Below are 71,422 nucleotides of genomic sequence, written 5' to 3'. Positions count from 1 at the left end.
GCACCCCCTCCTATCACATGCCAGCCTCTGAACTCTGGCAGCACTGCCTGCTGAGGAGCCACCATCCAGGACAGTGGCTGGGGACGTGCCAGAGCATGCAACTTGTTATGCACAAAGGAACTACACCAAAACATAAAGGAACAAGAGATTAAAGGGGAACAGATGTTGGCTGATCTTGTCCACCCTGCTCCTGGGAGGCAGCCCAGTGCAGCTGCCGGCTGCCCCAGGCTCTGCTACATCAGGGTAGCAGGGCTGGGACCCTTGCAGCCTCGCACAGCTCCCTGAATGACAGTACTGAGTGTAGCCCTGCTGGTACCCTTTTCTGGTGTGGCAGCTTGTTTCATATCCTTTTTGTGAAAATTCATTTAAATATTCCCCCACCATCACTGTGGGATGCTGTGCCCCACGGAGGGTAAATGTCAAATCCATAATGGCAAAGGAAATCTGAGCCTCTGGGTCACTAATCCCACACCACGTTAAACCAGGCATGATGCAAAGCGTGGCGTTAGAAAAGCCAGAACATGCTACTGACACTGCTTGGCTGTACACACAGCTCTGCTGCCAAAACTGCTATTTCTCACTTAATGCATGAACTATTAATCCTCATTTTTGTATTATTTTCTCCTGTCTTCCTTTCATTGTTCATAGCTTTTCTCTCGATACTTGATCTATCGCTGCCTCCCTTATTCTACACTCTGCTGTTTCCATTCAGTGGTGAACTTGGCAGTGCTGGGTTAACAGCTGGCCTCAGTGATCTTGGAGGTCTTTTCCATCATAAATGATTCTATGATTCTATATAATGTCTTGATTGCCTGTCCTCATATCCTCCTTGCTGACCCTCACATTTCCTAAATCCTCAGGGAAATGCTGCCACCAACACTGACATCTCTGAGGGATTTTTGAAGGTGTCTCAGCCAAATCTGGAGAACCTACTGTGCCATCCTGTCACTTAAACTGTACAGAAAGGCCCAGTTTTTAGTAATTTAAATTTATTTCCCTGTGGTCCTAATGGAGAAGGATGAAAAAAAAGCCTAACCTAGAAGAACCCCAAACTGAACAGTTTATCCTTTCCAGTGTGTCTAAGCCTTTTCTACTGTTTACTAATCCCTCCCTTCTGCCAGTCCCCACCACTGGGAGCTATTGTCCACCTAATGCAGAGCAGACCATGCCAGTAAGCTCCAGCCAAATTCAAAAATTCATTAGTTATAATGTGTCTAACACTAAATATCTGCAAATAGCTGCGAAATCCCAGAGAATTAAGCTTGAACACTAAATATCAGAAACTGGCCTCTTGATTTTTATTTGCATATAATGGCTCACTCAAACACATCTGATAACTGAGGAACTGCAGCTGTGACTGTGCAGCTGCACTCAGCACTTTCCAGCCCCTGACAGCATCTTCCCCACAAGTGTGTCCTGCCTTCCCTGTTCTCATCAGAAACAGGAGAGGGGGCCAACCTTGCTGTGCACCTCTTGGACTGTCATTTTCCCCCCAGTATTGCACTCAGAGGACTCTGCTGAAAGCCCAGTGACACAGCTACAGCTCTGAGGTGGCACTGTGCCTTCCTCATGAGGGCACCTCAACAGCTCACTGTGCACCCCTGCTCACAGCTGGGCCTTCCCCAGCACCTCCAACAGCACCTTTCCTGTGTCTCTCCTGATACAGCAACAGAAGCTACCTGATCCTTGACAAAAAGAACATCTTTCTCAGCAGGTGTCCTGAGCCCCCCAGGAAGTGTTTGCTGTTCTCTGTTTGCAGATCTCTTCCCATTTATCAGGCCAGCCTGGTCACTCATCACCTCTTGATGTTAATGCTGGAAGATAGGGCCACTGAGTGCAAGAGTGGCAAAGCTGTCATGCTCCAGCTGGGCAAAAGTGGAGCCTCACTCAGTAAATATTGACATGTCTGCAAGCAAACAGAAAGCAGCTTTCAGCAAGCAGCTCTCAGGCTCCCTGAGCTGATGCTGGAGCAGAGACGCCTGATGCTTTGTGGTTATGAGCTGCTGTTTACAAAGGGCAGGATACAGGAATGGATCTCCAGCAGCTGTGATGACAGTGGCAAATTGATGGACTCACAGGAGCCACCAGCTGCATGCCCACTGCCCACCTGCAACACAACAAGTGTCTGCAACCACTTCAGCTTCTGGAAAAACAAGCTGTCTTTTCCATCCCTCAGCAACTTCCAGACAGGCTTTCTTCACGAGGATAATCAAGACAGGCTTCATTAAAAAACAGGTAGCTCAAAACAGATTTTTGTTTCAAGTCTTTAGTTCCCCCGCTTTTCTGTCCTAAAACACTGCTGTTGGTATTTAGTTGATTGCACATTCTGTAAGCTGTCAGATTTAGGCAAGTCACAGGTGCAAGTGAGTATAATGTGAATCCTTCCATGGACCTATGGAATTGAGTAGCCAGCCATTAGCAGCATTAGTTCTTACCCCTTACAAAAACTACATTTAACCTACATCCTAAACCAGGAGTTTTATGCTCCCACTCAGACTATTGCCTGGTGGTTATATGACCACATTCCCTGCACAGGTGGAGCAGAGCCCTTATTTAAAGAAGAGATGGGATTGCAAGCAAAGGCTAGTGATGGATTGGGTTCATTTCCTGACCCACCCTCTCTATGACTGGGCAAGTTATTTGATCTCTTAATGCTCTAGTTCCCAAACATGAAAAGGAAGTGATAATGCTTTCTTCTCTCCAGGTCTTTTTTTTTAAATCTTCTTACACTGAAAGAAATTTTGCCTTTTTTTTTTTCTGTGCTTCTGTGTTTTCTGTTTGTTTGTATTCCTAGAACAATTACATTCTGACACACAGCACAAGTTCCTTAGTATGGCAGTAAATAATTGTCTGTTCTCATTTGGAGTCTGTGGGCACCATGAGCAGCCAATAAACAAATGGATGATGCAGATCCTTAAATGAGGCTCTATGGATCTTAGATAGAGCACTAAGGAGTGGAACAGTAAGTGCACAAGTGAATTTCAGGAGTCCCCATGCGTTTAATTCCTTTCAGCTTTTGTGAATGTGCAAGTTAATTCTTTACACTACTTTTCCACTCCCTGGTGTGTTCCTACTACCTGCTGCTTGCCTGCAGAGTAAAGACCACAGCTAATCCCCAGCTCCTTTCTGCATGAAATAAAACGCTCCAGGTAGTGCTCTAGGGAGAGGGCAGATCTCTGCCATGGAGTACATCTTTTCTCTTCTTCCTCCCATTTTTCACTTCTAAATCAAGCTGACAGTTTCTTAGAGGAGGAATGTTTTCTGTTTGAGGCATCAAGCACAGTGTATCTATAGCACTGCCATATGCTTCATTGGTGTGGCAGAGTTTCTCATTTATTATTTACCTAGAATAAGTCAGTCAGTCACAGAAAGTTTTCTGCCAGATAGCTCCTTTGCTGAACCAGGTGTTGGGTGACAGCAAGTACCAAAAGCATGGAAGTGGTGGGTGGAAACACAGCCTGGGGACAGTGGAAGGGAGACCAAGGGTTTGGATGGCGCAGGACTGAATGTCTCACTGCTACAACAGCTGCAGCCCCAAGCAGGGCCAGAGGGCACCTAAGTGCTGCTTCACCAGCACTGCTCTTCTGCTCCAAGCTTCAGCTTAGACAAAGAAACTGTTTGACAGCAAATCATTTCAGCTGTTCCTCTCCTTTGGTCACCCCTGCTCTGTGGGGCCTTTGCAGAGCCCTATAAGGAAACCCACAGCTCCAGGCTGGGGTCAGTTCTTTCGTCAAGATCACTGAAGTTCGCATCAAATCCAGGGCCAAAACTTCTGTGTGCCTCCAGGCCTGGCAAGCCCACCAGTACAAATGAATTGCAGGGAACAAACATTACAAAGCACATTTCTGGAGAACCATGGGAAGGACAGAGGAGAAGAGAGAAACACAGCAAAGGATGAACAGAAAAATAAAGGGACATAGCAGACACAAAATGGACCTATGGGTTAATAGAAGCACAAAGTGGTGACACCTTCTGTCAAATATTCATTGAAGGATGGTTTGCACAATTACAGCCAGAGGCAACACTAACAGCCCACTGAAACACTGCTGGCAAGCTGCATTCTTCTTCTAAAAGCCACCCATCCCTGCCACTGCCAAAGTATCAGTAGAGCCGTCAATTTATACAATGCAGAAAATTATCCCAGGCAAGTTTTCCCTACAAACTGCTTCCATTATACACAGGTAGAGAAAGTACACTGTATGCCACCTGTGCATTGAAAAAAAAACGCACAATCCTGTTATTTGGTCGCTGGCCTCTCCCCTCAACACTGTAAAAAGTGGGCCTGCACCTTTGCCTTCAGAAGAAGATGAGCAGTAAATAATTTATCTGGAGGCTTCTTCTAGCACAGACAGATGTGTACAGACAGAGAAAGGAAACTGCTTGTTGAAAGGTCAGCAGATACTGATTATGAGCAGGGGAATGTTCCCACAGGAAACACTGAAGACTGTGCAGAAGTAAACATACCTCCAGTGTGGAGTGGTGTGGTGTGGTGATCCAGCTGAGTCCCCCTCTGGGGACCAGCTTCCCAGGGATGATGCACAAGGCCCTTGGGGTATTTACACAGCCTGTTTTCTAAAGACCAGCTGCCACTCAGCACAGTTTATCTTCTTTTCCTGATTATTCAATCTGTGTTTTCTTTGCTCCTTCTGGCTGCCTCTTCCCCCAGTTCCTGGAACTGTGAGCAGCTGAGGCCTCAGCAGCACCTGTGAGCGCGCCAGGCACAGCAGCTGCCGCATCCACGGACGCCGAGGGCAGTCTGTCCACCACACACATTTCCACACCACTGGGCAACAGGCTCCTTTCATATTCTTCCATGCAGATTTGTTTCTAATTCAGAAACTTTGTGTTTTCCTAGAGTGTGAAAACTCTTAGCTTCTAGTATGTCTGCATTTGGTGTTTCTCTCAGTGAGAAGGGCTCTCTGAAAAGACCCATCCTCTTGTTGCTACCAAAATTAGGAGAGGAGAGGCTTTTCCAGCTTGTGACAAGCCTGGCTGAACTCTAGCAGAGGCAGAGAATATAACAAGTGAGGATCTCACTGGATCCTTGCATTTGGGTCCCTCAAATGCTCCAATCTCCAAGAGCCTTTCAACAGAAAGAGCATATGAAGCAAACACAGTTCTGGTGCTCCTACAGAGGGTCAAAGCTTCTCTTCTGCTGGCAAAGGCTTGTGTGTCCATGTCTGACAGATGTCCCTGCAGGGACACAGATGTCTAAGCTCAGATATTTGTTGCAGTCTCTGCTTTGGCCTAGAGGAGCCCTGACTTGCACAGCATTTCCAAACACACAAAGATTAAGGAGAAGGCCAAGCTGAACAGCTGGCATCCCTTCAACATAGTTCTTAGCTAGAATTTTGCTTATTTCTTGCAGCAAGGTCCAGAGTGATGCACTCTTCTCTGTGGAACAAAGAGGGCACTGTGTACCAAGGTTTTGCTGTACAAAATCAGTTCAGTGAAATTTCCATTCCCATTTGCCTGCTCCTAGGCTGCTCAAAAGGCCTGCTGTCTCCACTGCCTCCACTATTTTATGATCCAACAACTGTAACAATAAAAGACGTCAATGAGTTATCCATAGAACACAATTAACATCTGTTTCTGAACACAGTAAGTGTGAGAGAGATAATTTTGCATCCACTGCAGATCTTTTGCAGCCATAACCTTGCAAAAAAAAATCCTTATAAAATATGATTTTAAAAGGAACTTCAAAAAGCACTTACTAAACAAACAAACAAAAGCTTCCCTTGCTACCTTCAGATTGTATTAGCATTAAATTTTCTGCTTAAAAACAGTGGAGGGGAAGAGAAATAGTAATCTTACTTACTATTCATGATTGTTCAGAGTACCCAAGGAGGTGTTGTTTAAACTAAACAAAAAGAGATTTCTTTCATTCTGCCTTCTCCCAAACCACTTCCTATAGGGTAGGAATGACTGCTTGATGTTCCTACTACTGAGGGAGCAGGGGGCTGCTCTGCTGGGTGCAAAGCCTGTGAATATTTACCAGGTAGGATTTCTGCAACATACAAGGGAGCTCATCATCATCCAAGGTTACTTCTGGCTTAAGCAATCAGTTCAATGGACTTTAGTGTTGTTATACAATTGTAACTAGAAGTCCTCTGGGGGTTTGAACCATGCTGTTGTGCTCTCACAAGTAATTTGTGAGGAATCTCTCCCCTTAGGAGTCTGCTTTAGTCAGTAATGTGAGACAGCTGTGAGTTTTGTTTGGGAGAGAGGATCTCCCGGTGGCCAGAGCCCAGGCTGTGCTCTAATCATCTCTCATGATGTTATCTTCTTTAGCTTCTCTGCAGAACAAGTAGACACCTCAAAATCACTTTTAACTTTCTCATCAAGGTCATACTGTAGGTTTGTAATTTTGTTTCTCCATATGAAACATTAACCACAGCTGCTTTACTGCTCTTTCTGCAACTGCAGTTCCATTGACTCCGCATTTGCCTTCTCCAGATGAGATCCTGATCCAGCAAAATTAATGAAAGCTTTAATACTGACTTCTGCTGGACCTAGGCTTCAACCAATTGCCTCTGGCTGTTATTAAACCTGTATTGTAATCTATTCCTGATTTCAGGTTTTTTCACAGCACTATTCTTCCAACCACTCAGCAGTGCACACATCTAACAGCATACCTGAGATCCTGTTTCTCTTCACATCAAGTAGATGATGTTTAGAAAATGGCTGCAGCATTTGCTTTCCCTCAGCCAATTTCATACAGCTGCAACCCAGAATTTCTAAGACAAATGATCTCAAGCTGAAAGGATGTGACTCTGGGTTAACAGAGGCAAAAATAAAGCTGTGGTCAAATGAAAAGGAAACTTCAGGCGGTGTTGTATTTTAAAACTGATCAAGCATTTGCACACAGAGACCCACTGAAGTCCTAGAACTAGGCAGATTGGTCAGAATTGACCCCAACAGCCCTCTCCCGAAACTATTATACCTTAGCTCATCCCTGCTGGTAATGGTAGCTGTAAAACAAAGAATGCTTGAGGATCCCTCGTGCTCGTTGTCTGGGAAAGGAAATTTGGTTCAAAAACACTACCACAGTCCCAGTCTGCAGGTCTTAGGTGCTCAGAAGCTGGCAACAGCCCATCCCACAGCAATTCTACTGCACCAGGTCAAGCTCTGCAATGTGTTGTTATTACTGAGGTGAACTGTGTGAAATTCTGAGGCAGTGGAGTCCACCACACCACACACCCTCCTGCCCTCAATCTGTTTTCTTTCCAATGGAAAGCTGGAAGCAGGGTAGGGAGGAGAGGGAAGAGAGGGCAGACAATTACACACCCAGCCGCATCCTGACAAACAAGCAGCGTGTGACTGCAGTGCACATCTGGGCCTCCAGGCTGGAAAACAGCCCCAGGCCTCACACTTCAGATGCACCTCTATGCCTCACAAGCTGTTTTAAGCAGGAAATTGCCCTGTGGCTGGCTATGAAGCCCAAATGACTGGCTGTGAGAGACCCACACCATCTTTCATGGGCATGCTGCTGTGCTGCTGCATTGACAAACTCACAGGGGGACTTGGGCATGTGGTTTCTCTTATTGTCATAAGGAAACTTCCTTGGCTCAGATCTGCGGTGACCTCCAGACCTTGCTGGACAAGGTCACCCTGCTGCAGGAAATTCTGAGGTAGAGGCTGGTAGAAGCAAAGGCAAATGTAACAGTTACTGCAGGAAAGCAAGCTGGTACTTATTACTGTGGCACCACTTGTAATCCCAGATAGACTAAAGAACAGACTGGGGGGAGGATTCATTCTGCAAGGTGCCCAGCAAACCCAGAGTGACCTCCACCCTTGCAGTTATAAGCTGGTAAAGGTAAAGGAAAACCTCCAAAGCTGCAGCACTTACTTGTTCACTTTTTTGTTTTTACTCTGAATTGTTTAAAGATCAAAGAACTGGAAAATAGATGAAACCAAGAAAGGCAGGAGTCTGAAAAGAATGTGGCTCAGGCCTACAAATTCTGATTTTATAGAGTAGATCAGATTTTGGGAGTGATGCAGACAATGACAAACAACTCTAGACAAGAATGAGAGAGGTAGGAAATGAATTTTAGGGGATTAGGACTGGAGCAGGTTATTAAGAGGAGTCTTCAGGAATACGCACGACACCAAAGATTGCATTTTCCCTTTAGACCAAATAGAAGCCTCTATGCAGACAAGAAGGAAAAAGTACTCCTACCAGAGCTCTGTAAATAAAGAAATGTCAATAAAGGTTCAGTTGTTAAAACAATTTCCCAATGCAGAGGACAAAATACTTTTTAGAGGGTGGTCTATTACTTCTTTCAGTGACAACCATATTCTCTCAGTTACAAATTATTACTAAGCTTTTCAATAATAGCTATGTTGACAGCACATATCCATTTAACATTGGGAATTTTTCACGTATAATTCCCTTGTGAATGGGAAATGTATGTTTAAGATTACTAAATGAACAGAGACAAATTCTGCCCTTTGAAAATTTGATGTAAAGTATCTGCCCTAATATAGATTTACACTTGTAGTTAAATCAGAGTAAACGAGAACAAACTTCGGCCTCATGATATTCAGCACAGTGGTAGGAATGCAACACAAGAAAGGGTTACTTTCTAACTGCTTGCAGGATTTAAGGCAGATAAATAAATAATAATAAGCCTCTGTTTCTGAAAGGAGATATTGAGTCTACCCAAAGCACCATCCAAGTCATTAAAGGATTCCCAGGTGCCAGCATTTGGAAAGGGTATTATCTATTCAAACAGTTTAGGCAGAGGTCTCTGCTGCTCTCTCTCCTGGGTCATCTCAGATTTCCTCAATCTCTGCCCAGAGCTGAGGCAGAAAAGAAAAGCTGGAAATTTCAGAGGAGTAACATTTTCTCCTGAATTAGACAGAACATACTTTTCAGTCTTGCAGTAAAAATGAGGAAACCCCTCCTTTGTTAGTGCAGCTGCAAGGCTGCCTGGGTGAGGGCCACACACTGCATATGGAGGAACAGCCTCTGCAGCAGATGCTGGGCAAAGAACCCTCTTTTCCACCCCTTTTTTGATATAATTTACCTGGCTCATCTCTATTACTGGGAATAGAAACCACATATAAATGTCAGCACAATGCAGCTGGGTTTTTGAAACAAAGTAATTCAGCAGCAGGTGGAAGAGTGAATCCACACAAAGGCAAAAGGCTTGCTGAGGAGATGGCTGAGCTTTGCTGGCAAGAGTCAGTGCCCCAAAGATGGGGATGCAAACACCTCTCTGCGTGTTTGATGCTTGGAGGACACAGACAGTTATCTGAAGATGCACACCCCACCTGAGCTGGTCTCAGGCTCCTGTACATTTTTAAAGGCTAAAAGACATAAGCAGGTGCCTTAGACTGAGTAGAAATTTCATATTTGGAGGTATTTTCTCAGGGAAAAAAACCCTGTTGAAAACAACAATCGCTATAGAAAGTAACACTGAGAAAAGGCCAGTGGTCTCTGGCTATCTGGCAAAGAGAGACACGCAGATGTCTCCAACAGGAATAAGCTCTGCCTGGATAAAAACCAAGACTACTACAAGGAGAATATTTTCTGGAAACCGTATCTTTAATTAATGAGATCTGCCCCGTGATCATTCTGATCCCAGAGCTCCCCTGCATGCACGTCCTCACTTCTGCTCTGGGCTCTCAGGTGCTAGGCCAGAAACACCCATCCCATCATCAGCTTGCCACATGCATCAGACATCACCCCAGTCTTCGTTGCTTTTTTGCTTAAACACTTTAGAGAGATTTTGTCTGGAGATACCTGAAGGCTTTAGACTTGTTGAGCTCTCTTCCAAGGACAAGTTGATTAAACCTTGTTACACCAAGAGTGTGGTTACTGCTGGCTGCTGATTCATTCCACTCTGTGATATGCAGTCTTTCTTGGTCATGGCTCTGAAAAGCCAAAATCAGGCAGGTCCCTGAATTATAAGGCATGCTTTTCTACCATTTTGCTGTAGCAACTGCAGTTTGTAGAGTTGAGTGTCAGTCCTAAAAATTGAACTTATAAAGACCAGGAAATGTCATCAGCAGGTTGCTTCCAGGGAATTGCCAAAACAATTTAGCAATCTTCCATGCACTGCCCATCCTTGTAGGATGTCTGAAAAATCCTGTATTAGTTATTTGTAAATATATTAAATCCTAGTGCCAAGACACTAAAATGATGTGCTGGATAACACCCATACCAATGTGGATAACACCTATAGCAGTGGATTAAATCCTCCTGAAGCCTAACCACAGTCAGAACTACACTGACATAGCAATTTCTCCCTGTGCTGTTCTGTCTTTCCCAGGATTCCTCAACAGCACCTTCCTGCTCAGGCTGTCAGCAGTCCAACTGGCAGCATGATATGTGCAAAGTCACAGTGCTACATCTCACCCCCCTGGGCACCTGAAAAACAACCAAGACAGACATGTATGCTCAGCTGTCAGCTAGAAGTATCACAGCAACTCGAGTGATGCCCAGGCAGGATGATGTAATCAGCACATTGGTTTTTCTTACCCCAGTAAACTCTACCTGTCCCCTGTGCCAAGAGCAGTCAGTATGATAGATACTATTAGGGGAGTGATGAAAAGCATGAAACAAACCTTAAAGACATAGAAAATTTCATGTCACAAAATGACAAAGCTCTTTGGCTCTCGTGCTTCTCTTTTCCTGAGTAAGGCAGGATAACCACTTTTTTTGGGCACATTGCCTGCCCAGGATTATGCCAAAGAGAATCTCCAGGGAAGGCTTGTGACAGTCATCCTGCAGATTTTTCTCTATATCTCAGCACATCTGCTCCCATCCTGACCTACTAGCCAAATTTCTTGCTGAGTTGTTACTGAGAGTGATATTGCAGGCATTCCAGAAGTGGAGGAGTCCAGCTCACAGCACACAAAATGCATACTGCATTTTCACCCCCTCCTCTCTGGGTCTCCCCATGACCGCACGCAGCTAGCTCAGGACCCACTAATGGAGGAAATGGCATTGGTCCTGGACAAGCCAGAAGACCCACACTCTTCCTTTGAACAGTGTGCAGTCAAAGTATTTCCAGCATTTTTCCATGTTTAGTACAATCTCCAAGAGAGAGGAAAGTGTCTGCACTATATCAGATAGGAACACTCCTGATCCCTTCTGTTGCTGTTAAACAGTCACTTGGCTCTAGTTCCTTACTTTTTATGCTCAGCATAGCTCAAGGCTTCACTTTGCAGTTTTTGAAGTTTGTTCAGCTGTTTGTCATCCACCGTCTCGTCCCCTTCTGACAAGCAGCCATCTATCTTTCCTTCCTTACTGAGAAAAATCCCATACTTTCCTCTCTAGCTTACAATCTTTTACTATCCATAGCAGTAATGACTTACAAGCAGGAAAATTATTCAAAGCTGAAATGTTTATGAAGTCAGAGACACTCTGAAATTTTGGGATGATTTGAATGAAAATTCGATTTTATATTCAACACGCCTTGGAGGAATAATGCTTATCCATTTTTTGCGGCATCAGAACCAGCTGCAGATTTGTCCCCACCACACAAAAAAGCAGGTGATGTATGGCACTATACCTTATGATCAGTGTCAGCCCAATGCATGCCCAGGACAGTGCAATAATTGTTCTGCAAGGGGATTTTGAGGACAGCCTTATTAATCTGCACCAGCAGAAATGGAAGTGACATAGCTAATTTTCTTTCTTTGGAGATGAGGTATACTAAAGGACGTGTAGGAAGAAGAGTTCACACATCACTAAAAGTGTTTTCAAATGTTTTGTGAAAAGTGCAAGCATCCAGGAGCCACTGTGCACACAGCAGCAACTCACACATATTTCAAGATGCTCAGTTCTTTAAGCTTTGCTACCTTGCCTGGGATGAGTGGAATGGAGCCTGAGACTGTTTTCTCCCCCAAAAGGATGCTAGCTCTAAAAGGTGGAGCTGGGAGAAGCAGAAGCTGTTTGGCACACAGGTATGTGCACGTTCTGTGCAAAGGCAGGAGAACTCAGTTCTCTGATGGGAGCTGCTGGGCTGTGGATCTTCCCTTGCTGAAGCAGGTATCTCAGAAATGCCACCTAGCCACCTGCCAGCTGAATGATGCCTGGTGCCTCTCTTCCCTCCTGTCTGCCTAGTGCTGAGCAGCTCCTTGTTTTAGCCTGGGGTGGCAAGGAATGGGAGAAATTGCTTTGGAACTGTTTAATAACAGTGATGGTAACCTTTGACCTTACTGAATAGCAGCGCTTTTGACCTTTCATTTGTTAAATAATGCAACCACTTACTTCCCGATCCTTATCAGTGTTTAGTAATTGGGGTCAAGACAAAGGGGAGCAGAGTTACCCACCCGACTTTACTGAACCAGGAAGTATTTCCTTAAGCTATAGATATTATTTGTGATAATCTTCAGTCAGGGCAGGCAAAGACTAGAGACTAGGTGGCTTGGAAGATCCATAACAGGCTAAAGAGCCTCTCAGCTGTTAGCATCTGGTTTGAATCCAGCTGTGGTTGACAGTGGCAGAAATTCATTATGATCTTGTGTTGCCTCTCTGACTCATGTGAAATGAGCCTGGCTTGCAGTTCTGCTGTTCATTGGACAATCATAGCCCTAACATAAAATACTAACCCACACTCCTAGAGAAATCAGTGATTAAATGAGTCTACAAAGCCTGAAAATTCCTATTCCACTGAGCAAATCAGGCACAGGTAGGTGGCTGCGGTCACTCCTGTATGTTCTGCCTGATTCCCATCAAAGAGAAGGTGGTTAATCTTCAGAAATCTGAGTTGCCTTTTTGTACAGGGTAAGTAAAGCTAATGGGTCAGCTTGTGTGCTGTACAGCCCATTAAACATCTCACTTGACAAAAAATCAGGTGACAACTGTTACAGGCAGCGGTCCCAGGATCAGTGTTCTCCTTAGAAGTGAACAGGAAACGGATGAAAAAGAAAGAATTTATGACTTTACAATGGATTTAAATCTAAGTGCATGCACATATTTATTTATATAACACACATATATAAAAGCTTAAATTTCCTGAAGACGTCAAACAGAAATTCTATTTGTCTAAGCAGCTGCACAATCTCATTACTTATTTATTGTATTTTGTGTTAAACCAGACGGCAAGATTTTTTAGGGCAGGAGCTGTTTCCTGGATGTCTGTGATTCAGCAAAATGAGCTGCCAAAGAGCAATCCAAATGCTGTAATTTATAAATAAGCCATTTATTTATAGAGGTACATGAGCTAGATAAGATCACAGATGGTAAGGGAATGGACCTTCAGCTCATCTAGTTCCAACACCCTCTGCTATGGGCAGGGGCACCTCCCACTAGACCAGGCTGCTCAAGGCCTTACCCAACCCTATCCAACACTGCCAGGGGTGAGGGATCCACAGCCTCTCTGGGCAACCTGTTCCAGTGTCTCGCCATGCTCACAGTAAAGAATTTCTTCCTAATATCTAACCTAAATTTCCTTTCTTTCCGTTTGTACCGGACACTCCTTATCCTATCACTACAGTTCCAGATGAAGAGTCCCTCTCTGGCTTCCTGTTGGTAGTGGAAGGTTGCTATAAAACCTTCTCCAAGCTAAAGAGTCCAAACTTTCTCAGCCTGTCTTCTTTGGGAAAGTGCTTCAATACTCTTATCAATTTCGTGGCGCTCCTCAGGATCTCTAAGAGTGACATTGTAAACAGTCAGCTTCAGAAGGGGTTATTTTTCCCTGTTGTTCGTGTAAGAAATAAAGCAAATGGACCCCTTTGATGTATCCTGGTGAAAGTGCAATACAATTGTACGCCCGCCTGATTTTGGACTTGGATTTGGATTTAGGCCTCCTGAAACTGGGAACACAGCGCAGGCAGACACCCATAGCCGCATCCCTGTTGGGACGCTGCCCGCCAGCGCCTCAGGGTCCCGGGCGGGGCGGGCTGAGCCCGGCAGCTCCGGCGCCGCCCGCCTCGTCCGTGGCAGCGGCGGCGGAAGCGCGGGGTGACCCCGGCCGGGCCGCGGTCTCCCGGCAACGCGTACGCGGAGCCCATGGAGGCGCTGTCGCTGCCCGCGGCGCTGTCGCTGGTGGCGGGCGGCGGCGCGGGGCTCAGCCCGGAGCTGCGGGCGGCGCTGGGCGCCTCGCTGCCGCTGCTGCAGCGCGACTACCGCTTCGAGCGGGTCTGGTTCTGGGGCTGCATCCAGGGCGTGCGCGGCGCCTACTACATCGCCCAGGGGCTGGGCCCCGACCGCGCCGCGCCCCGCAGCCGCCTGTACAGGTGCGGGGGTCGGGACCGGGGAGAGGGGCCGGCCTGGGGCCGTGCGGGTCGGGGGGTGCTGTCCGGATCCGGGGAGGGAGTCTCAGGGAATCCCCTCAGCGGCCTGGCGAGGTTGCCTCGAGCCCTGTTCTTTACCGGGCTCGGCCCTGAGTCGTGCTTGTCGTTGGCAGCTTGAACTGCTTGGACTGGAGCCTCCTGACGCCAGCCACCGAGGAGATGCTTGCACTGGCTGAGGAGGTGAAGGGCCGCTTTCAGGGGGATCCTTCATTTGAGTACAGCTTGGCTGAGATAAACCCAGAAGCTGCTGCAAGACTGGTTCAGAGTGGTAAGGAGGTAAATACAGCAAAACGTTTTCGAACTCTGTTCACTACATTTGTGCCCCTCACACTGCGCAGGTGGTGGCTTCTCCTCGCTTGTAATGAGCAGCATGAGCGTGTGGTCAGGCAAAGGATACCCAGTTTCCGCTTGGTTAGAGCACAGTGCTTATAACCAAGGTTGCTTATAACCAAGTGCTTATAACACCAAGGTTGCAGTTTCAATCACTGTATGGGCTGTTCACTTAAGAGTTGAATTTGATGATCCTTATGGGTCCCTTCCAACTCAGAACATTCTCTAACTCTGGTCTGTAATTCCGTGCTGTCATTGTGTAGCAACAGCTTCTTGACTGAACTCTTACTTTGCTTTTTGCTGGAGTTCAACAGGCCTCAGAAATACTAAATATGCTTTATTATGCACAACTGGTATAGATAGTCACTGCGGTTTCTGAAGTTTTAATAGTAACTGCAGGCAGCATTCTTTATAAATTAATACATAAGTCATAAGTAGGTGAATTGAGAGGGAGGAAAGAACAGATGAAGGGATGGATAGTTAGATGTCTGGTGAGTCTAAACTTTCTGCTCCTAACTGTGTTTTCTGTCCTATGTGATGAAATATCTTTTGAGGTCCTCTTAGTGCCATGGGACTCCAAGATGATACGTCTATTGTGTCACCTCAAGTTTATTTTCAGAAATAAAAACAAGGAAAGCCCTGCCTTTAAAATTTCCCTATTTTTCTTTAAAGCCTGTGATGAAGGAGGAGGCCCGCCTCATAGCTACCATAGAACAGATAGACAGAGCAGTTGGTATCGTTCCCCGGGGGGCATTTGTGAAGACTCCTCTTGGGTCTGTGCATGAAAACAGACACTTTGAAGGTAAATTCTTGATTGTCTTTATCAGGATCAACTGTACTTTGATCATAAACTAAGATGACTTTCTCTAACTGATGTTTTGATTTCAGTTGGGTTTTTTTCCCCCTTGGATAAGACAAACAGGGAGGAGAAAATCCAATGCCACTAATGTTCAGGTGTATGAAGGTAGGAAAAGAGTCAGTAATAATAGTTCTGAGTCATTAAACTGAGTAATTTGTCTGTATAAGCTGTAGTTCGTGGCAGTGTTTAGCAATTGCAGAAGTAGTGAATTGTCCATTTAGATACAGGATATGACCAAATGGGCACAGAAAGTTGTCCTCGAGTCGGTACCCATTGGTTTATCTGGAGCTGCAGTCAGTATGGTCTCCAATGCATCAGGGAGTGCTGACCCCTGTTTCTGACAAGCCTTCTGTGGAGTCTATTAGAGAAAGATTGTGATTCTGTTCTGGGCTGTGGGCATTAGAGAAACAGTGTTATACTTGATAGTATAATGTGTGTTATCCTGGTTCATTCATGTATGTAGTAATGTTCACCAATGGCTGTTCACAGGTCTGTCTTTGGTGGAGGCAAAAAAGTTAAGTTCCTATTTCCATTTCACTGAGCCGACTAACCTGAAGAATAAAACCCTGCTGGAAAAGGCTGACCTGGACCCATCCACCGACTTTCTAAATTCTCTGGAGCATGATATCCCACAAGGCAAAGGTAGTAAAATCAACAGATGCAATGAGAGGGAGGGCAATAGGGATGTTGAGTAGCCTTGGGAACACAGGGGACTGGTGTGGGTTACTGTAGAGGTGGTATGAGAAGCTTCTGTGACTCTGTAAAGGAACTTTATCCTTTACTAAATATTGTCATTACTTCCTATTTTAAGCAATTCTAAATGCTTAAAATGGAAAGATGTAAGTGTACCAGGGCTGTCACATCCTCTCAACAGGTCTGACCACACTCTGCCTCTGCCATATTCCCTCCTGACTTCTGTAAAGCCTGTGACAACTGGTGACCCTATTGGGAGAGATAACTCCACGAGTGATAGAGAGAATTTATGTGGTTTGAAGTATTTCACACCTCTTGTTCCACCCAGTATTTCTCTTCTTTATCTAAATGGGCTCTCATTAACACCAAGCTGATATCTCAAAGAGGGTGAATTCAAATGTTCCTTGGATAAACTTTGTTGGAATAGTCTGCACTGTGGCAGAATTATACACCGTGAAAGGAGAAAAAAAACCAGGCATACTGGATTGTATCTTCAATTTACATCTCTGCTGTTCTGCTGGACAACTGCAAATATATTTAAAGTCTCTTCCAGGGATCCCTCTGGCAAGATATTTCTCTAAAGAAATGGGAGCGGCTTATTATTTGTTTCTGTCTGGCTTTGCTGATTTGCTGCAGTTTTTTGGATTGGACTGAGTGTTTTCATGTCCTCTGTTGAGGGAGATTCTAGGGAAACAATTAAAACTTAGATTTTTTTATTTTATTCCTGTCGAGGTGTAGTAGGATAGGATAGTAGGTGACTGTGTCAGATGGAATTGAGTGGATGGACAGTGAATTGCCAGTGTTGTAAATAGCTTTTGAGATTCTCCCTCCCTCCCTCCCTCCCTCCCTCCCTCCCTCCCTCCCTCCCTCCCTCCCTCCCTCCCTCCCTCCCTTCCTCTCTCTTCTTACCCTCTCCTCCCAATCGTCCTTTTGGCAAAAAAAAAGAACTGGGAATGTGAGCTCCTGCCTGAATTCTGAACATTTTTGACAGAGCATAAACTGCTAAAATCTAAACCGCTCTTCAACTTACTGGGAGTGTCCTTATGCAGCCGTTTTCCAGAGATGTAGTCTGGACAGACGGCACATTTTTACATACACTGGCTCATTGAGGTGGCCCTTTTGACTCAAAGCAGAATTGCAAGAGGGATTAGATCCTAGATAGCTCCTAAGAAAATTTTAGCTGCAGTTTTGTATGGTAGTTCAGGTATTGCTACTGTTTGCCTTCCCACTGCTCCTTCCCTCCCTCCCTCGTGGTAGGGAGACACACCATGTGTTAGACATGAAGATGGTGGCTTTGTTAAAGTCTTCAAATCAAATTAGTCTTGTATTTTACCTGGTAGCAGATAGAAAGTAGGGCTCAACTGTGCCACTGTTGTGATGGTGTTTCTGTGGCAGATTGATGTCTGTGTAAGCGTGAACCTTTAGCCCCTTCCTGAGTGGATGTTGCTGTTAGTGTAGATTTCAGTATCCTTGAAAAAGTTGCCTTTGAAAGACTACCTGAGTTAAAGTGCAGCTGAGGCAAGAGAAGATTCTTCATGGTGCCCGTGCAGCTCTGCTTGCTTTGTCCTGAATTGGGGGATAAGATGAAGGAGGTGAGAGAGTTAAGACAGGAATTGGTTACAGGATCATCAAGGCATGTAGCCTCTCTAATTGCATTCTATCACATGCAGATGGGAGCTCTGACATTAAAGAAAGATCAACCCAGCATCGTTTAACAAGCATTCAGTTTGCCTAAAAGTACTGGTTGCTTGTGAAAATGGGGTGGGGGGAACCAGGACAGACACAGGCTTTCTGCTGATTTTATCAGCATGGCTTTGCCAGATTCGCTCCTGGTTGTGAGATACTCAAACTCTGGTTCTCAGATTACTTTCCTTGAGCTCTGACAGTGCATGTTGGTCCTGACAGAGATGAAAAAGTAGACAGTGCTTTTTCTATTTACTGACATGTTCATAGTCTAGCAAATCCCCTCATTTTGACCTGAAGTTTTTCTTGCCTTTCCTGGTTAGATCCTGTCTTGAACAATTACTGTCAGAGCAGAAGTAGGAATTCTCAAATTTATTGCGTCTAGAATTGTGACTGAAGCTAGATTCATCTCTTTTCTCAATAAATACATAAGAAGTGATTTGGGAGTAAGCGACATTGGAGTGACGCTCCCAGCCTGCATTGGCTAAATTCCCCTAGCATCTCAAAAGACCTAAAGAACAGAACTGAGATATTAAGGGCTGATTTTAACTTGTCTAAAAGTAACAACTCTGTTGGAATAGTTTTCTCTATTAATTGGAGACAGCATCTGTGATGGCTGTCAAGGGGGTAACTGTCATAAGATATATGGTGTGTCATTATAGGAGAGCAGAGGTGTCTTACAGAATGGAAAGTTGGAGGCAGAGAGAACATTTTATATGACAGCTGAGAGGTGGGAAGAAAGGAAATTAAAATTGGTTGAATAAAGGCAACAATGTTAAAGCAGAGTTTAGTGCAAAATTGGAAAACCTGGAGTTTTGTAACAAAACTGTCTGCCATTCTTATCTTTACCAGTGATATCTGTAGTGTTTGCAGGTTCCAGATTCTGTCTGTGTGTCTATCAGGTTATCTGTGTACTTTAAAAGTTCAGAATATGTTGCTGCTCCTCCTTTAATCATTCGGTCTTTTTTTTTCTTGGTGTCTCAGCTCCCACAGACAAGTGACTGACTTAGCTTTTTTTTTTAATGCATATTTAAAAATTATTCTAGAGAAAAGTGGGAAATGAGAACCTTGTCTCAATAGCATGAACATGGAGGGGTTGTGATACAGATCTTCTGTCACCACAGTATCAGATCGTGTAATGCTTAATCCTCATCCAAATGGCCAGCTGGCCAGAACGTTGCATGCTGGGATCTGTAGGTTTTGCTGGCCATATGTCTGCATTAAAGATAAGCTTGTTTGCTCTAGTCTAAGCAGACAATCTGCTCAACTTTATGCACAATTAGATGTGGCCTTTCAGCTGCTGGCACATTGCCCGAGCTGTCCTTTCTGCTGCATGGAGTTTGGAACCCTGGACATAGTATTTCAGGAACTAGGGCTGTGGCAGTTTTACATCTGCTTGTAGATAATGGAATGGCAAAGCAAATAGCAATAATTCCTAGCATGCCTACAGCATTTTCACTTGATGACTTAGTGTTGTGAAGATATGAAATAGTAGACATATTTCAGGCATTGATAATAATGGGGGAAGTGAAAATGGAGGGGGAAGGTTAATCTCAGTGTGACCCTGGTATCAGATCAAACTGTGCCCCATTCTGCAAGGATAAAGAAAGGGGATGAGTGAAAGCCTGAGGTAGGAGTGTAGAATGGAAAGCTTGGAAGGAAGTGAGACAAGGGATGGAGAATTCAGGTCTTTGGCACTTTCAAACTGCAATTCAGAAAAGCAATAACTTGACTCTGAGGGTTTGTTACAGATTACTGAATCAGATCACTTTGATATGGAGATAAGGGACACCAACAGAACACTGATAAAAACTGATCTAGGTGGGGAAGTATGTCTAGATAGGAAAAGATATGAGTGGAAATAGGCTTTTTATGAGAAGACTTTCTTCAAAAGTCATGACCCCCAGTTAGTGAATAGCTGCTTTTGGCTATTCTTAATCTACAAGTAACCACAGTTCACTTGTAGATTAAGAGTAGAAATTAGAATAAAAAAGACATATAAAAGGAAATGCAGAAGGTTTGGAATGATTAATGATTGATATAAATTGGAATTTATAATGAATAGAGAATGACAAAGGGAGCCAGAATAACTAGAGTAGTCCATGACAATAGTAAGGCAGATATTTTTTTAAACTGTATTGAGAAGAAAAGAAAGCATAGTAAAGGTACTGGTAACTATCACTAAATGGTGATGGTAAAACGACTGATAAGCATGTGGAAGGGCAGAAGAGCTCGATTTTTTTCTCTTTTCTTTTTGGAAAGAATATGGACTTGTATCAAGCAAAGACAATGAAATACTGTTTCAGACAGTTTTCAGACTGTTTGCTAAGGGAGGGTAGAGTTAAACAACATTTACTGTGGATCAAAAACATTAAAATGGCAGAGTCAGATCAGTTACTTCTGAAATCATTATCTCAGGAGACTTACGGCATAATAATCTTTAATAAATCCTGGCATTGCAGATTTATTCCCCTAAATTGAATCTTCCTTAGCAGCTGTGATTCAGAATTCAGTGAATGGGTGTTTCTGGGAGAGGTCAGAAAGGGACCAGTGCCAATATTAATATCCTTCAACTTATTTATAAATGATCTAAAAGTAAAGGGTTGGTGGAGAGACAAATAATGACAAGGCAGGATGGATACAGACATCTGGAAAACTGGGCTTACTTAACTACAGTACATTTTGGTGTACATACCTGCAAAGCCACATGAGGCAAGTAAGGACTGAAAGTCAGAATCTGGGAATTGTATTCTAGAAACTGTGGCTCTGAAAGGAAATCCAGGCACAAGCCACTGAACATCAGCTCCCAGGCTGATCCTGAGACTTAAAAGGGTAACTTGATCTGCAGACACATAAACAAGGGTGTAGCAACTAGGAACAGGGGGGTGACTTTACTTTTGCATATACTGTTAGTGGAATCATAACTGGATTACTGCACATTGAAAAACTGGAAAGAGTCACAAAATGATTCAAGGGCTGGTGAGAGACATAAACAGTTCAGTCTGTTTATCTTGAGGAAAAGCCTGTGAGAATGGCTGTGTTACACTGTGTAAATACTCTGTGGAGTTTAAGTATTAGGTACTGAAGATCTATTTATTATAGCAGAGAAAGGCATAGCAGGAATCAGCAGATAAAAATCATATCCAGAACTAAAATGAACAATGAGATACAATTTCTAAGAGTGAAAAGATGACCAGTTAGCAAGGGTAATGGATGAGCCTATGTCTCTTGGTATCTTAACATCAGTCTGGATGTCTTCCTGGAAATTGTTTCAGTCAAATGCAAATACACATTGATAGTCCCAGATATGCATAACTGACTTCAGTTTAATGGGCAGTGGTTTGTAGGAGTCCAGATTCCTGGTATGCCTGGCCATAAACTTGATGGCAGCCATGGAGGGTGATGTTCAGCTTGGACTTCTTCATTGTCAGTGACAGTAACACAAAGGTGACAATGGGTTCCAAGTGCAAGTCAGCTCATTTCAGCTGCATTGCTTTCTGAACTATGATATGTGAGGGCTCAAAAGAGGGCTGAGGAGATTCCTGACTTACTGCCTGACTTATTGCTGGGATAGATTTTATAGCATCAGTCTAAATGGGTATACAGTGGCAGGATGAATCAGTGAGTCTTGTCTACTTGCCATTTCAAGATGAAGGTAAGGTAGAAGAAGTGCCTAGACAGAAGATCATTCCAGCTCCTTTACCATTTGACTGTGGAGAAAGTGACAGCCACTTGGATTGTAGCTTTTTCTTCACCCAAAAGTGCAGTGGTTTTGGAGCACTCCTTGTACAGCATTACAGACAAAGAGATTTGTGGCCATTTCTTTGGCTGAAAACTTTGAGCATGAGCTTTTCTGTAAGCTTGCTGAGCAGTGGCCTTGGTTAGAACAGTAACCTCCTGTCATCTGAGGTTCATTAGCACAGTCTTTATCAGTTTAGGAAAAGCTGGTGCCTAATGGGTCCTTGAAGATGGAGAGGCTGCCTTTCTAAGTGGGAGAGAGTTTCTGTGGCTGCTCTCAAGGGCCATTTTGGTAGCCCCATCATGGCTGTCCCAAAAGTCAGGGTGCAGGAAGGAAGAAGGCCAGGAGGCACGACCCTGCTTTATCTCCATACATTAACACAGCTAATTAACTTGCTTTCGATCCCCCTCCCTCCTCCCTTCAAGGCGATTAATCCCCTATCAGCCTCGGTCTCCAGCCATTTGAAGAGTCTGTGTCTGCAGAGGTATTTACAGCCCCCAGCCATCCACCAGAGGCAAGGGCCCTTTATCAGGGCTCTAAGACAAATGGCTGCCTATCTCCCTAGTGGCCTTGCAAAATCCAGCGAAGTGCTACGCTGTGCTGGCCACCTACTTTCACCCAGCCTCCCTTCTCCACTAACATTTCACAGATGTGACCTGAGCCCTCCCCTTTCATTGCTTAACAATAAGCAGCACCTCCCCAGCTCTGTGAAAGCCGAGAGCAAGAGCACTTTACTCCTTAGCCTGCCAAGAGCCACACGGGGACAAGGCTTTTCAAGCTGTCTCACTGAAATCCAAACTAAAAGACTCATTATAAATGAGAGGGCAGTACTTGTTGTTTGCAAGGACAAAAAGAGGTTGCGAAAATGTAGACTGAAATACCTAGCATGGCTCACAGCTATCCTCATTCTTCGCTGGGAGATGTGATCCTTAGGCTTGGTGAATGTGTGAAACTGAGCTACAGAATCCCATGGAGTTACCTGACATTAATACAAGTAGTTTTGACAAACAAGCTTTAAAATACAGTGTTAGCGAATGAGAAAACGAGATGACTGTGCATCAGAACAGTAGGATTTCTGATCTGAAAATCGAACCCAGTAGCTGGCCTAGTGGATTGTTAGTAAAAGCATTGGTACCTGAATGTCCCTGTTCAAACTGAAGTCAGCCATCCCTGGAAAGAATTCCAGCATGACTCTAGCTGCTGCCTTCCAGCAGGGTGCACTATGGTGCCAGCATTGTCGGTGCTGAGCACAGAAAAGGAAATCACGAAAAAGTAAAATGAGAAAGAAAATCACCCAGAGCGGCATCAAATCAAGGAAGAGGTATGTCCTGAGTTTCCAGACTGTGTGGGGCATACTGGCCTCCTGAACTGAAGGTATAGAGAAGATTTTCTCTCCCTTTCAAGCTTAGCCAGTTTCTGGAATGGTCACTAAGCTTTTCTATGGCTTTCTCAGCATCCTTAGAGATCACATGCATGTGAATGGACATACACAATATATGTCCCCTACATTCTTCAACTGTAGGGTCACTCTTAAGTTTTACCAGTGATATGTAGAGGCTGTTAGGGGGATTCCTGCAGTGACCCAAGAAAGTTGTCTGGGAGCAAGACAAGATGCTATTCCTCCTACCAGCTGGGGTGCTGCCAGTTCAGGAGTTCAAGATCAGACTGGAACCTCTCATGTGGCAGCATGGTAGGAGGACTCCTGGGCCAGCTAGTATTAGAGCTTCTGACTGGCTGATCATGGTCTGCTTTGATTAGGAGCTGTTTTCCTTGGGCTTTGTGACTATGGATAATAAAGCAGCATATTCACTGCTTTTGGGTCCTGGGTCTGTATCACCTCAGGCTCTCATTTAGTCAGACCTTGGATGAGTTTATACTGGAACAGGGCTGCCCATCAACTGAAAGCTGTGGTGGAGTCCTTCACCCTCCAGACTGCTGTAGGGAAAGAATGAGGACAGAAGCAGAGTTTTCATAGTAACTTTCCGGGGTTGAAAAGGTTTTTTTTTCTCCTCAGTGAAAGAAATCATGACCCACTCTGTCTCCATTTAAGCTGCTGGTTCCTTGGACGTGAAAAGGAGATGAACTTCTTGCTAAAATGATGGGAAATGCCGGTAAAGCCTTATAGAACCAGAAGCTGCAGGTTTATCACCACATCAGTCTGCCTTGGCCTAACCTATTCTCTAGGGAATGATGAAAAATTACTTGTGGGGAAAATCCTAGGACAGTTTGTGTGTCACTGAAGTCAGAACGAGGTCAGCTTTTGCTAGGAGGGATCTGTCTCTGAAGGGGCTCCAAGGAGTGGCAGCTCCTGCCTGTGCAGTCATTGGCATTGGTGCCAGCCCTGTGTACAGCTTTGCTTTGCTGTGTGCTGCCCATTTGGCCACAGCGCTTTTGAAAGGAAGAAACCACATAGCATCATCTTGTTTTACTGTACACAAATGTCATATGGATTGAAAATCTGCATGCTGAAGGGATGTGTGGCAGTGTGTAAAGGGAAAAGGACAAGTGACAGTTCATCTTAGGGTATATTTGTAGAGCAGTTATGCTGAGCAGAAATAGCTAGGCTATCACAGGCATTAAAAGATGCTTAGCCTTCAGTGTTCAGAATTAGCACTGCACTGTGCTATGTGGAAATGCTCAGTGTGACATTATTCTCAGAAACTGGTAAACTCTTTGGGTAATTTGGTCCAGAATCCAGTATCTAGTTTAGTACAAAAACATCAACAGTTTATAATCCATGCCATCTGTTCCTCATCCCAAGCTCTTTTAACTAGCCTTGCTAATTTGATGATGAGGTAAGAATTACAACTGGGGGACTGAGAGGGCTTGTGGACTTGCCCCTCCTGCAGGAAAGCGAACTGGATGTGCTCTAAGCATTTGGTGGGTTTTGAATCCCAGCATCGACTCCTTTGTGTTTTCTCAGAATTCAGAGATCAATGTGAGGTTCTTTGCTCCTAATCCAGCCCCTGTTCATCATTATCACCTCCTCAAAGTGGCCAGTGCTTTGTTACCAGGAGAGGAAAAATCTTACAAGGTGGCCATAATCTCCTCTGAGAGTCAGACAGATATTCTCCCGTGGGTAAGAAAGTGACAGTGACCAAAAGCTCTAGGGGAAGCAGGCTAGAACAAAGCTGCCCATTGCATCCTTTCATCAAACTGTTAATCTTTCTTTCAAAGACATCACATTTGTTTGGTGACAAAAGCCCCAAAGAAGCTGAATTGAGCCTGAAATCCTGTAGCAAGATTTAGAGGAAGCGTCTTTCATTCAGAGCAGGGAGGGGCAAGAGACTCCTTTTTCTTGCCACCAGCCAATGGGCTCAGAGAAACCCACGAAGGTGACGGATTAATGCAGGGGCTCCCCAGGTAGATGCTACGTGACTCCTGGCACGCTCCAAAAACGTTTCCACAGCGACCAGCTGAACAAGAAATATGGAGTGTGATGAGACCCAGCATAACTCGTGCTTTGGAAGGAGCTGATTTGCCACTCTGAAAGATTTCTAAATTTACTACAGAAAACCTAAGATTCAGTGATCTGTACTGTAATTGTCAGAATACAAATAACATGGATTTTAATCAGTTTTTCCTACTCTTTATAAGTTTTGATTTCATATGGTCTTGCTGTTTCCTGTAGTGCACAGCCCTATTCCAAGTCTTTATTCTAATGCTTTCTGTGCAGTCTATGTCTTTCTCTTAATTAGAATCTTTTTGTTTGGTTTTGTTTTGTTTTATCAGGTGGATTTAGGACTAAAGGGCAAACTAACAGGGCAATAAGGGACGCTCTAATTTGATGTGTATTACTTCAGTGCTAGCTTTTCCAGTCCTTCCCATCCTCTGGTGCTCATTTATTTCTGTGTATTGTCCCTTCTTTTGTGTTGGCATTGCTGGCTGTGCAGATTCCAGCTGGAAAAATAATGTTATTTCTCTCTAGTATATTTTTCAGCCAGATTATTTTCCCTACCTGACTCACTAAGGAGTAAATAAACACTTTTGTGGTCTCTATGATGGAAGAATGATGAGGGTGGGGATAAGGGCAGAGGTTGCTTCAGCTGGATTAAGCAGCACTGTTGTCAGATGTCTAAATATCATTTAGGCCTGAATTTCATTTTTACTTGGAGGTGCCTGAATACCGTGTATCTGGGACAGCACTGCAATCCCTGGGTCTTCCTTGTCAGCAGGAAACAGGTTCTTCATGTGTAAATAGAAGGCCTGGGCCTGTTGAAATAATTTCTACTGCACAGGAATCCCCAGTGGAAGAGGATAATGGAGAGGAAAAGCCTCTAGAGTATGACCATTTTACTTTAGGTTTTGGGCATGGTGGTATTTGTGTGTCAAGGACATGGCAGGCATTAGGACCATGCAAGAGCCACTTGGCAGCATCTGACTGTAAGCTGTGCTTTCTTGGCTCTGGAGGCTTTTAAAAATAGTACTGAACCTACAACCAGTCTGTGTTTTTATTTAATTATTATTAAATAGTTATATGGGGAATTGGAAATATTGACAGCAGTGTTAACATATGGGGTGCAGGTGGTGTGTCAAGCAAATGGAAGAGATTTAGTTTGCAGCCAGTAAGTGGCACGAAGGAGTTTGGGCCCCACACAGGACTGTTTGGATGTGTCCTTATGGCTGGTAGGCTGTGCGTGAAATGTCAGTGTGGCACAATTTATTGAGAGCCAAAGCACGGTGACCTTTGCTTACAGCTACTCGGTTTGCAATTTGTCTTTGTTCCCTACAGACAACAAATTAGAAGTAGGAAGCTCTTCCCCATGTAGGATTTTCTGTTGGAGGGAAATGGCAGCTAAATCCCACGGGTGTAGTGAGGCTTTGTCAGCTCTAAGTGCCTGGGGTCATGCAGCCAAGCAGCAGCTGCTTTTGCAGAGGGAAAGGGTTATGTTGTCCCTCTCCGGGTGTTCATATTAGTCCTGTGACTCCATACTTCACTCTCACTCAGGACTAACTGCAGCAATAGATGTTGTAACCTGCTCTTGTGGCAGCATAATGTGTTAATGGTAAGTGCAACCATGCTGTGGCTGCTTTTCCCTTGAGACATTTGCTCCTTTGAAGAAGAATTGATAATGTCACTTTTATGACCCTCTGTGAGCTTTTGCAATGTGGAGCCTCTCTATCAGGCTGTCTACCTCTTAAAGCTGTTTCTTCTCAAGCTTGCACTGAAATGAGGCACTGCTGAATCACCTCCAAAGCAGCAGTGTTATGAGAGGTCATGCTGCAAGTGGACCAGTTACAGCAGGAAAGTTCTTCTGCAAACAGCCCTCTTGGAAGGATTTTGTTTAAAAGCTCATGTCTCACGCACCCTGTTGCTTCTATGGATTACAAGATTCAGCCCATAGCTGAGGCAGACATGGGGGATGAGACAGGGATTTCTATTGGCGACTGGAAAGGAAGAAGAAGCTGAGAAGGAGGTTGACTTTTGAAATTCAGCCCTGGTGTTCTGGCAGCTGTTGAAGGGCCATAAAAAAGGCAGTGGTTTAACACAGGGTGAGCATCAGGATCTTCAAAGCACTTTCTTGTTTGGGAAAGATGTAAGGAACTCCTCAGAATTCCTGCCTGTGTTTGGAGGGGTGGAGGCTGCAGCCTGATCCAAAGTGGGATAGGAAGCTCCAGATCTTCATCCAGCAGATACTTTTCCCATGCTCTTTCCTCCCACACAGCAGCTCCCTCCCTTCCCTTCTGGAGCAGCAACAGGCAATACTTTCAACACAGAAAGCCTGCTTGACTTTCTTAAGTTTGCTGGGTGCAGTCTAAATATTAACTTGCTCTTTTAAGAAACGTATTTTGAACTTTGGGAACCTCACCAGAGCAGTGTTACTGGTAGGAATCTCTTGTGTGAGAGCAATGAGCAGTTCCCTGCACCTCAGTGAGCTTTACATGATGTGTGCAGTTAACTCTGCTGCCTGATTTAGAGACAGCACACATGGAGATGCAAGTTAAAATCAGTATTTAAGTCTAGGAAATCCAACCTTAACTTGCTGTCTCCTAGTTTTAGTTGTATTTTCTCCAATGAAAATAATAATATTTTAAAATCTTTTTTTTCTTGACAACTTTTATCTAGGAATCTTGGTGTACCTTACAGGCTGATGGTTTGAGCTTCCCAGTCTCTCAGTAGGAGACATATTGTCTGACACAGGGACTGCCATGGAATGTTCTCAGCCAGTGATGGAAAGGATTTGGACTCAGCAGCCTAATTCTACATTTTTACAGTAATACAGACCTGAAGGTATCTATGTGATGGTTTTACCCCAACAACCATCTGTAATAGCACAGAAGCTTAAAAAACAAAAGAGAGAAAAAGAAAAAAAGAGAATGAAAGTAGCATTTAATTTTCATAGTTCTCATTCCTTTTTATATTGCATTATTAAATGCATTTCTAAGACTTTCTCTTAAGGAAGAAAAGGTAGTATATTTATTTTAAGCTATTATTGCATACTGTTCAATAGTTACTTTCTAGAGTGATTTACAACATCAATATTTCAAACTCCAACAAGAAAGGTGGGCCCTCCCAAAAAAAGGTAGGCCCTCCCAATATGCTCAAACAGCATATTGTTTGAGTATTGTAGTAATGTGAGGTTTGAGCTGTGACAGAAGACAACACAAGTGTCCTGTATCTTTCTGAGAGAACAACTTTCTCCATGTCTCACGAGTTCAAATTTTGTTTTATGCAGCAGCTCCTCAAATAGAGCTGATGTGGTGAGGTGTGGGGGGAAAAAAAGTAATGAGATAACAGGTTCTAATTTTTTTCCTTTTATGAAAAAGACTAAAGAACCCAAAGAGGTTCCAGAACTTTAATGTAATCTCTTCTTAGAAGATACACCAGCATTGTGTATCAAATGCCATTTCTGAATGGGTTTTGTGTATTACACAAGTCCAGTCTGGAAAAGTATATTGAAAAAACACCTTTGATGATTAGAATAGAAAAAGGTCTCTAGTGATCCAGTTAGTAGAAGGTGGAAGATGGCACTGCTGCTACCCTTTGGCTCTGCAGAATAAAGAGCAGCTCTAGGATTAATCATCATTCTGGCTGAAAACAGGATGCCAGTGAAAATGACATTACAGTTCCAGACAGTTTTTTGTAAATTTTTCCTGTTCTCAACCTATGTTGTGCTGGTCCAGATGGGATTGCCCTTACGTAACCTGCCTGTTTTTGTTCAGGCCCTCACTAAACAGGAAGGCTTATGCAGCTTCAGCAAAACTTTACTGTTCATATTTGTGTAGAACTACATGCAGAATGAAGGGCCAGAGAAGAGCTGGAAAGTATAACAATAATAATTAATATTGCCCAAAGGTCTCACATTTATGAAATGACATATTCAAGCTCTTTGAGAATTGGCAGCTTGGACAGATGATAGGCAAATGTAGAAACTGTACATCACAGCCTTCAGAGATGTAGGTGAAAGTGAATGGAGCCATCTTCAATTTTATCTGTACATTTCTGCCAGGTGTGAAGGTGCATGGGAAGTTCCTTTGATCGGCAGAGTTAACTGCTGATGAATACTCTGCTGAGATTGATAAGCCTGTGTGTCACTGGGTAAAAGTTCTGAGGAGATCATGGATCCATGTACTCTATTGCCTCAGAGCATAGATATGGGCACTTAATTATGTTGAACTTGATTTACTCTACCTCCTCTGTGAATTTATCCAACAAAAAGATGTCTAAACCCAGATACAGTTCCTAAGAGCATTGAAAACCCTGTTTTCCCTCTTACCTTTCCCAGTTGTCGTGCTCCAGGCATTTCCTTTTGTTCTGTAAAAATGGTTTGGGGCAGAGGGTTCATCTGTGTAGGTGAACATATATAAGCAAGCTATCACATGTACTCAGATTGTTAGATGCTTCCAGTATGTTGAGAGGCATTAACAAATTAGATAATCCCTAAAGGTTTTCACCACCCAGCAAGGCAAGGCATAGTCCTATTCTTGACAGACTTGCTTCTCAAAGGACTGGTCCTAAATCACAGACATTTAGAGTTCCTTATTGACTTATCTTTTTGTCAGAGAAACTTTATGAGAAGTTTACAGTGTGTCATCATCCCCTTCCCCAAAAACCAGTGTGTAAAGCTGCAGCAAGTACCAGCAGTATTTGGAAGAAAGACTTGTAGGTCGTTTATACAAATTCAAGCTGAAGAACCATGTGCTGGGAGCAATCATTCAGAGGAGAAATTGAGAGTTACTTGTCACTATTACATTCAGACCTAGTTGCCTGCTACTTGTTGATTAACACTCCTACACATGGTCATGCTACTGTCAGTAGCAAATGCTGGAAACTTTTAGAGACAAAGATGAAGAAACTGAAAGCTTGTCCTTTGACAGCGAATGGCTGCAGTGCTGCAGTCACTGGATGATCTGCCTTGTAGCAGAAGTGTTCCTCATCTGGGTTTCCATGCTACCCAAGTGATGGAATTTCTTAAGAACACACTGATCCCCTCAGTCAGGATTTGTAATCCCAGTGGCTGAACCATAACAGGCATTTTTACTCCAGGTGTGAAAAAAATCCAGGCCAGTTTGTGTCCATAAGAGTGGCACTGGAGAGACTGGATCGGAGATTGAGGTTGCCTTGTATGTGAAACCACTGCTTGTGAAGATACTAGCTCATGTTGTATCTAGGACTTGTGTAAAGAATATCACAAGTGGAAGGTGGAAAGATGGCACACACCTGTATTGACTGTCTGATATTAAGTAGTCCTCTGTTTTACTGCAACCCTAGTTGTTTGTCTTTAGTGGAAATGTGGAAGAGAGTGAGTTAGAAGTAAGTTCTCCAAAGCAGAAATCTCCTGACTGCGAATGTCTGTTTTGTACTTCTGTCCAGTCTGTCAGGAAGGAGGTAGGCATTCTTGCTGTTCACTGAGTTCCACATTTGCACATGACTGAAGAGGGTACTTTGAAAGGCAGCACATCAGAGATGACACAGGACTTGCATATTATAGTTTAACAAACGTGAAATTTACTGAAGAAGGAGGCAGAGAAAACAGTGGTGTCCAAGAAACTTTTGAGAAGTACAGAGATAGGAAGTGAAGAGTTAGGTAACAGGTGAGCAGCACAATTCAACACCTGGTTTTACAGGGTTCTGAACTGTATTGTTCCTTTCTGATTCTGTAGCCACCACATTAACATTTCCCCTCAACTTCCCTCCTTTCCTCAGCTACTGTAGTTTGCCACGAACTGCATGTGAGACAACATCTACTGCCAGGGAGCACACAAGAGCCCGAGGCTGCACGAACGCGGATTGCCCAGCTAGCGGCTGCCAGGCAGGCCTGACAGCCTGTGCTTCCTTGCAGCTGCTGGCAGACCAAAGCTCCAGGAGCTGCAGTCAGCCCTTGGGCCACATCCCAGGGAGACCTGCTGTAGGAACCTGGGGTGTTAAAGCCCTTCAGCCCTTTGCTGGATGTGACTAAAATTGGCCCAGAGTCACGAGTGAGTGGGAACAGGAGGACACGCAGCTGACAGCAATCACAGAAGCCCTTCCCCAGGCTAACCATGACATGAGTAAGCATGAATCATAGCATAAATTGATGAGCCTAAAATTAATGAGCCTAAAATTATCTACAAAGATGAATACTGCCTAAATAGCCCAACACATTATGTGCTTTCTGCTTATTCTGGAATTGGCAGATTTTGGCTTTGGGTACAGATAGGCTGATTGCTTGACTCTAGGCCAATGGTAGCCTGACAGTTCCAACTACATTTTTTTAATTTGGGCCTGCTCCTGTTTTTTTTAGATGGAGATTCAGAAGCACCTTTCTTCCCTACTTTGTAGCCTCTAGGTATTACTGATTTGGTGCTGAAGTTGGTATTTTCTTCTCCTGGCAGCTCCTTGCCCTCCAGCACTGAATCCAACCTGATTCTTCAGCCCCCTCCCTCTGGCACAATTCCCAAGCTGTCATGTCAGATGCAAAATAAATACTCAGAGGCTCTGAGCTCCTTGTATCCAGAAGAAACTGCATTTTCACACTGGCTCTGAACCTCTTCTGTGGAGCCAAAACAAAATTAATGTGGAAACCAATCCCTTTGCCCCTACCACGCACATCCTCTTCAACGGTGGAGCCAAGAAAGACTGAAGAGAATTAACCTTTTCCATATATTTCTCAGATAGGAAATACCCTACTTTTCATTCTCTCATTTTTTTCCAGTTGCTGCATCAGAGAAACCAGTGTTCCCTGAAGGAGGAAAGCACCTTCTTTGTCTTCCCACTACTAATGCTAGAAGTTTATTTTAAGGACAAATTTAATTCCTATGCAGGATTGCTATAGCTCATCTTGGCTCTCTACAGCTATTAGCTACACCAAGTAGGTGGCAGAGCTTGTTGGAGTAACTGCTGCCCACTCAGATAGAGCCAAGAATAGCTGCAGCCTCTCCTGGGGATCAGCTGTACCAGTCTGGAGCTTGAGGGTCCCTTCCTGTGACGCAGACATCACCACCATAGCCATGGGAATATGCTACGATGTGAACCCAGACAGACATCTGGAAACGAGGGCAGCCTGCAGGGCTGAACTGACAAAAGGAAAACAGAGCATCGAGGTTTAAGTTCTCCCCGAGTTCCCTCCTTTCAGGTGTCACAAACCCCAGTGCAGCCTTGTGCACTGTTAACAGGTCAGGCAGAACCCATGGCAGCCCTTCTCTCAGCTTAGGTTAACTTGCTGCAGGAGTGCTGCCTCTTTCTCTTTTCCAGTGATTCACTTGCACATCTTCTCACACAGGCTCCTGGAGTATCCAGCTGGAGAAGGGGGGCAGTGTGGTGGTGCTGCGGAGCCTGCTGTGGCTGGGACTCACATTCTACCACGTCCCAATGACCAAGCAGTTCGGCTACGTCTACTTTGGCACTGGTGAGAAGAATCTCGATCTGCCCTTCATGCTGTGACTCTTCTGTCTGGGAGAAGGACTCAAGAACTAGAAAATATCTACATTTTATACTTAGGAAATTTTGTTTACTGCTTGTTCTAATAAAAATGTGAAACCTCTGCACTTTGAGCAGGATTCTTCTGTGCCTGGATGCTGGCCCTGATTCTTTTCCTAGGACTTCACTGTATGCAATCCTCCCTGAATTCCAGATGGAATTCAGAGAATCACAGAATACTCTGAGTTGGAAGGGACCCACAAGGCTTGTCAAGTCCAGTTCTTAAGTGAATGGCCCATATGGGGACTGAACACAACCTCGGCATTATTAGCCTCAAGCTCTCCCTGTAATGTGTCACTGCAGATCTTATAGATAGTGACAAGTGGCATTTTCTTCCCTGACAGGCAAGCTCTAGGTCAGAAATCAAACCTAGGCCATCTGTCTGATTACAAAAGCACCTTGCTTACACAAGAACTAATTTGGAAACATGAATGAATAGCTGCTGTCATCTATGAATGACAAAAGCAGAGGGAGTCAGGGCAGAATGCTGATGTATACTGTAAGAGATCTGTATTAAACCCTGAACTCTAGAAAGGCATACTGAAGACAGTATTTTGCTTTTCAGATGTTAAGATTTCACCACAATTAGAGGGGTCTTTCCAGCTCATGTCACTAAACTGTAGAAAAAAAACAGCTGTAGGCATCACCTAGTCTTGAAAAATGTGCTTTTTCAGGTTCATCTCAAGACAGTGGTTTAATCCAGTGACTTTTCTTTTAGCAAAGCTCACTGAGTAGAGCTACCTGGGCTAGAAGACAGAGTAACTTCTGTGTGTATAAGAATAAAGAAAAATATTTTCCTTTCTGAAGGGCTGTAGCTTTCAAAACTTTATAAAACAGATTCAGTCAGCCAGAGATTTTATCTCAGTATGGTTAATGAAGTCTTGGCTCTGTCTCCCAAAGCAAAAGGTCTTGGCCAGCTCAAGGGGGCTGAATCTAGGGCTTTTATTTCACAAAATAAGGCTAAAAAGAACCATTTAAATCTAATTTGATTTCCTGGATAATACAGGTTTATCCTTACCTTTTGTTCCTGTCCATGCTGATGGTATTAGCAGATGATTCCAATAAAAGCAATACAAGGTTAATTGGCATAGTAGTACATAAAAATTTTGTATTGATTTGTAGCCCCCAGATAAATACCAAAGAAATGGAGCCAAAGCAATAATGACCATGATAAATTTCATGAGCCTTTCATACCAGGCCCATAATTAGCAATGGTGAATAGGTGGAAGATCTGTATGTGTACTACAAAGGGAGAGAAATGGTGCCACCTTTTAGTTACAAGATGGATAATCAGTTCCAAACTATCCCAGGAAGCAACCATATCAGTGATATGGAAGATTTATGAAAAATTTATTTGCCGGGGAGAAAAAAACAGGCAGTCATCAAGGATATCAACACTGTGTATTTGCCGGATTCAGGAGTGAAGAACAAGCCAGGAATTCTTAAGAGGACAAGTAAAATGTACACCTCTTTGCCACTGCCACAGGTGTTCTGCTGAAAATTATGGATAGAACAGATGATAATTAAAAAAAATTAATTTCAGTAGTCAGTAACAATTTCTGTTACTGCTGAGAAAATACAGTGCTGCAGAGAAATTTTTCTTCCATCTGTGTCACAGGTACAAAAGCCCAAATGAGGCAAATCTGACTTGAAACACATCTTAATGGGGAAACACCAGTCACTGCTGGGAAGAGAAGGGAACATCCTTTTCCAAACCTATTTGTGGAACATAAAGAAACAAAAGCCTACAGATGCTTTCTGGCTTTGAGGTAAAAGTCTTTGACCCTTGCTTTTATCAAATCATCCTGCACACTGAACTTTGCTTTGATGGCTCTTGTATTCTCCCAGAGGAAAAGATTACAGCTGGACACAATATAGAGTACTAAAGACAATTTTGGAATAAGAAAATTGGAGATATTAACAAACTTTAAAAAAACCCCAGCAGAACAGTGGACAACATGTGCTTACTGACTATGCTAGTTCTGGCCACTAGTGGTTTAAACAGAGAGGCTTTTGTGTATATTTGATATTATCCTTCAGCAAAGGGTGTCCAACTGGATAGGGCTTTTTGCACCACTTAGGGCCCCTCTTCCAAATGGGCTTTGCAGATCTGACGGGCCAGCGGGTCAGGTACCTGTCAAAACAACACAAACACATTTCAGTTTGAGACTGATCACTGAGAAAATGTTCCAGCTGAAGCAGAAGCAAGCCACTATAGCCTTTGCCTCCCTAACATGCATCTTTATAAAAGGAATAACCATGAGCAGAGCTCCTTCAATTCAGAAGGGGCCATGGGAAAGGAATTTTTGTTTGTTTTGGAATTTCTAAGCTCATCTCTCCACTGAACCCACTGGCACCTGCTTGCTTCCATTTTCACAAAACAAATCAGGTGTAGTCTCCAGGCTGCTGGCAAGTTGTCCACCTGCAGCTAAACAGGAGTGCCAAATCCCTTCATTGCAACTAAGTCCAAGACTGAATGCGTCCAGCCTCTAGGGGAAGTGTTATTTCAACAGCTGGTCTCAATAAGGTAAACTAATTACAAAGGCTAAATTCTGTGAGAAAGCTTCTAAAAACGAATACATTTACTTTGGGGGGATAATTAGCTATTACTTCTGCATGCAATGGGTTTCTGGCCTAGTCTTGTATTTTTATATCTCCATATTTGCTCTAGTGTTCTCTGTACAATGCTATAAGAGCTTGCTAGTGCAGGAAGTCAGCACCCACAGTGTAAGAGGTATTAAAATGGAATTATCATCACAACTACAAATCTCTGTGAAGAGCAGAGTCTGGCAAATATCCTCTGCTTTTTACCATTTGAAGTTTTAGACTTGGCTTTGCAAACAGGCAGGGGATTTCAGATCCAGAATCAGTTACTGGAAATCTTACCCTGTGGCTGGGTGGCCTGGAGTTTTGTTAGGCTTTAAATCTTTTGCTACCAGTAGAGAGGGGAATAGAGGTCCTTAGAGAAAGAGGAGTCTTTTCAGACAATGAAGATACAAAGTAAAACCTTAGCATAATCTGCACAAACAATGCTCCAACAAATTAGAATTTGGAACAGACTGATAAACTTTGTCCAGCGATGTTTGCACGCCTCTGTTGAGTAATCCCATGATCTTAATGTAACCTCAATCACTCGTCCTCTCCACAAAAAGCTTTGTTACCTTTTATTTGCATCGTGCAAATTTGAGATATTAAGAACTTTGGACAGAGACATTTGTTTGAAGGCATTTGGCACATTCCTGAGAGCTACAAAGAAAGCCTGCTATGCCAGGCAGCCACAGACTGCAGAACAGCAGCCTATTTAGCACTTTTCTTCCTCAGTTCTCCCTAATAGCACAAACTGGAAAATTAATCACATGTGGAGCTTTCTGCCTCTGAAATCAAGGCACTTTCAAAATGCTTTGCTTTGAGGACTTTATGACAGTTAAAACACCTAGAAGCACCAGCAGGAGGGGTCTGGGTGACGACACATAGCAAGATCCAGCCACTTGTTTTCCTATGTGTGCATTAAACTCGTCCCTTCTGACCTGTAATGCTATGCTAGTGCATTAGTGGAATCCCTTACATAACAGCATTGGGACAGGAAGTGGGAGAGACTTTCCTGTCTCTAATTTCACATGCAAGGGGAGTTCATAGAGACCAAACACAGTCCCTAGTTTGGAATGTGGCAAAGGACCATGGCAAGACAGCTTCTTTGGGAGAAGCCGTAGAGCTATTAGATGAGCACATGGGCTAGATCTTCCTTTTCATATTCCCCTTGCTGCAAGGGGGGTGCTGTAGCACAAATTTTGCTATTGCAAGACTACACTTACAGAAAATGAGGGAAAAAATCCCAAATTGTTTTAATGCATCAGTGTGCCAAGTGCAATTCTGGTCACGTGTCCACACGATTACGGGAAAGTGCTCCTGTGATAATAAATGATCTCACTGGGAGAGTAGTGAATGTGTGAATGTGAGATACACATCAATGCTGCATGCAGGTTTAGACAGACAGTGGCTTTTTAAGAAATCCCTCTGTTTCTGTGTGGGGGCTGGAAGTGCACACCCCAATTCTGCATAGGAAGGAGGATTTAGTAATGGCCTGATTTTAAAGCTTTTGTTATTTCTCTTTTGAGCAGGTCTAATCCAGCCCTCTGGTCCAGGCTTTTGGCTTCCTTTGGGGACTGCAGGCTGGGGCTTTTCATTGTTAGCTGAAACAGACATTTGGACGCTTTCCCTTCCTGGAGCACATTTGCTTTTAGGGCTTTTAATACTTGCTTTGTCCCAAACTCAAACTTGTCCTATTTTGTTTGCTGCCTCTTTTTCTTTTTTTTTTTTTTTTTTTTTTTTTTACCTTGATTCAGCAATGCAAAAGCCTGATGCCTGGGAGCAGTCAGCCTACAAACTTCCTTCTCCTCTTTGACTAATTCCGTTTCCTACTATTTCACAGATTTGGGGTTTTTTTTCTGTGAGTAAAAACAATCCACAAAACTCACAGAGGAGAGCTTCAAAGCTCAGCACACACGACTTCCCTGCAAACTGTGCCATCCATGTAAGGTAGGGCACACCCTTTACTCACCAAGTGCCCCAACTTTTCTTTGTATCTAATAAGGTTTGTCTTGGGGAGTTTTTATGATCACCTGCAAACACACACTGGCAGAGTGTTTGAATTTTCTCAAGTAGCTGAAGGTTGTCAGGAAAGACTCTTCAGGTGGATGCCAAATGAGGCTGGTCTACAGTGTCCTCACCTGTCACTTCAGCGTGCACAGCTCCCACTCTAGGCAAAGGGGACATAACTACCAGTCTTGGGAATTGTGACTCACCTCAGGGGTCTGCTTGCCCCCTTGACTAAGGCAGGGTTCTGAGCAAGAACAAGAATTCCTGGACTCCAAGTGCACAAATTTATGCAAAAAAACTGTGATAGGAACTCTGGTGGGATTTCCCTGATGGGAAATGGCAAGATATAATCAGGATGGAAACAACTGTGGTTAATTCACCTGCAGTCTTTGTAATAGCCTAAAATCTCTGTAGCATGTGGAAGTCTGTTTTCATGGATTCTATTCAGTGGACAGGCCTTCCCACTAGGAAGCTGCCACTTCAGACATAGGAGTAGGCACAAGGCTTTCATGTGCAGGGTAAGGGAAATGGGAAAACCACATACACATCTCAAGCAAAGGCCATGTTGGTACAATTCAAGCCTGAACTTCTGAACCCTCACTGAATTTTTTCAATATGGCTTTTGTTTGGATTAAGAGCAGAAGGCAGAGGGCTACAGACTGCAGGAAGCACTCGATCAAAGTGCTGGCGAGACTGCCTCCTCCCTGCCACATCCCTTCCCATGACACCTCTTGGCTTTGCTCACCTGCAGCCCCTCTGGCTCTTTGCTTTTGAGTACACATGCTATGCACAACACAGTTCCCATGCAGATGAGAGGAACCACATGCTGCTGGAGTGAAATGCTGATAGCAGGGAAACCAGATTCTGCTCCCAGGGACAAGAGGTTTCCACAGAGCCTGAGAAATTTGTAATTCATGAGGAATTTGGAGGGAGCCTGCCTCTTGGTTAACACAGAACAACTCCTCCAGTTCAGGTGATGCAGGCGGGATTGACTAAGATACTATCTGTGCCAAGTTATGCTCTTCCAGTAGGAAGCTGGAAATGGAGAGGCAGCTGAGCAGTCAAAATCAAGTATTCCACAATCTAACAGCACCTCTTGCTGACAGACCCCAGAGTCAGGGAACCTGTGATATCCCTTCGTCCTTTTGGATAGGGAACAACTTCACAACACAGTGTTGTGTTTTAACCAATACTCTGGACTTGCCAGAAGAACATGAGTGCTACATTCATATTAAAAGAGCATCTAGATGCTGGCTTGAATTCAGGGACTGTTCTGGATAGACTGTTAGTCCACATTTTCCATGCAAAAACTTCCATGCTGAAAAGAAAACTGCTGAGCTATTCAGGTTTCCATTACTGAAAGGAAGACGTTTGACCTACAGCTGAGCTTGACTGTTTCCCAAATGGTTCTGGTGTGTGGTGGCCTGCACATACATTACTCTGGAGTATGGGAACAGTCTGTCACCCCACACAATGCTGGTGAAATCGCTTAGAACTTCCTCAGCCTCACAGGCTAGTGAAAATATTTTGTTGCTGCAGCACTTAACTGGAACATGCCAGGCTGGAGCATGAACAAATGCAGAAATAACAGCAGGAAGTTTTGAAAGGGAGAATACAGGCTGAGGATGAGGGAACAATCCTTGGCTGCATGACAAATTTGCTTGTGAAATGATCCCCTGGAAAGAGCGAAAGCCCCAGAATGGGCCAAACATGAGGAAAATTAACTGTAGGGAATAATTCTGCATTGACAGGGTAAACTTCATTTGTTTTCAATGTCCAACTTCTGCAGACAAATGATACATAAGAGAAGGTGAGGACATGAGACTCAAGAGTCCATGGATGATGTGAGTTACTCCCACGGCCAATTCTTCAAAAGCAGCATAGCTAGTAAAACAGTTAAGTGGTAACATTCATGAGCTACCACTGTCAAAAATGAATCAGGCAGAAAGCAAAAAGGCAAAGAACTGAAGTCCAAGAAATGAGAAATATCATGGCAAGTCTCACCTGGACAGTGTTCCAACTGCAGAGGCTAGAAGAGGGAGATTTGGAATGCTCCCCAGTTGAATTCTGACCACAAGATGCTCTTATATATCTCCTACCACCCTCAGCTTAGCTGACCACAAAGCTTAGCATTTCACTTTCATCTTCTGCCTTCTTCTGCAGTTCCCAATCTCCTCCTTTGTGTTACATTACATCAAGGATGAATGTTCCATACTATGCTAGACAGCTATATAACCAAGTACAAGGCAGGATTTGCAGGTCAGATATTCTCAAAGCATTCTGCTCCTCTTGAATTCCAGTAGTGGAAACAGGATAAGGAGATGGAGTGGGTAGAGGAAGGCCAGCTGCCAAATGACCCAGTGCAAAGCAGGGAAATCCTTATCGCTTTGCAGAGAAATCTGGGGCATGTAGAAGGGAATGTCCAAAGTTCGTACAATTGAGATAGTACAACCAGTTCAGAAAACAGAGCAGGAATTCTGCTTTTTGGAAAACATCACTGAATAAGCACCAGAAGAGCACCTTCTTGAGAGGCAGAGGGGTTCTGCATGACAAATTCACACTTCACAACACTTAAATCAATGGCATGTCAGCACCCCTGACCCTTGTTAAAACAAGGCAGTTTGCTGATAGCTCCATATGGAGGCATGATACCTTTTAATCCCAGCTAGGTGCTAGCCAGTGCATGCCAGACTCTTTGGATTTGAAGTAGGCTCATTTTAATCAGGGTGACTGTGACATGGGCCACACATTCTGGCCAAGACAGCCACAACTGCGGTAAAAATATAACTGAGGAACAACTTTTTTTTTAGTGCTTTCAAAATTATACATTAATGCAGCTCCTCAATTCTTTATATACTTCCTTAGTACATTTGCCCAGGAGCCATAGAGTTCCTCCTGTGTAGCTGGCCTTAGACAATGCACACATTGTCTAAGGGACACATCAGTTTTTCATCAGGCTCATTTGTCCCTCTTTTGGCAACAAATGAAGCTGCTCTCAAAAATAATGACACAGCCTTGGAAGAAGCCTGGCCACAGGGAGCACCAACCAGAACTTTGCCAAACAAGAAAAAAATCCAAGAGATGGTTCATCCAAATGAAGTAATCTGCCAGACTTCAGCCAGGCCAGAGTTGCTGCTCCTAGTCTACATGCAGTAGTTCAATGCTCTGTATCATGGCAGAGGCACTGGGCTCTGAGTCCCAACTGACACTGAAGTGATGAATCTCCTTCAATCTCAGGTGGTGTGAGTGGAATCAGTTCCTCAGGCTATCTTAGGCTTTAGTTCTGTCATTCTAGCCATTGATGGTGTAGTATGTCAAGAGCTCTACCACAAGCAAAACATTCTTCACCTCAGTGTAAGATGGCAGGCAGGTCCCAGACACAAATTCCCACAGAAGTGTGTGAGGTAACATCTGGAGTAGACAGGACTTCTCAGAAGCCCTTCCTTTACAAAAGTGAAAACTTTCTCCATTCAGAGTAAAGAGACAGACAACAGATTACTTACATTACCTGTGCTTGTCTTGGAAAAGCTTTAACAAACTAATAACAAACATATTATGAGGCATCTCAGTTTCTCCCTGTTGACATTCCCAGGGCCATAGCAGCAGTGCAGAAAGGCATTGCTACCTCTCATCTAAGCAGAGTGGTAAAGATGGCTAGAACAGCCAATACAGTGATCTCAAAAAGAGATGAAGCTCAAAGATTTGGAAAACACATCACTTAACTGTGTAATGCACTGCCTGCTATAATGGGCTCTCTTTAGATCCTCTTGATGTCTTCTTGGCACTTAAAAATCCAGTGGACATAAACACAATGAAGGAACAAGCTAAGCCAGGTGAATAGCCCTGATATTACATGGTTAAAGGATGATGCAGACATGTTCTGATGGCATTGAACAAGGCAGCTTGTTTGACTCCAGAGTTGAAGCCCACTTCTGCCCCCTTTCTCCCCTGTCAGTTCACTTGCATTTAGCAGCACCACAGATTGAGTGCTTCCCAAGTTACTGCAGACTCACAGGAAGCTTTGGAAACAAGTACAGAGGCAAAGACAAGGTAAGCTTGGACAAGTCATTTATGTGGGAAACTTCTGATAAGAGCTCTGGCTTCATTCCCAAAATAAGTACCAGCTAAATGACTTCAGTCATTCAGCATGTGGGTGCACTTCAGGCTAGAGGAAGGAAGCAATTTGTAACTCCTGCCTTATGCCATGCCAGCTCCTGCTCTAGAGAGCAATGAGGGAAGTACAGGTGGGGGTTCACATGGTCAAAATCCTTACAGAATGGCCAAGATTTTGCAAGGCTCCAAAACACAGAGCTTTCCCCTTCCAACAGGCTGATAAGACAGTATCATGAGGGACCAGGAGAACAGAACTCCTGAAGTACTCATGCACTTTATCCTTATTCTTGGGACACATTTGTATAGTGTCAGCCCCACCATCAAAACTTTCAATCCCATTTCTTGATCTTATTCTCTTATCTCCACTCAGACCCCAAGGTCTGCCTACTTCAATGCTACTCCATATTGTCAGCAAACAGCTCTGCTCTCTTTTTCTAAACTGCTTCCACTGGGCCTGCTACATTGCCTCTTTGGGAAGAGTAAAACAAGGGTAGTGTAGGGAGGGGCTAGCAATGCAGTAATCTCTAATTGAATTAATTTAGAGGTGTAGCACACCTACTTGCATGCAGAATGTATCCGAAGGTATTAATTCTTTGTTCTTACTAAAGGTCTATAGAACAATTTGTAAGAGTCAGGGCATCAGATGTGGAGTCCTGGTGTGATTTCAGCAAGATACTGCATTTACCATTTCCAGTCTCAACCTGCTACTCAGGGTTGCAATGTGAATGCTAACAAGATAATATGCTCCACCCCACAGCTGCCAGATAAGACAGAGCTACTAAAGAATACTCAAGACTTGTAAGACACAAGGAAGAAGTTATTACAGTTGAAGTATCTGATGGCTACAGGGCTGCATCAAATGTAGAGTCCTCTAATTTGACCCTCACTGATACACATTATGCAGCCTGCCAGCATTTCCAGGAGCCTCTCTCAAATCTCCACTGTAGAGTCAGACCTGAAATGCAGGAGTCTCCAGCCTTGCAGTGTAAGCTCTCCCAGCGACAGCCCCATGGCCTCTGGTAACCCCACGGTTTGCTAATGCGAGGTTCGTACACAGCTCTGACATCCCCATGGAAACAAAGTGTGAGGTTATAAACAGGGGATTAGCACCTCCAAGCGCCCAGCACGGAGCAGGAGGCGGCTGCAGGCTTTCCCTTTGCCCACCAAAGGCCAGGGGCCATTCAGGCTGGGGAGGGGGAAGAGCGGGCACAGGGCAAATCGCTGACTGGAGGAAACCAGAATGGGGCAGAAGGGAACAGGCCTGTGATGGGTCCCTGCTGGCTGCTCAGCCTGCCCTCCTCACTGCTGCTATCACTGCCTGGGCACCCTCCTGCTGTTGGGGGCTACACAGGCTAGGAGAGAAGGGACTGCTCAGCCTGCAGAGAAGAAGGTTCAGTGAGGTCTTACCAATGTTCCCAAGTACCTGAAGGGACGGTGTAAAGAAGAGAGGGGAGGGCTCTCCCTCGTCACTGGTGCTCAGTGACAGGACAAGAGGCATTGGGCACAAATTAAAAAATAAATTCTGTCTGAATGTAAGAAACACTACCTTGTATGAGGCTGGTTCTCTGGAACAAGCTGCCCTCAGAAGAATCTGGGGAAGGTCTATCCTTGGATGTACTCAAAACCTGGCTGGACATAATTCTGAGTAAGCTGGTCTAGGTGACTTGGCTTAAGCAGGGAGCTTGGACTAGACAATCTTCAGAGGCCTCCCTCTTCCAACCTCAGCTACTCTGCACTGCTGTGACTCCATCTGTGGCATCCTCCTGTGACTGCCTTACTGACTGTTAGTGATGAGGAGGTGAGCACAGCTGAGGAAGGGCAGGCAGACTCTAACATGTGTGGCAGTTTTAATCTTGTGTGAATAAATGGTTTATATGAGATACGACTTGTCCTTAAAAGACTGCCAAGAAAATATTGTGACAGATCTTCTCCAAAATCCTGAGTACACTTGATGAACCCTGCTGCCTGAGGCATTTCTCACCCAGTTGTAAGGAGCTGCTTTTCCCTTTCCAATTTATTCCTGAATAAGAGAAATGTGGAAAGACAAGACTATTCACCTGTTCAGCTTGGGTTTCTTGGGAACATGCCCTTCAGGAAGTGGAGGCCTATGGTTTGGCAACAAACCTGAAACAGAAAAAGATGTGAGAATATTTTGCAGTGTCTCTTTGCTTCTACTGCATTCAGAAGTCACATTACACCTCATAAGCCAGGCAATAGCACAACAAAAGCTTAAGTACATTAGAAAGGGTAGTTTATCTTCAGTCACTGCTCACCCTGCACCCCAGCCAGAGAAGCCAAGAAGTTGTGCTGGGTATAGGGAGGAAATATACACTAAAGACACTGTCACTTGGGCTTATCACAGAGGCTTTTACAGAGGACACGGGCCACTGGTGTCCCGTCAGATTTCCATCTCCAGGATGGAAAATCTGACTATTAAAATTCTCAGTCCATTTAACTTGGATACAACTCAGGTACCAGGCACAAAGATCAGCACAATACTCTTGACTGTGTCAACCTGGGAAAAGTAAAAAAGTCATCACATGGCAGATGGCAGAGTTGCATGTTACTAATGGGGTAGGTCAAGCTTAGGTAAATCAAGTAATTTCAGAAGCAGGTGTTTAATCATTAGTTACTGGAGACTGAGCCATTTCCTAGATCTTTCTGCAACATTTGTCTCATCTACAGGGATAAATGTCTTCTGTCAAGGCAAGAGTCAGGACACAGAGAAAGCAGAACAAGTAGTCTCTGTTCCATCACCCTGTCCCAGCACTTGGACCATAACAAGTTTGCTGGGTGACTGGACAATGACATCTCACTGAGCTATACCAATTGGGCAGGAGACCCCTCTCAAAGGGTTCAGTAGGTACCCTACAGTCAGGGGTTGTGTACCTGCACGGTGAGCCATCTGCACACACACAGCAACCTTCTTGTGCTCCTCCAAGCAGAGGCCTGTGACCCTTCGTGGCAGCATCCCTCCATCTGAACGGATAAACTGACTCAGCAGCAAGACATCCTGAGGGAGAGAGAAGGGCAAAACCATCAGTTCTCCAGCTACCTTCACTGCTGTGACTGCAGGTGTTGTGCTGAGCCTTGTGTTGTGTACAGAACTCAAAACAATGTAAAACAAACAATGATTCCTCCCTACGCATTTTGTCTGCAGCTTGGCAACAAGTGGCTTTTGCTTGCTGTCACTGCCTGCCAGTTTAGCTTAGTAAGGTCACTCAGATGGTTTGAGTCTTCCCCTGACTTCACTAGTGTAAACACATGATGTCAGCTGCAATCCTTGCTCCTTCACTGTTTCTCTACTTGCTCCAAGATTCTTGCTAAGATAATGTGTCCTAGGTACTAAGAGTTACACAAGACCTACAGATGCATATTGTTTACACAACTTGAAATGCCATCACAGCTGCTGTCCTAAAGTTCACAGATATGTTAGATCACCTCTGACTCCCTCCTTGTTCCCTCAGAGCAGGATTGTTCTCTGCTATCTCCTCTTCAAACTTTTATCTAGTTTCCCATAGTGGAGCTTCCCTCAGGTCTCTCCAGAGGGGTGGAGATCAGGGAAATAGTCCAAGATGTTGTATGAGGAAGCTTTATGTAAGAAAAGAATATGTGCTGATGAGAAAGGACTAATAGGATAAATTGCTGCAGTCAGTCCTTCAACTGTGCGTGCACTAGGTGGGGCTGTGACAGTCATGGTGCATGAAAGGAGCACTTGAAGCATGCTGAGGGCTCGTCTGTGATTCAAGAACAATTTAGACTACACTGCTGTTGACCTTTACAATTAAAAACCCTAGAAATGTAAAGCAGCCCTTTTAATAAAAACAATTTAAAGGGATCTCTAGGATCAGATAGTATCACAGGGCTGGAATGACGAATTTTTAAACACAGCAGCAACAGCTGTTGCACAAGTATCCCATTAACTGTACACAGTACAACAGCCCAGGATTCAGATCCATGCTCTCCATTTCCACACCAGAGCTAGATACCCCTCAAGGGGGTATTCAAAGATACCCCTCAGGCCAATATAAGCAGGCATTCTTGACATCCTGACATAGCATAAGTTGGCATAAATGGACTCCAGAGACTTCCCACTTGTTATTTCCCCTTCAACAGACTTGTAGAGAGTTTACTTCTCCACGGCTGTTGTAAGTATGTTCCTAGTGGAGGCAGCAGGACCATGCAGAGGCTGCCTGCAGGCTGAGGGGAGCAGCCAGCAAACGAGCATCCTGACAGAGTGAGTTCAAACGGGGCATGGCAGAACTTTGCACCCCTCAGCCAGGGCAACAGGCAAGAACAAAGAGTACTTGTTGCTTTTCATGTTGGGTGATCCTGACTGCCAGTTCACAGATTCACAGACCTGCTCCTAACCCCCCCACCCTTGCTGTTCTACAAAGAGCTCCCTGGAGCATTCTAACCTTCTTTTACTGGCCTTGCAAAAGCAAATAATCACGAGTGAATATAAAGTGAGTATTCAGAAATCTAGGTAACCAGGAATTATTCACCCAGCCCACTGCACAAGACCAGCTCAGCTGTCAAGGGGGCTGCTGGAATTTAGGACGCCCTTCTGGTAATGATGGATTCTGACAGATGCTGTCATAGAATCATAGAATGGTTTGGGTTGCAAGAGACCTTGACAATCATTGAGTTAATCCCCTCCCTTGCCCTGATGGGCACTATTTGTTTGATGCAGCTCAGGACAGAAGTGTGTTTCTAGCCTGTGAGTGCACATTGCTGGGTCATGTTCAGCCTCTCCTCCATCAGCACCCTCAAGTCCTTCCCAGGGCTGCTCTCCATCTGTTCATTCCCTGCCTGTCGTCATAGTGAGGGCTGCACTGACCCAGGTGCAGCATTTTGCACATGCTCTTGTTAAACCGCATGAAATTCCCACAGGCCCACTTGAACTTGTCCAGGTTCCTCTAGATGGCATCCCATCCCTCAGTTGTGACATCTGCAAACCTCACAAAGGTGCACTCAATCCCTTTGTCTATGTCATTAATGAAGGTACTAAATAGAACTGGTCCCAGTAAGGACCCCTGAGTCACACCACTTGTCACTGATGTCTATCAGACCTGAGCAGTTGACCACTACTCTCTGGATGTGACTATCCAACCAATGCCTTATGCATCTAACAGTTCAGCCATTGAGTCTATCTCCCCTCCATTTAGAAAGAAAAATATTGGGGACCACATCAAAGTCTTTACAGAAGTCCAGATAAATGATATCTAAAGCCTTTCCCTTGCCACTGATAGAGTCACTCCATTGCTGAAGGCCACTGGGTTGGTCAGGCAGGACCTGCCCTTGGTGAAGCCTTGTTGGCTGTATCAAATCTTCTCTCTGTCATCCATGTGCCTTAGCACAGCTTCTAGGGGGATGTTCTGTGATCTTCCTAGGCACAGAGATGAGGCTGATAGATCAGTAGTTCTCAGGCTCCTCCTTCCTACTGTTTTTAAAAATGCATTCAAGTCACCTGGGATAAAATGCTGGTTACAAGTGTTATAGACAAAATGTTGAGGGTTTTTATTTGTCTGGGGGTTCTGTGGTTTGTTTTTGTCCTTCCCACCCCCAATCAATACCATCCTCACTAATATCATGACATGCAGCTTCCCTCTTACCATGGTTCCTGCTTTCTGCATCCACTTGTCTACAGTGAACACATTCAGACTGATTCTCAGATCCAGCTCCTTTGAAAACATGCCATGTCATGTGGGCCCACTGACATTTAGACACTGACTTTAATACCTCACTGACACAAAATTACTGACCAGGCACCCTACAGAACTATGCTGCATCCAAAGGAGAAAAGCCAGCTGAGCAACTAGCAGTGGGCTCCTGGGAGGCCATCCATGGTTAAAGGGAAGCAGAGTATCCCTCAGCCCAGCTAAACATGGCCCTGCCAGGGAGACAGTAACCAGGGCACCAGATGGTGCCAGCTGCACTAGTAGAAACTGGATGGAGGCCAACCAAAATGTCCAAGAACGTTGACTTCTGACCACTCCTGAAATACACTGGATTGGATTCAGGAAACCAGAGCAGGACTCTATCCCCCTTTTTCCTCTTTTTTAGCTGTCTGGATCTTCAAATCACCAACAGCTCAATCCACCATTTAGCACATAACACTTCCCTAAGTGAAAAAGGACTGTTCAGGTCTAAGTACCTAGAAAGAGAAAAACTTGCAAGACCATGCTACTAGCCTGCTGCAGTACTCTGTGGAGAAGAGGAGGAAGAAAGCTGATGGCAAATTTGAGGCAGTTGCCGTCTTTGCAGCCATGAAAGCCTAAGTAGGCCACACACTCTTTTGAAGGGTGTGTGTGTGGTCCAAGTGATTTCTCATATTACCACCACACCTCATGGAGTCACAGGCTTGTTATCAAGTGTTTCCATGCAAAGGGGGTGGTGGGAAGCAAATGGAGATATTTTTTTTCTCCCTATGGGGAAAAAAAAAAATCAAGAGAATCTGTTCTCTGTTATCATCTCTGACCAACAGTGTCACCAACTGACCAACACCCTGGTGTGGCAGTCATTTCTCGACTGAAATCATCAGTCATGTCCCAGCTGCTACAGCTCCAAATCACAGTCACGCTGCTTGGCTCAAAATGCTGCACTCTTGACCAAAGGTTTGTCCATTTCTGAAGATTCCCCACAGTTAACAGGCCAGGTGTCTCTCCCAGAATATTCACACAGATGTATCTTACCACTGGGACAAAGCAGACAGGTACAGCCAACTTCATGGGGCAGCTGTGGAGGGAAGTGAACAAGTACATGGAGCGGTCAAATTAAAAAATATGTCTGGCAAGTTCTCATGGTGCCGTCATGTTCCATGAAATTCACATTTTGTGCTAGTGGACAGCCAAGCCTGTAACCACTGATTTGCTTTAATCACTGGACAGCTCCCATGAGGCTGGATCCAGATTCCCACCCCTGTAATCTGCAGCATTTGATGAAAACAACTTGGACTGAATTAATCTAGGGCCAATAGGCAAAGCCTGCAGTTCGATTTCCCCTAAATGTTGCCAAAGCAAGATGACATATTTACTGCCTACTCAAACTAATGATGTTTGAAGTGGATAAGGGGGGAAAATAAAAAACAAGTTTAGCCTCCACTTCTAAAAGGGCTGACAAACTTGCTAGATGGAGCACTATATACCACATATTCTTGTGAATAGATGGTAACCAAAATGCAGAGGCACCTGCATTTTAATGTCTGGAGACACTTGGAAAAGCAGGATCCTTGACTGACACGTGATTCATTAAAACTTTTATTTACTGCAAGAACAGTTCTATCTGTGCAGCCAAATTACTACTGGGCTGTATCAGACAAGTCCATCAGTCATTATTTCCAGTTATACAAGAATCTAGTTTTTCCTCTCTCCCTTACTCCTGGGAGCTGTACACCATTCTCCACACATTTTGTAAAATTGCAGGTTTCAATCCAGTTGCATTTGTACAATGACCAAAATAATTTTTTTATCTCTGATGGATATGAAAAAAAAATCAACTGAGATCTCAGTTTCACTGGACAGACAGACACATGCAGACCACAAACTGTGGGAATTTATATATTAAGCTCTGTTATCCTGAGCCACACCAGAGGATCAGGATTGAACTAGGAAAGACAACTGCAGCCCTCTACACCCCAGCTGAGGCAGGTTGGAATCATGACCTGCTAGGGCTCACAATGCCTGTTCAATTGATTAATGACTCTGGAGACACTGGTCCCCCAGTTCTCTGACAGCCAGAGTAACTCATTATGCCACTACTTTAGACTGTGCTAGCTGCACAGGACAAAAGGAAAGTCCTGTGAGGTCATATTACTCAACTCCCTCAGGGGCTAATTCAACACTTCCCTTTTCATAGTGCCTCATTCAGTCCAATTACAAGCGTCCCAAGCAAAAAAGCTCACACTTTCCTTTCTGTGCAACAGACTGATCTCAGCTTATCAATCTCAAAGGAACCACCATCTATTCCAATCTCTCACCAAGCTCATCTTATAGGTTATGCTGTATGAATTAGGTTATATCTTTAACAAAAATAGCTGCTCTCAATTTACAGATATTTAGGACAATTAACCATCATTGAGAAAAATGTCCCACTGTTTAATTGCCCACAGAGTTAAATGCCTGCACTTCACTAAAGCATCTCAAGATTCTGCTGCTCACCACAGCTGCAGCAGAGAATAAAATAGCAGAGAGTACTTTAGTGCAGAAAAGGGAGATTTTAACATTTGAAAATCCTGAAAATATGCAACTAGTAAAAAGCATTCAAAAACATAAGGGACAAGTGAGAAGTGGTCTACCCCAGAACTCAAATTTCTCCTAGTTCTAATCAGCCCCACAGAGGGATGCTTCTAAATATGAGGTAAGAAATGTCTACAATTTCAAAATACCACTTCACAGTGCTCTCTTTAGCTCTTTGTCCAGAAAGAGCACTGGATATATACACACTTGATGCACATGCATTCAAAATCTATATGACAGCTGAGACAAGTCTACATTCATAGATTGCCTCCCAGCACCACAATTTCTTAGATAAGAAATTATTTTAGTAATGATGCTCAAGATTGGCTGCAGAATCTCTCTTCACATTTCATTTTCTCTTGCCTCCTTAATACACAGTAGAAATCAGGATCTAAGAATCAAAGTGAAGTGTGGAAGAAAACTCATAATTTAGTTCACCCTACAAACACATGTAAAACTCATGTTTCACACTGTCTGTTGTGACCAATTTCTAATCCTGGAACTCAGACTCTACAGAATCACATTGTCTAAAACATCTTTGGCTCTTGATGGCATTATCTCTCCAGATATTCACTGGAGTCTTCTACCACACATGGCAGCAGGAACTGAATCTATGTAAGTCTACATATGTGTTTCCAAGATGTAATCCGCTGCCATAACTTATTTCATCCCTGAGCATCAGTTTATAGTTTCTCAATGGTTGTAAATGTGTGACTCACGGAAAGCTTTCTGTAAATCTCTAGAATTACTGAGTTTAATGATGCTGTTTATGTCTTGCATTTATAAGTCACATAAAATGATATGAACCTTAAAAAAGTATTTTCCAGAGTAAGTAACAAGTTGGTTTTGATCACTACACAATTCAGTAACCATGAAAGAGAATTGCAAGGAATCTCCGCATTCGAACACGGGCCACACAAAACAGACATGATCCGGTTTTGTAGTACTTTACAAAATGGTATTTGTCACTTCACCTCATTTATTATGATCTGCAAATTCACTGTATATCCAGGTTTCCCATGTTGTTGAGAAACCAAGCCAGGAAACACTAAATACTCCCCTGCCCCCAACTTATTTCACTGTTTAATATTGTACCCAGCCTGAGTAAGAATCACTGACAACATCAGATTCTAAATGTCTCCATTTCTGCAACACAGGCTTTGAAAGATACTAAACGTATTTCATTTACACCTCACATCTGTTGTTTCACCTGACTGGAGTAATTGCAAAATTGCAATTTTGTCTGGTACTATTGCTGTATTCATATTCTTCATAATTCATGAGTCTTAATTAGTCCTATCCAACAGGTTATTTGCTTTTACTCCTAGTTGACACCTTTTATTTAGAATTTGCAATGTTTTATTTACCAATCAGCAATCATCAGCATCATTCTCCCTCCACTCTTATCTGCTTAGGATGTCACTTGCAGTTTTCAAACCATTTGGTGATTCCCCAGAATTATTTTTTATGCTTTAAAAAAATCCTGTGAGTGAAGTAATGTATTTGTTAGCTAATTCCTTCAAGATTGTGAAGCAACATGCAATCCAGGCCTGCTGGTCTGTACCTAATTCAAAGCTTAAGTTATTTCTATATTTGTTTTTCCCTGTTGTTTTACATTTGCAAATTTCCATCAATATACAGATAGTAAAACATAATTTTTCCTTTGCATGTGTGCACTAGGACTACACACAAGCAGCACAGTCATTTTGCAACCAAAGTGGCTTTCAGTCCCCTTCTCCTCTCAATAATGGACTTTCTCACAAACATTTCTTTTTCTCCAATGTATTTGTATCCCCCTCTCTAATCCTATTGACATTAGCTTATTCTGAGTTTTCTGTTGCCTTATCTTAGTAACAGCATGTTCCTGTCTGTTTTTCCTCTTTTCTAATTCCAGTGTTGGGTTTTGAGCATGCAAGGAGGTAATTTAGTCCTTTTGTAAACTTGTGTCTGAGTGACCTCTTGTAAAGTTACATTCTGCATCTGCTATATCATGCTTCTTATTCTGAAGCATTCGTGACTGTTGTGCTTTTGGTTTATAGCACTACAGGATTTCCTTCCCATATTCTAGGTTTAGTGTTATTATCCCCTCCTTAGTTAATAAACTTCTCATTAGCATTTCCTGCAAAATGCTTGAATAAAACCTGGGTTTTTTTCTTGCAATGTAAGTAAAAATGTATGCTCCTTCACACTCAAAAAGAGTTTTAGAAGCTGTATGAAACAGTTACTAACTTAGTGAACAATGACAAATGAGAAATCGTAGTGCTTGAAGTCATACAAATGACCTGGTCAAATCTTCTGGCCTCTCTGGAGCTTGGCCTGTATCCACTGACTAAATGCTACATTCCAGTTTGATTCTCTGGGAAGTGCAATGGTGAAAGACAGCTGGGCACAGAAGAGCGATGGCATGTCAGATCAGATGGCCATGTGAGTAATTCCAAATCTCCTATTTGATACAAGCTCATCCTTTTCCCCAGGAACACCATCAGCCAAGGCATGCAATTACTGTGTAGGAGGCTCTTGGGGCAGCCAAGAGAAGCAGAGCTGCAGTCAAGTATCTTTACTACACCCAGGAAAACTCGAGAGGGGCAGGTGTGTAGATCTGAGAGCAATACTTGTCCAGCAATGAGGGCTGGAGGAATTCCTTCATTAAACTTACCACATAATCATACTTATGCTTCAGGTTCCAGCGACAGATGGGACACTGGCCAGAGGGGTTTGGAGGAGGTGGTGCTTCAGCATCCTCTATAATTCTCCCTTCAATCTAGGAAACAATTCAAAGCATGCAATGATCAGGCACAGCTTACAGCTCCACCTGTACCTGTGTCTCAAGGAATACTGTTCATTGAGTCCACAGTACACTGACCAGTCCCTGTGAGGATGTAAGGGGAACAGCACCTGCATCATTTAACTCACTTTTATAGAGATACAACATGTCCTTTGGAATGCTTATGCCACAGACTATGGGGAGAAGGACAAATTCAAAGGGCATAAAAAACCCTTCGGCAAATTCTTGTGTATGTTTTTCTAAATGTAAACTAGTTCACAGTCAGTGTGAGGTCTCATATTCACCTGAATTCCACTTATTGCAGTACTCTTGAACCACCATGCCTTGAAAGTGTAGAGGCCCTTTAGCCAAAAGCTTTAAAAGAACTTTTCTTCTGGGAATATGAGAATGTCACAGAATAGCAGATGCATATTATAGCTGAAAACATATAGGAGCTTGCTGGACTATAAATCACCAGCAGGGAAAACTCTGAGCAAAATTTAAATTTAAGAAAGGATAGTTAGGAAATGTCTGTGGGGCTGGTAGATTTATTTTATAATACCAATATTTTATCCCGTTTAATTCTCTGAACAATTCTTTTACAAGATTATAAAATTATATTTTGTACATCACTATAAAGTGCTGGCATCTAATACTGAAATTTTCTCACAAGTAACATGCAAAGAGATGTACAAGGTGTGTAAAGGAAGAACTTGACAAATTTGTTTCCTATTTATAGATGTGTTACAAATGCAAAGTCTATCTGCATGTGCACTTGTCTTTTTTTTTTCTTTTTTGAGGACTTACAAATGGAAACAAGAGCTATCTCAAATTGCACCCAAATGAAGAGAAAATATGGATGGATTCCAGACTGATGCTAGGATATTACACAGCAAATATATCCAGATCTCCAGGAAGAGTTATTTTCACAAAGGGCTCTGCTAATGTAATGCTTACTTTTTCCTACTTCAAGCCTCAGTTAATGTTTTGGATTTTTGAAAATATATTTTACATCCCCTTTGAAACTGATTGAGTGCAAAATACAGCAATCCACTAAGTGTGTTTTGTTGTTGTGCATACTCCCCTGTTGTTTTGGTTAAAACAACCTCAGGTCACACTTGCAAGCTCTTCTCTTCAGGTTTCTGGGCAAAGATTAGTAATTTTGCACTTGAAGGCAAGAAATAGATGCCTTCCATCGTACCTACTGCTACCCCTTAAACTTATTTTTTGTCGACAGTCTTAGGACATCTTGCTAACTGCCATATATTTTAGATATGTAGTATCAAATAGAGCAAGTTTTCTGCTCCATGCAGGTTTCAGACGTGACAATGTCTGCTAGCACAAATACAACAAAACTTTCAACAAAATATATTTTTGACAAAAATATTTAAGAGTTTCAAAGGCATGAACAAGCAGGTTTAGGGGAGTCCATCCCCCTCCTATTATTTATATATATACAGATTAACATTTAAGTGCACTCTCTTCTAGCTATTTCCAGATTCCTTCTTCACTCTCATCTTATATAAATATATATATTTATATATGCGCATGTATATATGTATATAAAATATAAAAAAAAACCCCTGTGTTATCTCTCTCCAGCCAAGGCATATAGTGCTACTGCCATATGCAATGTGAGCAGAATAATGCAATCTCCTTTCCCCTTCAGTAATTTCTGTGCTTCTAAAAAATGACAGTTCTCTTGATAAAAGTATAACACATTAGATGGTGCTAACTACGCAAAGTTCTAATTCTACTGCTTTAATCTTTTCCTTCCTTCCTTAAACTGTAGCTAAGAAGATGCTCTTGTTTATCAGTTACTTCAGAACTTCTGTTTCATTTTCAGGAGCAGTTTTCCTTCAGTATTTAAGGTCTTCCTTTGAAAACACCCCTTTCACACTATTTTTTTTTTTTTTACAAGTGTGTTATGAGATGTATCACCTGAAGCCAGTATGGCACACACTGAGGTTAACAAACACAACACAGATCAAAGGCATGAGATGCGTGTGGCATGTAGGGGTACAGACACATCCTGCAATGCCTCATCCCACTGCCAGCACAGGATGAAGTGACAAAGCCAATGGCAATCTTCCCTAGTGCCTGTCCACACTCAAGACGATGCCACATGGCACCAGTTTAGGAACAGAACCGTCTGAAGAATGGCCTCCAGTGTTTTAGACCCTGAATGCCTCTGGTCAGGGATTCCGACTTTACCCGGGCCGCAGCGAGGGGTTTGACGCTCATGAGGGCTCTGACTGGAGGTACCTGTCACCAGCAACAGGTGACAATCCTGTCCTTTAGCAGCCAAACCCTCCACTGCTAACTTGCACTCGCAGCAAATTCCTACCCTGGCTCTGCATTCACACCCTGAGAGCTCTTTCAAGCAGAAAAACGTCCCCGTTTCTCCTTTACTTGCTGGGTAGGGCACGGACACACACATGGCTGAAGGAGGGAGAAGCCACGGCAGAGGCAGCTACCAAGGAAAAGGGGTGCAGGGACTTACTGTTGTCGTGTTGCCTTCAGTCACCTCCACGACTGCAAAAGAAAAAAGAGACGGGAAGCCACAATGAGACCCATGCAGCCTGAACGAAGTAGCATTTGGGAGGGGGCGGGAGGAGAGGGCAAATTACAGTGACCGCAACCATCTCTCAAGGACAGCGGCGAGGCAACGGGGCGCGGGGCCGTGCAGAGCCCCCTGCAGACTCACCCTGGCGGAGGGCGCGGGCCGGCGGCGCGGCCCAGCCGCTCCCCAGGAGCCCGGAGAAGATCCGCCGCAGCCCCCCGCGCAGCAGGCTGGGCGCCGCCATCTTGCCGCGGCCGGCGCTGCCGTCACGCCGCTTCCGCCGGCTGGGGGGGCGGCGCTGCCGCTGCCGCCATTTCGGGGCACGTCCCGCCCGCCCCGGCGCTCGAGGGGCAGAGCCGTGGGGACAGGAGGGGAGGAGTCTGTTCTCCTGCCCAGCATCTTCTCCGCGGGGTGGTCCTTCTCACTGTTTTCTTTTGTTTCTTTTAAGTGTATTGTGGTTGGTGCTGGGCTTGGGTTTTCCTGGTTTTTTTTTCAGTTGGTTGGTTGGTTGGTTGGTTGGTTGGGGGCTTGGATTTTCTGGCGGTTGTATCAGCTCGGGATCACAGCACCACAGATTCAGCTAGGTTGGAAAAGACCTCTGAGGTCATCGAGTCCAACCCATGACTGAGCACCACCATGGGAACTAGACAATGGCACTGAGTGCCACATCCAGTCTTTCCTTGAGTACCTCCAGGGATGGTGACTCCACCACCTCCCTGGGTAGTGCATTCCAATGTCGAATCACCCTTTCTGTAGAGGAATTCCTCCAGCTGTCCAACCTGAACCTCCCCTGGGCAGCCTGAGATTGTGTCCTCTTGTCCTGGCACTGGTGGCCGGGGGGAAGAGGCCGATCCGCACTTGGCTGTGACCTTCTCGGAGTTACAGAGAGCGATAAAGTCATCCCTGAGCCTCCGCTTCTCCAGCCTAGACACCCTCAGCCCCCTCAGCCATTCCTTACAGGACTTGTGCTCCAGACCCTTCACCAGCTCCACTGCCCCTTCTCTGGACCCTTTCCAGCACCTCAATGTCCTTCTTGCAGGGAGGGCCCAGAACTGGACACAGGACTCGAGGTGTGGCCTCACCAGTACAGGGGGACAATCCCTGCCCTGGTCCTGCTGGCCACACCATTGCTGATACAGACCAGGATGCCACCAGCCTCCTTGGTCCCCTGGGCACAGCTGGCTCATGTTTAGGAGGATGGAGGTAAATCCAGTGGTAGTGATGCCTTTGTGTTGTGGAAGGCTGAGCTACACTCCTGCCACAGCTCCTGAATCTCCTAGCTCTCCAGTGAGGGAAGGCTGAGAGGTGGTTTTACTTCAACTATATGGCTCCTCTGTTTGGATGGGCTCTGGAGTGCCTCCTGCATCAAGGAGGGTTTCAAGCCAGCTGTGGGATTTGGGGAGGGGATTTGTTTCGAATTACCATTATCACATCTGTATGTTCCAGGGATCCTGAGGTTCTTGCCTCTTCCTGCAGTGATTTGTGCATTTCTGCAGGTGACAATTTGAAGCAGCGTGTTGCCCGGCTGTAAGTCTTGTAAACAGTCAGTCTAGTTTAAACACTTTTCCATTTTTGTTTGAATATCACTTGTCTTTGACAGTTTGAAGGCTGCTGAGAGATCACTTTTCCCATCATCTTTCTTAGCATACCTCATCGCTTGACTTCTCACACCTGCCTTTGGTGCAAGGTAGCCTAGAGGTGCTGCTCAGACCCACATAGTCCACTGGCATTTCAGATACCAACAAACAATTTGTCTTAGATGGTAATGCTGCATCTTCGTGAAGAGCGTACTTGAGTTGAACTGTACTTGAGAGCAAAGGTCATTCATGGAGTTTCTCCAAGTGCTTGTTTTCTGTCATTTCAACTCTTTAAAAAAATCCAGAAAGTGAACACTAACAGAGTAAATTAAAATCACTTGTGACTCATGCACGCTGATGGACATTCATGCCATTCTGTTTCATAAGTGGTCAACAGTGTTTATCCAAGATGTTCTGTATGTTGTTCTGAGTTTGTATCTAAAATGTGGTGCAAAATGTAAACTGCAACATACACGTAAAATTTCTTGTAAAATATAATTTAATCTTTCTGTGGCAGGAGGTCCTTCCATCTCCTTCCTCTTGTGTGTTGCACTTGTTTCTTGTTATAGTCTACTTTGCAAATCTCTTTCAGTTACAGGTCTAAGCTCTCAACTCTGGGACTTTCCAAAGAAGTGGGAATGAAGGCAGGGCTTCTGTCCAGATTCTTGTGCTTTATGCCAAGCAGTGAAAGCAGGGCCATCCCATTAATTCAGAGAACAAATTGAGTAAGAATTCTTGCCGGAAGAGAACTCTTCCTCTCTCACCGCTTTATGCTATATAATGATTTCTAGAATCAGGGTGATTTTCAACTTGTCCAAAAGCTTAAATATAAGAGCCAAACAAAATATTTACTGCCATCCAGTCTGGGAATTATTTCCTTATGAGGAGAAGGAACATCGCTGGGCACAGTGGTGTAGTGAAGTCACAATTTTATGGGTTGGTTGTTGTTTTCTTTTCTTTATAAAGTGAGTTTTGTCCTAGGGGAAGAAACACCCTAACAGAAGAGTTTATTCAATGGCTTAAAATAAATGCAGTTTCTTCTGCTGGCTTTGTTGCCTCTTGTGAGTGGGAAAACTTAATTTATGGGATGGAAATCAACAGTTGATAAGCACAGTGCTGTCTCACCATTGTAAAGTTATGTAGACAGAGGATTAGTGGCTGTTCAAAAATTTCTCCATGTCATGGGACTTTTGAAGTAGATACTTAAGCAGTGGTGTGGCTTTTGGTCAGACAGAAGGAGACCAGCAACATGGTGGTAGTTCAAATGCAGTAAGTACTCTACTTGCTTGCCTCACCTTCAAACAAATGCTGTCTCTAAAGGAGTTTAAGTGACAAATAATTTAATGCAAAGAAGGAAGATTGTTGCATTCTTAAAAACCTGCATGCTTGGGTTGAGCTATTTGTCTCTTCTCCTGAGAATTTTTTTTGTCTTGTGCATATTTCTACAACTTTTAGCAGTGCAGACCATCGAGTCCCAAGGAGAAAAACAAAGCATGTGCCAATTTGAGTTGAAGCCCATAATCTCTTTCCAAATTTGGAAATTTGACATATTTCTGATTTCTTGCAGATAATTTTTGAATGTGTTTATTTCATCAAGCCCTTGTGTTCAGGGAAGAAGAAATATAGCCCTGAATACGATGTCCCTGTACATGAGAGAAAATAAAGTGATTTTCTTGCTGTAAGCTGGCTTAGCTGTAGTCTGTGATTTGTCAGCACTGTGGTGGGTCATCCAGTTTAGATAGAACTGGATGTTTCCAAGGAGCAGAATGCAATGTCACTGGCACTTGAAGAATTAGTCATTTTCCTTTTGAATAAAAATTGAACCTATGCTCCAAAATGTGGATCTGGTCAGGAGCAAGGAAGTACCATATTTTACTTGAGAAACTTATGCCCTAACTGCTTACAGCCTCCAGAGATTTTATGGGACTGTTCTCAAAGAAATTGTATTCTCTTGTTTGAGCTGCTTTGGGATTACACATTGTCGATGTTCTGTAAGGCTCCATTTTTCTTTTCATACTAATCTGTGTTATGTTCTTGTCTGAAAATGGACTATGTTTTGTTATTTTTCTTGTTTCTTATAATGTATTAGTGTATCTGCTTCCATCTACAAAGAAACTTTTCTGGTCCTGTGAGCCTTTTCTGGTCCGCTGGATGTTAATGGATGACATGTATATTTGCTCCAGAGCCTTACCCATGCAAATAGTGTCTGAAGGCTGAGGCTGTTCCAACCAAACATGATTAAAAGTCATAGGAATCAAGATGGAAAAAGCTGTTAGGTCAAATAGTTCCCACACGCACCCCCAGGACCAGTGCAGGTTTGTTTCCAATGGTACATTCTTGGTGTTTTCCAGAAGGGGTCAGTGCAGGTCAGTGCTCACTTTGCATCCAACAGCCCTTCCCCCTTCTTGAAAAATTAGGAAACCTGAATCTGCTTACAAGTAGGTTGCAGAACGTCTAGAATTTATGCTAAAGTCTGTAGTTTGATGTTGGGCTATCAAAAGCCAAAGAAATGTGCTCAAATCCAACAACTGATAATCCAAGATTTTAAATGAGGGAAATTAGTAAACTCTTCAAAATTACTTGTTAGATATGTACTTACATTAAATGATACAGATCCTGAGAACTGTTCTGGGGATGCTCAGCTGAAATGAGAGGGACACAGATTCACAGGTTTATCCTGGTGAGTTGTCCATACTTAGAAAGCACATATTACTATAATATTTTATAGTTACACAAAAGCCTGGATAATTCAAAATTCTGATCATAAAAGACAAATGTGACAAAAACTCTCATGAGTCGAAATAAGGGAAGAGAATAACAATCATCCTGCACCACAATACGGTTGTGTTGTCCTACTCAAGCACTGAGATACAGTAATGTCCTTGAAGGTTGTCCAGTGTCATTTAGGGCATGGAGGCTCCTGCAGGGTTCATCACATGTGAATCAGCTCTCTGGTCCAGAGTGGCCAGAGATCATCAGCAGGAAAGGCTGGCCTATTGCACACCACTGTAGTGTACCCCAAATGCCTGTGTCCATGAAGAAGTGACAGCTAGCTTCTCAAACTGACTTTAGATGGTGGAGAAGAATGTCATTGGGAGAAAAATTAATAGTTGGAAGTGTGAAGGGAGTGAAAAGGTGGCTGGAGATGGTAAGAAGGAAATGCTGCAAAGGGAGTAGAGAGAGATGGCACTGAGATAGAAGAACGAGTGACTCACTTGAATACAACTTGTTTATATTTTTAAGGTTTTCTTGTTTTCCCAGTGGATATGGCTATTTTTCAAAGTAAAATAACCAAGGAATAATTTCATTACGTTTCCTTCCAAGATTTCAAGCTAAGTGTAAACAAGAAAAATCCAGTGGGAAAATTAATCTAACTTCCTTTTGCGAGAACATTTCAGTTCTGTTTCTCCCCCCACCACACTCCTTATATATTTTTGCTGCTACTGTTATACCCAATATCTGTGGCATTGCTGACACCAGCTAAAATACCTCAGTGATGGCATTTATTAGAGTGAGAAGACTTTAGAATCACTCAAAATTACTTCTGATATAAAAATGGTAAGTTCTGAGCCACTCAGTCCTTAAAAATATTGATGACTTTTGATGCTTTGGGAATGTTCCATATGGGCAAGTTAAAATGATAGAAAACAACTGAACCACTTGCACTGGATTTGATCTCTGGCAATTCATATTTGGGCTGCATGAAAGAATCATAAGGAACAAAAACTCTGTAACAACACCATGGCAATCAGACCGGCAAACTTCCAAAAGCTTTAATTTTTCCAGATGTTAAGGGCCTTGATTTTCCAACCCAGGTAAAGGAGGGACTTCAGAAAAACAGGCAATAAAAAACCATTCAATTTGTAGTGGTTGGCTGGCATAAAGACAACTCTATTGCTGAGTGTTTAGATACCAATGTTCTGAAACACAAGCAGTCTTAATTTGCATTAAATGAAATCAGAGGCTTTATCTGAGACATAAATCAAGATATGTTTTATAAGTCTTAAAATACATTTGTATGTTTTTCTAATAAAAATATTGCTTCTTCAGATGTTTCCAGGCTGCACTGTAACAAATGCTGCATCTGCCTTCTACAACAAACACGCTTGTAAATGGCCAGGGTGAGCAGGAGGAGACCGGAATCCTCTGGTTCGTTCACATTAGGAGAGCCCTGGGGTGGTCTTTCACTGGGGAGTCATGGAAGCCTGAAGGCAGCTGTTGGTGTCAGTGTTCTCTGCTGTTGGCTGCAGCACGTAGAGCCTTGACTCAGTTTCTCTCTTGTTGCCACCAAAGCTTGAGATTTATTGGAGAGGCCTTGGGACAACATACTTTGTGAAAAGAGTAGGGGCTATGTCATAAGGATGAACTTTTCAATCCTCTTTTTGCTCATCTTCCCATATTTCACTCCATGAGATTGGAGTGGGGGAAGCCCGTGCTGTGCTCTGATGTTGGACCATGATGGGACGTGATGGGGAGATCTCCAGCAGGGTTTTACTCTTATGGCTCCTCCAGCCAGATGGCTTCAATCTACTGACCAATTCTCTGTGCTTTGTGTGAGGTCTGTATGCAATTTAAATGGAGCCTGTTCTCAGCTAGTTTTGCCTTTTCCTTGTCCCCCTCCCCCACATGCACATATATTCCCAACTGACCCCTTTCATGCTTCCCTTTTTCTTTAGCCATTCGGGGAAATTATGCTGGCACCATACTGCAGATATATCAGCTGGATTCACCTCAAAGTCCTTTACTTTTGGAGATTTTCAGTCATCTAACTCCTCCAAGTATTTCTGAGAAGAGTGGTCACTTAGCCAACTGTGCTGTTGATGTAGTTCTCAGAGTGGTATTTCTTTGTGATGCTGCTGTTTTCCAGCTGGATAGAAATTTTAAAACATGGCAGTTCTTGTACACACCTATATGTGCTACCACTCCGAGTCTCAGCAGATTTGTCTAATCCACAGAGAACTGTTATCTGAATCTTGATTTATCTTTGCATTCTGTAAATCTGGAAAGAATGCATTTGCTTTCTAGGTTTTTGGGTTTGTTTGGAGTTTTTTTTGTTTGTTTTTTTTTATTATTATTATTTTATTTTTTTAAAATCTTCCAGTATTGTTCAGCATGAAAAGTCTCAAATATCACAACAAATAAAAGCAGGGAATGCTCTTCTCAATGCAATTTTATCACTTCGCATCAGAATTGCACTGAGTAGTAAACAATAGGGGACAGTCTTATTAGACAGTTGTATAAAGAGACAACAATAGAAGAGTGATAACAGTGCAAGACAGTACGACATCTCTGTTTTGTTTTGTTTCAGTCATCATCAAACTTGCTTTCTGAACTGGCATGTTGGAAAAAAAGTTATATGAGCTGAAGTGATTATTAATGGTCCATTAAAATCAGTTTTACTTCATCCCTAACTGTATGTACTTTCTGCTTGGCAATCTGGTGCATTGCATTTTTAGTCAATTCTGTACTTTTATTAGTCATCAACTTGGAAGAGACCTGGTGGCTGCTGGAAAACTGTACTGATGTCCTCCTTGCCATCAGGTGAAAACACAATATGATCTTGCATTTCCCTTTGTCTTCTAGGGTGGATGGCTGGATGCCTGACCTGTTTAGAGACAGATAAGGGAAAAGAGAATTTCCAAAAGAGTACTTTCATGACACTTTTCAAATCTCCTGGTACATTGGACTGTAGGATCTACATGGGTCATGTTGTGCAGCTCAAAAAGCTATTCCACTACTGAGGATTACCAAAGTGTATTGCAGTGTCATGCTTTTCATTTAATGTCTGTCAGTTTGTTTTTGGGAAAGATATTCTGTGCCTGTTTGTGTGAGTGATAATGACAAACAATTCCCATGTTGACATCCAATACATGGAAATAAAATCCCTTCCTGGCCTCAAAGATACTTGTTTCTGGTACGCTGCAGATCTAGTGTATAAACTAGGAATTTTGTTTGTGTGTGTGTGTGTATGTGTTTGTGTGTGTTTTTCTCCAAACAACAAAACAAAACGATTAACTGTAATCTCACTGAGTGCATCAGAGAAGAATACGAGTTTGGCGTGCAGCAAGAAAGCTGAGGCAGTGCTCGGCAAAGATGAAAGTGAGACGCTGATGGCCATAGTTTAACTGGGTTTTCATAAAACATGCTGTTCTTCACAATTTGGCTAGCACTTGATAGTTTATTTTTATGAGTCTGGCAAGACAATCAAACTTCAAACCATTTGCTTTGCAACTGAAAAAATGAGCTAGAGAGATATTCAGAAGAGCACTAGGACTCTTTGTCTCTTGTATTAAGAAGAAGCAATTCAGCAGCGAGGGAATGAGAGCCTCCAGCAAACATACAAGCACAGTTTAGCAGTAAATCAGTTCAGCTGCAGTCCTTACCACATGATATTCTGTAGTTGCCACTGGGGGGAATTCTGCTCATCTCCAGACAAGATGGTGACTTGAGTTTAATATTTATTTCCGTTTTTACAGATGTGCTGTCCAGTGATGGATGGGGTGTGTTAACCTTCTACTTTTTCACACCTGGTCCACACCTGTTTGGGATCTCATTCTCTGTTCTACTGGACAGCAGCTCTTGAACTTCGCTGGATCCTGGATCTCGCGCCAGTGGAGGGTGATGAATAGCTTTGAAACTCTTGGCCAGAGGGCTTTTTGTTTTTAAAGTCGGAGAGGTTGGTAGGTTTTGTTTTGTTCTTGACTGAATATTCATTCTCATGACAAAAACATTTCACAATAAGCTATTTCCATTTGACAGCTTTTTGGCAGTACATGTGTGAAATAAGTTGTGTTTTTTGTAGTCCAGTTCTTATTGAGAGAGAATATCCCTTTCTCTAAAAGGCCTTGTCATTGACTGTTTAATCAAAAAAGTTGTGGACTAAATGTTACTCGGAGTCTAAACTCACTAGGGAGCGTAGAAGTCGATTCTCCACCACACTGTGAAGAATCTGTGCAGCTTCTTTTGAGTTAAGAAGGGAACTTTGGTCTCCAGGGCTGTGGATTCAATAGCATGAAATTCAATACCAAAATTTTAAACCAAAAAACAAATAGTATTGTTTTGAATCCTTTTATAGCATGTTTTTTTCATTTGCACTGCATGAGCTTTAAATATTACTATGTACGCACTAGCCAAATTTAGGTTGATCAAAACTAGAGAGGAGTTCAGAGAGACCCGGCTAAACTTACTGAAGAGGAGGCTCCATGGCAAAGAATTTCCCTGTAGAATGCCAGGAGACAGTGCATGGTTTGAGAGAAAATTCATTTTTTCAGACGTCTTGAATTGTTCTAATTTAATTCTATTAGTTTAGGAAAAGACCTGAGTAGTGCTACTCAGAGCACTTATAGTATTACTGTTTACTTGGTTGGGCAGTGTGTGAATGGCAAGTATGTGGAGAATCACTGTAGTTATTAACAACATAATTGAAAGCCAGAATAAACATGATGACGATTCAGGCTTCTAAGCTAAGGTCAGTTCAAATTCAAATGGCAGACAGGCTACTAAGTGGATTTTAAATCCTCCCCTCTCTAGTCTGGTAGCTTTTTCAGGAGGAAAAATACTGAACTATGTGCACCTTGAGACTGATATAGCAGAGGGACTCACATGTTCCACATCTGCTGGTTTCTGTCTGTATGGGCTAAAGAAGGTGGTGAATTGGGACTGAAGTGCATGGAGGGAGCTGTGCTGTGAATGACATTTGAGGGAAGAGAGGGAAGAGGGAAGAGAGACATGAGGGAAGAACAGTTGGGATATCATGAGCAAAGGCCCAGGTGTGCAGCAGAGATGGGTTGAGGGATGCCAGAGCTGAGCTGTGATTAATTTTTGAGTAGACCAGCATATCACTGTCACACTGGCTGTTGATCAAGGCTCAAAGACAACTACTGGGGACAATATTGTAGTCCCAGGGCTGGAACAGTAGGGAGAGCTGCCGGTCAGCAGAGATTTTGTGGTGACATCAGGGAACAACAGAGAGAGGAGGAGAGGAGGGGAGGTGCCAGTCAAAAATTATAGATGTTAGCCGAGCTCAGTATTTGGACTAACTGGTTAATCCTGAGGTGCTTTCTTCTTCTTTGGATGCCATTATGTGTCAGGTTTCCCAGGTTTTTGGAGTTTTTTTGCAATTTTCCTTTAATAATTGGAATCTCCTTGTGCAGCGGGTGATCTAAACTATAATATAGAGGAATAAGCTTGGGAAAGTTTTGTTAAAAGAGAGTGGGTTACAAAAACAACCATCTCTGCATGGCTTGAAGCTGTCAGCGTGAGGCTGCCGACGCTGCAGCTGGAGGGGAACGCGACGGCTCCACAGCCTGAAGCAGAGCAGCCCACACAGCCTGCAAATGTTATGGGCCCGACGTGGGCTTGGGGGAGGTGTGCCTGCTTTGCCAGGTGGGCCATGCATGGAAGTCAGATGCTTAAGTAGCTGTAAGCCTCTAATTAAAGCAATAATTTTGAATCACAGTTCTGCCAAGAGTTTGAGAGGGGTGAGGAAAGTGCCTGAAAGTCCTGTTGGCCTCATCTCCAAAGTACAGCATGCTTTTGGGTGTCTGTTTCGAGCCTAATTTTTTGGCCCCTTGCTAGATGAAGGAACTCTTTGTGAGAACTGATAGCTCTCACTGCAAGTGGCTGCAGCATGCAGTTGTGCTAGTGTCCAGGCCTGGGGCAATCAAATAAAGCTAGAAGGAAAGTGGCCAGGGGCTGGGAAGTTTTGTGTCTCTGTGGCATGGGATGCTGGTCTGCCCAGGATGTCTTGGTGTTCGGCTCAGATGCAGTAGCTTTAGAGGAGGGGTTCCTGCAAACATTGTCATCCAGACAAATTGACTCGGTTTGTTCCTGTTGGCTTTGTTACTGTCTCCTCTGTGTTCCAGAAAGGGAGAATTTACCCTCTGCAAATGCAAGGCTTACACACAATTTTCCTGGAGCTCAGTCAGTCAGCCAAATCAGCAGGAGCTTTTTGGAAATGACAGGAGCCAACTGAGGTCAGTTTTGATCTGGTGGGAATTTTACTAAACCAGTATTGGGTAGGAGTCACTTTCATTAGACCAAATCAGTAGGAACTGCAGAGAGCTGGCTGAAAAGGTGTAATTTCTGAGGAGCTCTTGGATGAAAATCACCTCCTAGATGGAGTCAGGGCCGTGCCCATTTATTACGGCTAGGAGGGTCTTTGTTCTCAACCAGCTGAGCTAGACTAGTCTCTTCAGGATTTTTTTTTCAACTTTCCTCATTGCATACCAAGACCCTTTCCAAACAGGCAGCAATGGCCCTACAACTGTTGTGTAAGGAGCATCAGAAATTACTGTGCCCTTTGTGGGTGCCCAGAGGCCAGGCTGGAACCTTCTCTGCTCCCAGCTGCTGTCTCAACCCCAGTGTGTGGTCCTCACTCTGGCTGTGTGGAGGCTTCTCTTGATCTTCAGGGATACTGCAGGAAACTCTTTGCTCTCACTGTCCTCAGAGCTGTCCATTTGGAGAGGATGTATCATAGCCTGGCATAACACACCAATGTAGGGAGTGTTATCCTGTGGAATATTCAGCAAGCCATGTCTCTAGCTTTGCAGCACCATGTGTAAGCATGCCCTGGAGTCTGTTGGTTGAGGTAGCTGATCCTTTCTCCCAGGATTATTTTGTGTTCTGTTTTCTGGGTTACATTCTGATGATGGCACAAATTTTCCTGGGGTTCTTCTAGGTTGTCCTGCTTCTCATGCCTTATCTGATCCATGTTCTTAGGTGACAATATGGGGACACAGACCACCTGGCCTCAATTCTCTGCTTGCTACAGACTTTCTGGATGACTTTGAAAAGTCATGAGGTGATTTTTCCAACATGTTTTTCTTGTGAGCAATTAAGGGACACAATTTTAGAAGCCAAAGTCAAACTGCAAAAGAATAGCAAGAATAAACTTTTGCATTCATGAAGAAGAGAGCACCTACAAAAGTGTGGCTTTAGTGGAGGAATAATAAGTTAATTACTCTGTGATCTGCATAAAAACATTGGCTGAGCCACCTAGGGGGAATATGGTCTGCATGTCTAGAAGCTGGACTGGCCATTATTTATTGCCTTCTTTTCCCAGCCTTGGGCCTTTTCCTTGTTTGTCCAGTGACAAAAATGGGGACAGTATAGGGTTGCATCAGTTTGAAGATATCTACATGAGACATTTTGCTGGCACACACATCAGCAGCCCTCTTTGGCTGAATGACCTTTGCAGTGTGGGACAAGCCTTAGTCTTTTGAGTTTGTCAGGGACTTGACCATAACTGGGACATGAGTGTGCCTCTCTCTCCTGTAGGTCTGTATGAAGACGAGCACATTAAAATTAAGAGTTGCACAAACTGTAGCCTGGAAGGACCGTTGAAAAACTTGGATAGGTGCAGTATCATTTAACCAAGACTTCGTAAAATGTACAATTCATAAGATGACTTGAAACACGTGCACTTGATAAGTGGAAGCAAAAACAAGCAAAAGGTGTAAAGGTAGATCAGTTCAAACATTTCCCTAATTATAAATATACTTTGCAATGCTACTAAGTCACTTGTGTTTGTATATGAGGAAGGAAAATGTAAAACAGAAGAGCATGAAGGTGATGTGTTTACGTCTAGCTACTCACCTGGCTTTAACATTGCTTTGGTTGTTGGTGCTCAGTCTTGTCTCTCAACCAGTAAAATCGTTGAATTGGGGATTATCAAGGAGCAAGTGTGGAAAATGCTACTTTACTGCAAATTTGAGGCCTTTCAGCCAATCTTTTTTAGTCTCTGCTACACGGCTAGTAGTTCTGAGCCTTAGTAAGGAATTAGGTTTCTTCCAAAATAAAATTGTGAAATGGATCAAGCTTTATCCTTGAAAGCTACTGCTGGAGGAAGTTCTGTGACCTGATCCATTTCCCCACAAACCAGACTCTGTTATAGAAGCTTTTTCCAGCGTGGTCTGTGAAAGCAGCTCTTTCTCATTAGGCTAAAAACTGATTGCCCAATTGACCTACCACTTTTGTCTTCAGGGAAAGGCCCTGATCCCACTGATTCCAAGAAAAATCCACCATTCCTTGTGGCTGCTTCCTAAACTCAGCATTTCACATCAGTGCATACTTGGCCTTTATATTTTCAAAGCTTTTTTTTTTTTTTCTCCTTCCAGATACTTGGGAACAGGAGGTTCAGAATGTTTGGTGATGCAAGAGCAGGGTGATGCCAGGGGCTGTATGGCTGGCAGCATAAACACCCTTGATGTATAAGCTGCTGCCAAATGAAGTTCATAGAAAGCCACGGAAAGACTATCTGGAAAATCAACAAAGGTGTAACATGCAAATTATCCACATTCTTTTTTGTAGCTCTCAAAACAAATCCTTCTTCTGCAAGGTGGTTTTGGCATTTTGGGGAGTGGTAAGTGAACCACACCTCTTCTTCCAAATTCTTCTCACTGACCCACCACTAGGCCTTAATTCTGCCAAGCAAAAGTCTTTTAAAGTTCAATGTCAACAGACAAGTGTTGTCTGTTCTCTGTAGGGACAACATGTATCTGAGTGATCTAAAAATATCATTCAGCATTGAGAACAAGAAAATCTGTGTTCTTTATAGGCACCCAAGTTACACAGAGTAAATGAAATACAAAAATTATTAATTTGGTTCAATAATTAATTGCTGGTAGCATTTGAGGACAGCATTTCAGGAAAGACCAGTTTTCATTCTTGGTTTCCTGAACTGATATAATGGAACTGTCTGTCTACTTCCCTGCCTACCTCTACTGGGCATGCATGAGATTATGGTGAAGAATACAGACCTCAGTTAGATTCTGAGTTAGATTCTTTTCATATCAGCTATGCCATGCACAGAAAGCTGGGGGAGATCAGGGAGCCAAATGCAACTTTCTTGTCATATGGGACAATCACAGTGTGAGTATGCTATGGGCAGTTCTCTCTTATAGTATTGATGGTTAAAGTCCATGGATTCTTATTCTGATGAAGAATCATGTAATAAAACAGAATCTGGGAAGACTTCTGCCCTGTTAAAGCATCTCTTCACTGTCCCTTTACACTCAGAGTCTTGACAATATGCATTGAGTTATGCAGAATGGCAGGGATGGAAAAAAGACTGATGAGTGATATGTAGTTTCCAGGCCATTTATCCCAACCCAGAAGTCTTTCCATCACACCTCACTTCCTATGTTTTTATAAATGACAGAGAAGAACTGGACTGTAGCATACAAGTCATGTTACTTTCTGTTGCTTTTTCTGTTAGTATATGTTGTACATTGAATTGTGACATAAACTGCAAATGTTCTGTAAAGGGCTTTTTTGCCCTTCAATACAAAGATTTCAGTCTGTGCCCCAGTACAGCTCTGCCTCTCTCTTTTAGTGGGAGGCCTCAACACGGGGAAACACATCTTAAGAAAGCAGAACAACAGGGCAGGAATTAGTCAGATGCAGTGGAGAGCGGCTCGATACTAATGGCCAAATAGGCTCTGACAACCTCACACCAACGAGCCACTCTCTTCTATGGGGAGTTTATGAGGTCTTGGCTTGTGTGGCCACCTCCACTTAGGAAATAAAATCAAAACCAGATTGATGCCCCCCTCCCAACAGCAGCTGCCTGTTTTTTTGCATAAATCATGCTCCCCGGCCCCTCTCCAGGGGAGCTCCATAAAATAAATGGATTCATTACATGCGGATTTCCTTTTCCTTCTTCTCTGGAGAAACAAAGAGCCTATTAGACATAATATGGAAATGCACATACACATGCACACACGTGCAGACAACATGAAAATGTGCACGTGCACATGCACTGTAGAACCTCCCTCCCACCTCCCTGCACTGGGCAGTGCCATAAAAAACATGGGCAAAGCCCCTTCTCCTTTATATGCACAGCTCTGCCGAACACACAAGCCTGCATTCATTCATGCAGTTCTGCAACTTGACTTCTAAACTAACAAGGACAGGAAAGCCCAGGGCAAGTTGCCTCCTCCCAAAAGGTGAAGGACTGCAAGTAAGCTGAGTGGGGTTTGCTTCCTTTTGCCAAAGCCTCCCCCATGCCCAGGAGCTGTGTTTTTACCAAGAGTGTACAGCCCCGTCCTTCACAGAGCTAGGCTTGCTCATGGGATATCGTAACCACAGAAGCTGGGATGCTGCCAGCTCTTCCTCCAGCTGAAATAGAGGAGGATGCTTTGTGGCTGAGAAAAGGGAGAGGGATGAAGGTAAGGAAATGGCTGGGAGCCCTTCATTCCTCTCATCTCCAGGTGGCGGCAATACTGGCACAGAAAAGAGCTGGAAAACACACCTTTCCTGGAAAGCTGTGTCTGTGTGCAGCAACCACAGATGCAAATCTCACACACCTGGTACTGGGGTGAGGGAGGCACTGGAAACCCCTTGCTAAGCAGGTTACACGAATTTAGGAGATGTGTATATTCACCTTCAAGATGCTGCTGTAAGATATTGGCCCCAGGACAAGACTGTAGTATGTGGGCATGTTCACACTGGGTCAGAGCCTGAGCTTGAGCATTAAATTGTTTCCCATGCAAATTATGAATGCCCTAACCCCAGGTCCAGCTCCAGTCAGAAAGCCTTTGGGGTTCCAAAAGCCAGGAATGGAGGGGAGGAGGAAGAGGAGAGCTGCTTTTGCTGCCTGGCCAGGGGATGCTGTGCCCTGAGACAAGGGAGAGAGACCAGAGTTCAGCTGGAGGCAGACACAGCAGTGACATTTGCTGGGACAAAGCTCAGGGCTGTACTGAGGACATACTACTAGTGCCTGAGCTGGACTGAGTTTTGGTGTTCAAGGGAACATTAATGTCTTTCTTTTATCCAGAATCTATACTTCTGTGGAGCAGTTTAGCCTTTTAAGGAAGCAGCAGTGTAAATTTAGAAAGGCAAATGGCATAGCATCAGGCTGGAGGCAAGAGAGACCCATTCAAAATCGAGGGCTGGGCAGAGCAATGCTGCCAGCAGAAGGAGTTCAGATTCACATGATCCAAGACCCGAATCTCTCAAATCATAAATGTCTCAGTAGTCTAAGAAGATACTGGTGTTTTCCTCAGACCTTCAGTATCGGGCTTTTGTGTTACAGTAGGGCCCTGTTGCCAGCTTTTCCTGGCAGCTATAAGGAGTAGGAACTTTTCCTTATATGATGTAAGTTTTCACATAATTGAGTGAGTCTGAGAGCTGGAGCTTTAAGAAAAACAGTGACTTCAGCAAGATGTCTGATGAAATCTAGGAAGTCAGCAGCATGGGGGGAGGCAGACACTGCAGAGGAGGGCTTCTGAAAAGCTGCTGAGCTGCCCTGCAAACTGAAAGCTAGAAAGAACTGAGATATGAGGGAGCTTACAGCAGGTTGCATTGCCTTAAATTCAGTATTCTAAGCCCCAAGGGCTCAGATGTTTTAAGCTGGGATGACAAAAATTTGTGATAAGTGTAAAGTCATGAGCTTTGATAAAAGAATAAATGCAACATATTGTCTCTTTGCCTTGGTTTCTGAGCCCTAGAGTTGCCTTTAAACAGCATTTTTTAGTTTTTACTTACAGTGAAGACTATGAGAAATTTTCTTGTGTAGAAAACATGTTGCATTAGTATCACAATTTTCAATTTTCTTCACTCACAAACAGACTAGAAACTTGTTTTATGCAGATAATGGTTTCTCACCTAATCATCTGTCATCAGGTTCTGGAGTTTTAAGGAAAAATAGAAGCAGTATAATGAGATCCACAATCCATCACAAACACTGGCAATGCTACTTTAAATGGCTTCACTTCCTTGGTGTCTGCAAGGATTTTGTACACACAAATATGGAGATTGCAATCTTGACCCTGGAAACACTGGAACCTTGAAATGGTCAAACTGGGTGAGCCCCAAAATCCATTTATTTCCAGATCCTGTCACTGATTATCTGATGCTTTCTCTGATGCCTTTGCCAGATGCTTCAGGGGAAAGTGCAAGAACATTGCAGTAGGCAGATGTAACATAATCTGTTCAACACTTAACATCACTTTCTGGTTGCTCTCTGTTGAGATGGCGTTGGGACCAGGAGGGTAAATTTTAGCATATTTTACAAAACTGTTGTTAGCTATCATTAGTATGCTTTTATGTTTCTTCTCATTCACATCATTGTCCAATCTTTTTGTAAAATTTGCTAAATTCTTGTCTTCTGCATCTT

General features: G+C 43.6%; 2 protein-coding genes across 2 annotated transcripts; one reads left to right on the top strand and one right to left on the bottom strand.

The window, feature by feature from the left end:
* The first annotated feature begins 13,966 nt into the window (after positions 1 to 13,966).
* On the top strand, positions 13,967 to 32,514 carry RSPH9 (radial spoke head component 9). The gene is made up of 5 exons (XM_058801163.1): positions 13,967 to 14,193; positions 14,364 to 14,526; positions 15,253 to 15,382; positions 15,929 to 16,075; positions 32,258 to 32,514. The coding sequence occupies exons 1-5, from the start codon at positions 13,967 to 13,969 to the stop codon at positions 32,416 to 32,418; spliced, it is 828 nt and encodes a 275-aa protein (XP_058657146.1). The 3' UTR covers positions 32,419 to 32,514.
* A 1,262-nt stretch (positions 32,515 to 33,776) lies between these two features.
* MRPS18A (mitochondrial ribosomal protein S18A) lies at positions 33,777 to 55,050 on the bottom strand. The gene is made up of 6 exons (XM_058801164.1): positions 54,872 to 55,050; positions 54,668 to 54,699; positions 52,057 to 52,161; positions 44,053 to 44,176; positions 43,221 to 43,287; positions 33,777 to 34,588 (listed from the first exon to the last, which is right to left on the bottom strand). The coding sequence occupies exons 1-6, from the start codon at positions 54,969 to 54,971 to the stop codon at positions 34,444 to 34,446; spliced, it is 573 nt and encodes a 190-aa protein (XP_058657147.1). The 5' UTR covers positions 54,972 to 55,050; the 3' UTR covers positions 33,777 to 34,443.
* Between the last annotated feature and the right edge of the window lie 16,372 nt (positions 55,051 to 71,422).

Source organism: Ammospiza caudacuta, chromosome 3, assembly GCF_027887145.1.
Source record: "Ammospiza caudacuta isolate bAmmCau1 chromosome 3, bAmmCau1.pri, whole genome shotgun sequence".
NCBI lineage: Eukaryota > Metazoa > Chordata > Aves > Passeriformes > Passerellidae > Ammospiza > Ammospiza caudacuta.
The sequence above is the reverse complement of the archived record's forward strand: the minus strand, read 5'-3'. Positions and strand labels throughout refer to the sequence as shown.

Coding starts and splice junctions, on each gene's coding strand:
- RSPH9 (XM_058801163.1), top strand. CDS start 13,967: ATGGAGGCGCTGTCGCTGCCCGCGGCGCTGTCGCTGGTGGCGGGCGGC. Junction 14,194..14,363: donor CCCCGCAGCCGCCTGTACAG/GTGCGGGGGTCG, acceptor TGTCGTTGGCAG/CTTGAACTGCTTGGACTGGA. Junction 15,383..15,928: donor TGAAAACAGACACTTTGAAG/GTAAATTCTTGA, acceptor GGCTGTTCACAG/GTCTGTCTTTGGTGGAGGCA.
- MRPS18A (XM_058801164.1), bottom strand. CDS start 54,971: ATGGCGGCGCCCAGCCTGCTGCGCGGGGGGCTGCGGCGGATCTTCTCC. Junction 54,700..54,871: donor GGCCCGCGCCCTCCGCCAGG/GTGAGTCTGCAG, acceptor TTTCTTTTGCAG/TCGTGGAGGTGACTGAAGGC. Junction 43,288..44,052: donor GCAGATGGCTCACCGTGCAG/GTACACAACCCC, acceptor TTTCTGTTTCAG/GTTTGTTGCCAAACCATAGG.